General features: G+C 45.6%; 1 protein-coding gene across 1 annotated transcript; it reads left to right on the top strand.

Moving 5' to 3' along the window:
- Positions 1 to 22,681: 22,681 nt before the first annotated feature.
- LOC130293598 (nicotinamide N-methyltransferase-like) lies at positions 22,682 to 63,683 on the top strand. The gene is made up of 3 exons (XM_056542465.1): positions 22,682 to 22,832; positions 55,406 to 55,613; positions 63,260 to 63,683. Exons 1-3 carry the CDS (start codon positions 22,682 to 22,684, stop codon positions 63,681 to 63,683), a joined length of 783 nt encoding a protein of 260 aa, XP_056398440.1.
- The last annotated feature ends 8,406 nt before the right edge of the window (positions 63,684 to 72,089 follow it).

Raw genomic sequence — 72,089 nt, 5'->3', positions numbered from 1 at the left:
TGTCTTTTCACATTCTTAGATTATCATACACTGCGTTAGGAACTATTTCATATTTAATGTTCACTGAATACAATACCAAGAGTTTCCCCAGCAATAAATTAAATTGTAGGACGTGTTTTGGCCTCTTGTTGATTTAATATTTTTAAATTTTTCAAAAAATTTTTTTTTATAAATTTTTTAATTTTTTAATTAAAAAAAAAAAAAAAACGCAGTGGATGAAAAAATGGATTGTGAACTAGACGTACAAATTGTCATATACATACGGAAACCACAATAGGGGGGGGGGAGAAGGGAACAAACAGGCAAGAAGAATTTAACTTTAGCACGGGAAAAGAAAGATTTTTTGTATAAATACATATATGCTTGTCATTATCAGAATACGTACATGGGAAAAGCGCACAGTGCAGCTAGTGCGTAATATCATACGATATTGACTATCATGTGAGAACAACATCAATTTGTGTGTGATTATTAACAGGATGAAATAAATGGAGACCATCAATGAACAATTTTTTATATATAATTTTGTTATTATTTGTAATTGTCACGATGCCGGCTGGCGGGTGGTGGATCCTCTGTGCCAGAGAGGGATTGGCGTGGACCGTGCTAGTGGATCGGTTCTAAGTCACTACTGGTTTTCACCAGAGCCCGCCGCAAAGCGGGATGGTCTTGCTGCGGCGGTAGTGACCAGGTCGTATCCACTAGCAACGGCTCAACCTCTCTGGCTGCTGAAGATAGGCGCGGTACAAGGGAGTAGACAGAAGCAAGGTCGGACGTAGCAGAAGGTCGGGGCAGGCAGCAAGGATCGTAGTCAGGGGCAACGGCAGGAGGTCTGGAACACAGGCTAGGAACATACAAGGAACGCTTTCACTGGCACAATGGCAACAAGATCCGGCAGGGAAGTGCAGGGGAAGTGAGGTGATATAGGGAAGTGCACAGGTGAAGACACTAATTGGAATCACTGCGCCAATCAGCGGCGCAGTGGCCCTTTAAATCGCAAAGACCCGGCGCGCGCGCGCCCTAGGGAGCGGGGCCGCGCGCGCCGGGACAGGACCGAGGGAGAGCGAGTCAGGTACGGGAGCCGGGGTGCGCATCGCGAGCGGGCGCTACCCGCATCGCGAATCGCATCCCGGCTGGAAGCAGAATCGCAGCGCCCCGGGTCAGTGGATCTGACCGGAGCGCTGCAGCGGAGAGAGTGTAGCGAGCGCTCCGGGGAGGAGCGGGGACCCGGAGCGCTCGGCGTAACAGTACCCCCCCCCTTGGGTCTCCCCCTCTTTTTAGGGCCTGAGAACCTGAGGAGCAGACTTTTATCTAGGATGTTGTCCTCAGGTTCCCAGGATCTCTCTTCAGGACCACAACCATCCCAGTCCACTAGAAAAAAAGTTTTCCCTCTGACCTTTTTAGAGGCTAAGATCTCTTTGACAGAGAAGATGTCCGAGGAGCCGGAAACAGGAGTGGGAGGAACAGATTTGGGAGAAAAACGGTTGAGGATGAGTGGTTTAAGAAGAGAGACGTGAAAGGCATTAGGGATACGAAGAGAAGGAGGAAGAAGAAGTTTGTAAGAGACAGGATTAATTTGACACAAAATTTTGAAAGGACCAAGATAGCGTGGTCCCAACTTGTAGCTAGGGACACGGAAGCGGACATATTTAGCGGAGAGCCATACCTTGTCTCCAGGGGAAAAAACGGGAGGAGCTCTTCTTTTCTTATCCGCGAACCTCTTCATGCGTGATGAAGCCTGTAGGAGAGAATTTTGGGTCTCTCTCCATATAATGGAAAGGTCACGAGAAATTTCATCCACAGCGGGCAGACCAGAGGGCAAGGGGGTAGGGAGGGGGGGAAGAGGGTGACGGCCGTACACCACGAAAAATGGGGATTTGGAGGAAGATTCAGAGACTCTGAAGTTATACGAGAATTCGGCCCATGGAAGGAGATCTGCCCAGTCATCCTGGCGGGAGGAAACAAAATGTCGCAAATAATCACCCAAGACTTGGTTAATTCTTTCTACTTGTCCATTGGACTGGGGATGATATGCAGAAGAAAAATTTAATTTAATCTTGAGTTGTTTACAGAGAGCCCTCCAGAATTTAGACACGAATTGGACGCCTCTATCCGAGACGATCTGCGTAGGCAATCCGTGAAGACGAAAAATGTGTACAAAAAATTGTTTAGCCAACTGAGGCGCTGAAGGAAGACCAGGAAGAGGGATGAAATGTGCCATTTTGGAGAATCGATCAACGACCACCCAAATAACAGTGTTGCCACGGGAAGGGGGTAAATCAGTAATAAAATCCATACCAATCAGAGACCAAGGCTGTTCGGGGACAGGCAGGGGATGAAGAAAACCAGCGGGCTTCTGGCGAGGAGTCTTATCCCGGGCACAGATAGTGCAGGCTCGCACAAAGTCCACAACATCCGTCTCCAGAGTCGGCCACCAATAGAAGCGGGAGATGAGTTGCACAGATTTCTTGATGCCCACATGACCAGCGAGATGGGAGGAGTGACCCCATTTGAGGATTCCGAGGCGTTGGCGTGGAGAAACAAAGGTCTTTCCTGGAGGAGTTTGCCTGATGGAGACTGGAGAAGTGGAGATCAGGCAGTCAGGTGGAATGATGTGTTGCGGAGAGAGTTCAACTTCTGAGGCATCCGAGGAACGAGAGAGAGCATCGGCCCTAATGTTCTTATCGGCAGGACGAAAGTGAATCTCAAAATTAAATCGGGCAAAGAACAGAGACCACCGGGCCTGGCGAGGATTCAGCCGTTGGGCAGACTGGAGGTAGGAGAGGTTCTTGTGGTCGGTGTAAATAATAACTGGAAATCTTGATCCCTCCAGCAGATGCCTCCATTCCTCAAGTGCTAATTTAATGGCTAGAAGCTCTCGATCCCCGATGGAGTAGTTCCTCTCCGCCGGAGAGAAGGTCCTAGAAAAAAAACCACAAGTGACAGCATGCCCGGAAGAATTTTTTTGTAAAAGAACAGCTCCAGCTCCCACTGAGGAGGCATCAACCTCCAATAGGAAGGGTTTGGAAGGGTCAGGTCTGGAGAGCACGGGAGCCGAAGAAAAGGCAGACTTGAGTCGTTTAAAGGCGTCTTCCGCTTGAGGAGGCCACGACTTGGGATCGGCATTTTTTTTGGTTAAAGCCACGATAGGAGCCACAACGGTAGAAAAATGTGGAATAAATTGCCTGTAATAATTGGCGAACCCCAAAAAGCGTTGGATAGCACGGAGTCCGGAGGGGCGTGGCCAATCTAAGACGGCAGAGAGTTTGTCTGGATCCATTTGTAGTCCCTGGCCAGAGACCAAATATCCTAGAAAAGGAAGAGATTGGCATTCAAACAGACATTTCTCAATTTTGGCATAGAGTTGATTGTCACGAAGTCTCTGAAGAACCATACGGACATGCTGGCGGTGTTCTTCTAGATTGGCAGAGAAAATTAGGATATCGTCCAGATATACAACAACACAGGAGTATAGCAGATCACGAAAAATTTCATTGACAAAGTCTTGGAAGACAGCAGGGGCGTTGCACAGGCCAAAGGGCATGACCAGATACTCAAAGTGTCCATCTCTGGTGTTAAACGCCGTTTTCCACTCATCCCCCTCTCTGATGCGGATGAGGTTATAGGCGCCTCTTAAGTCCAATTTAGTAAAGATGTGGGCACCTTGGAGGCGATCAAAGAGTTCAGAGATGAGGGGTAGGGGGTAGCGGTTCTTAACCGTGATTTTATTAAGACCGCGGTAGTCAATGCAAGGACGTAGGGAGCCATCTTTTTTGGACACAAAGAAAAATCCAGCTCAGGCAGGAGAGGAGGATTTACGGATAAAGCCCTTTTTTAAATTTTCCTGGACATACTCAGACATGGCAAGAGTCTCTGGGGCAGAGAGAGGATAAATTCTGCCCCGGGGTGGAGTAGTACCCGGGAGGAGGTCGATAGGGCAATCATAAGGCCTGTGAGGAGGTAGAGTCTCAGCTTGTTTTTTGCAGAAAACATCCGCGAAGTCCATATAGGCCTTAGGGAGACCGGTTACTGAGGGAACCACAGAGTCACGGCAAGGGTTACTAGGAACCGGTCTTAGACAGTCCTTGGAACAAGAGGGCCCCCAACTCTTGATCTCCCCAGTGGACCAATCCAGGGTTGGGGAATGAAGTTGAAGCCAGGGAAGTCCAAGGAGAATTTCCGAGGTGCAATTGGGGAGAACCAAAAGTTCAATCCTCTCGTGATGAGATCCGATGCTCATTAGAAGGGGCTCCGTGCGGAAGCGTATGGTACAGTCCAATCTTTCATTGTTTACACAATTGATGTAAAGGGGTCTGGCGAGACTGGTCACTGGGATGTTGAACCTGTTGACGAGAGAGGCCAAAATAAAATTTCCTGCAGATCCAGAGTCCAAGAAGGCCACGGTAGAGAAGGAGAAGGCAGAGGCAGACATCCGCACAGGCACAGTAAGACGTGGAGAAGCAGAGTAGACATCAAGGACTGTCTCACCTTTGTGCGGAGTCAGCGTACGTCTTTCCAGGCGGGGAGGACGGATAGGACAATCCCTCAGGAAGTGTTCGGTACTAGCACAGTACAGGCAGAGGTTCTCCATGCGGCGTCGTGTCCTCTCTTGAGGTGTCAGGCGAGACCGGTCGACCTGCATAGCCTCCACGGCGGGAGGCACAGGAACAGATTGCAGGGGACCAGAGGAGAGAGGAGCCGAGGAGAAGAAACGCCTCGTGCGAACAGAGTCCATATCTTGGCGGAGCTCCTGACGCCTTTCGGAAAAACGCATGTCAATGCGAGTGGCTAGGTGAATAAGTTCATGTAGATTAGCAGGAATTTCTCGTGCGGCCAGAACATCTTTAATGTTGCTGGATAGGCCTTTTTTAAAGGTCGCGCAGAGGGCCTCATTATTCCAGGACAATTCTGAAGCAAGAGTACGGAATTGTACGGCATACTCGCCAACGGAAGAATTACCCTGGACCAGGTTCAACAGGGCAGTCTCAGCAGAAGAGGCTCGGGCAGGTTCCTCAAAGACACTTCGGATTTCCGAGAAGAAGGAGTGTACAGAGGCAGTGACGGGGTCATTGCGGTCCCAGAGCGGTGTGGCCCATGACAGGGCTTTTCCGGACAGAAGGCTGACTACGAAAGCCACCTTAGACCTTTCCGTGGGAAACAGGTCCGACATCATCTCCAGATGCAGGGAACATTGGGAAAGAAAGCCACGGCAAAACTTAGAGTCCCCATCAAATTTATCCGGCAAGGATAGGCGTAGCCCAGGAGCGGCCACTCGCTGCGGAGGAGGTGCAGGAGCTGGCGGAGGAGATGACTGCTGAAGCTGTGGTAGTAACTGTTGTAGCATAACGGTCAGTTGAGACAGCTGTTGGCCTTGTTGCGCTATCTGTTGTGACTGCTGGGCGACCACCGTGGTGAGGTCAGCGACAACTGGCAGAGGAACTTCAGCGGGATCCATGGCCGGATCTACTGTCACGATGCCGGCTGGCGGGTGGTGGATCCTCTGTGCCAGAGAGGGATTGGCGTGGACCGTGCTAGTGGATCGGTTCTAAGTCACTACTGGTTTTCACCAGAGCCCGCCGCAAAGCGGGATGGTCTTGCTGCGGCGGTAGTGACCAGGTCGTATCCACTAGCAACGGCTCAACCTCTCTGGCTGCTGAAGATAGGCGCGGTACAAGGGAGTAGACAGAAGCAAGGTCGGACGTAGCAGAAGGTCGGGGCAGGCAGCAAGGATCGTAGTCAGGGGCAACGGCAGGAGGTCTGGAACACAGGCTAGGAACATACAAGGAACGCTTTCACTGGCACAATGGCAACAAGATCCGGCAGGGAAGTGCAGGGGAAGTGAGGTGATATAGGGAAGTGCACAGGTGAAGACACTAATTGGAATCACTGCGCCAATCAGCGGCGCAGTGGCCCTTTAAATCGCAAAGACCCGGCGCGCGCACGCCCTAGGGAGCGGGGCCGCGCGCGCCGGGACAGGACCGAGGGAGAGCGAGTCAGGTACGGGAGCCGGGGTGCGCATCGCGAGCGGGCGCTACCCGCATCGCGAATCGCATCCCGGCTGGAAGCAGAATCGCAGCGCCCCGGGTCAGTGGATCTGACCGGAGCGCTGCAGCGGAGAGAGTGTAGCGAGCGCTCCGGGGAGGAGCGGGGACCCGGAGCGCTCGGCGTAACAGTAATTTTATGGTGTATATATTGTTATTATTATTAATACTTTTTATCTTTAAATATTTTTTATTTTTGTTATTTATATTTCTATGTATTTTCTGATAACATTTATTACTATGCCATAATATCCTAGATAGCATTACTACTTTATTATTTTTATTTTATTTTTGTTTTATTGATTATTTTGTTGTTATTATTTTAAATCGTTAGTATTATTATTTATTTGTTTTTTATTTTTATTTTTCATATGTGGATCCTATCATGCTATTCCATAACATAAAGACATGATTGCCCTACATAGTTGGATGGATTTGGTCTATGAATACAGTGTGAGTTATGGCATTGTCAATCCACACTGGATTGTTTCATTTATTCATACCTATAAATACTATTCCTACAAAATATAACCTAACAACAACAATGCAATATTATGGACAAGTTAACATCATATCCATTCTTTTATTTAAACCTTCTGGGTATCTAGTTCCCAGAAGGAACATCCAATAGGTCTCTCGTTTATACATCATGTATTTGAGATCTCCACCTCTTGGCCCCAAGGATATCTTCTCCAATCCCGAGACACGGAGGCTATTTGCCTCCCCCCCATGTGTTTCTCTGAAATGACGAGATAACATGGAGATACCTGGTAGATTACTCCTGATATCCGACACATGTTTTCTAAATCTCATTTTTAAAGAGTTGCCTGTGCAACCCACATATTGTAATTTGCAAATTGTGCAAGTCGCCACATATACAATATTTTTAGTATTACAATTTATATAATTTTGTATACTGTGTGCTTTTCCCCTGGTGCATGATATCACTTCATTTGAGACACTCATATAGTCACACGTTAAACACCGATTGTGTCCACATTTCCAATTTCCTTTGGCATTGAGCCAATTCTGGCTGTTTGTTTTGGTATTACTTTTACTTACAAAAAGGCTTGGGGATATTTTAGACCCTATAGAGGGACCCCTCCTAGATACAATAGCAATACCTCCCGCTACAATATTTCTTAAAGCTGGATCAGTTTCAAGGACTGGGATGTATCTATTTATGATATTTTTTATTTTATTAAATTGGGTGCTATACGGTGTGACGAAAAAAGGTCTCTTGAATTTAGATTTAAATTTACTGCTTTTGCCGCCTGCATTATGTGATTCCTCCTGCTTCTGTCTCCTCCTAGAGTATGCCACTAAATCCCTCCGATCGATTTCATTAATTTTCTTGTGTGACCGATTCAAGATTTTATCATTATAGCCTCTATTTCTCAGCCTAACACACAGGTCTTCTGCTGCCACTTTAAACTCATTGTCTCTAGAGCAATTGCGCCTGATCCTACAGAGCTCCCCAAATGGGATGTTATCCAAAACATGTTTTGGGTGACAGGAGGATGCCCTTAATATGGAGTTAGTCGCCGTTTCCTTCCTATAAGGAAGGACCTCTATAACATCCTCTCTGCCCACCAATGTGAGATCTAGGAAATTAATACTATCCTTGTTAAAGAATGATGTGAACCCAAAATTAAGGTCATTGGATCCAATATATTTAACAAAATTCTCAAATTCATCCTTTGAATCTTTCCAGATTATTAAAATATCGACAATGAAGCGCCCTAGCCAATGTATACTATTCAAATATGGATTATCAATATTGAATATGAACTGGGATTCCCAATGGAACATAAAGATGTTCGCAAAGGAAGGGGAGTATTTAGCCCCCATCGATGCTCCCCTGGTCTGAAGGAAATAATCACCATCGAACATGAAATAATTGTGTTTAAGCAAAAATTCTGTAGCGATGGTGATGAAGTCCCTCAGACCAGGGGAGTATGGGCTATATTTTTCCATGTGTAAGGATAAAGCTTCTAGACCCTTGGACCAAGGAATAGATGGATACAATCCTATGACATCACACGTTGCCCATGACAACTCCTTGCTCCAAGTAATATTTTCTAGAACATTAATGGCATGTTTTGAATCCTCTATATATGTAGGAGTAGTCTTAGTGAGGGGCTGCAAGTAGTGATCCACCCACTCACCAAGGCGCTCTAGCAGGGACCCAATCCCGGCAACAATGGGTCTCAGGGGTGGTGGAAAAACCCCTTTATGCACCTTGGGGAGTGAGTGGAACACCGGAATTATGGGATGAGAGACAAAGAGATACTCTTCTAATTTTTTGTCCAAAACCCCCAATGCTACACCTTCCTCTAACACCTTTTTGAGTTTCAGTTGGAATGTTTTAGTGGGATCTCCACCTAATTTGCAATACGTTTGGATGTCTGACAATATTTCCATATTTAATTTTTTGTATAAGCCGGCATCAAGTACTATGATGTTTCCGCCCTTGTCGGCATTGCGAATTACAATGGATTTATTGTCAACCAAATCCTTCAACGCACCTCTTTCGCTTTTATTCAAATTATCATATAGGCTAGTGGTGCAAGATTCTTGTTTTAATTTGACCAAATCCCTCTCCACCAACTCCTGGAATCTATCCAGGGCCTCAGGTCTGGAGGCCACAGGATAGAATCCAGGGTTGGCAGAGAGGTACGGCTTGTCCAACTTATCGTCACATTCCACATTTTCCATCTGTAAACTTATCAAGTTTAGCTTAGTTAATTTATCTTGAAAATCATAACACAAATCTCTCCCACCCAAAGTAGCTGTTGATCTGACCCCTGCTATACTTTCCCTCCCCAAGTCCACATCATGTCCATGGTCGTCCTGCATATCCTCCAGGCATGAAAAATGTCTTTTCAAAGTTAGTCCCCTGGCTAGTTTGTTAACATCCAACAATGTATTAAATAAATCAAAATGGCAAGATGGTACAAAATTCAAACCTTTGCTGAGGACATCTATCTGTGCCGGGGTCAAGATGCAGGTGGATAGGTTCGTAACTGGATTCAACGTGGGGTCAATAGGGAGCGTAGTGGATATCTTCCTCCGTTTGTGTCGGCGACCTGCTCGTCGGGTCTTTTTTGGTTTGTTTGATCCTTCGTACCTGTGCGGTTTTTTGGAACCACCCCCAGGTCTCTTGGGGGAACGCCAGGTGCGGCAGACTTCTTTTTCGTTTGTTGTTGTTGGGTGTGGGTTCTGGGAGCTCAATTAGACTCCTCCTGTGGACTGTCAGGTTCTGAGAAGCTGACTCTGCTATTTCCTCTGGATCTGGAATAATTCCTGCGCCTGGATCTGGATGTTCTTAGGATTGAGCGTGATGTATCTTATCTTTTATACAAAAAATCTTTCTTTTCCCGTGCTAAAGTTAAATTCTTCTTGCCTGTTTGTTCCCTTCTCCTCCCCCCCCCTATTGTGGTTTCCGTATGTATATGACAATTTGTACGTCTAGTTCACAATCCATTTTTTCATCCACTGCGTTTTTTTTTTTTTTTTATTAAAAAATTAACAAATTTATAAAAAAAAAAAAATTGAAAAATTGAAAAATATTAAATCAACAAGAGGCCAAAACACGTCCTACAATTTAATTTATTGCTGGGGAAACTCTTGGTATTGTATTCAGTGAACATTAAATATGAAATAGTTCCTAACGCAGTGTATGATAATCTAAGAGTGTGAACAGACACTATAATTAGTGCTCTGAATGGATTCCAATTCCAGGTTTTATATGTAACATGTTATTAACGATAACGAGGTCAGTCATGTGACTTATACCTTTGGTATTTTAAGTTGTCTCCTGTGATTGTATGGCAGTCTACGATTAAGCTTTTTAGCGAAACGCGTCAGACTTTCTACCCTGTACCGCAGAATCTTGAAATAAAAGAATAAGAAGTTTTTACTTGCAACCTGGTGCCGGACCTTGTTTCTTCTTGCACAAGTGAATAGCCGGAGGCGGTACCGGCCGGTCCACGGCACAGGAGGCGAGTGGGGCGGGCACTGGATGAGCGACTCACAAACCAGCCTTGATATATATATATATATATATATATATATATATATATATATATATATATAGTAATTGTGTTCATTTATTGTGTGCTGCTTGCAAGTCTGCACTGTGTTGTAGTAAATTATATATTGTATACATGTATGTTTATGATGATTAGTTACTGGTAAAGTTTTTTTTTTTTTTTTTAAGGAAAAAAGTCTAGTGCAGCTCATAGAATCAAGATGAAGTACACTGAGATTAACTGTATGGTGCTAAAAATAACCTAAGCACTCAAAGTCTAAAAAAGAGATTGCATCAGAAGAGAAGCAGTCCTCAAAGTGTCTCAGTAGGGGGTGAGAATAAATATTTGAAGTAGTAAAATAAAATAAAACCTACATAATTTGGGTATTCATGTAACCATATGGACCTACAGAATAAATATAAGTTGTCATTTGTATCGAAAAGTTCACTGGGTAGAAACGGAAGCTGCTAAAAATTACAAAATGGCATTTTATTTTTATTTTGTCCCACAAATAATGTTTTCGTTTCACCATAGAAATGACTGATATCATTACAAATTAAAATTGATGTCACACAGAACAAGTCCTCATATCGGTCTGTAGGTGGAAAGCTGAGTGTTATGATTTTTGTAAGGTGAGGAGGAAAAACTGGTTAAAAGGGTACTCCGGAGGAAAACATTTTTTTTTAAATATCTTTATTTCTTTTTACAGTGACAGAAAGTATCCACATACAAAATTCATAATTGCCAAAAAAAAAACACTCCTGGAAGGACCAGAAAAAAATAAATAACATTTATTACCAATTATTCAAAATCTTGTGGAATTCTCTAGATTTTTTGGGGGAAAATGTTGCCAATACCTGTATAAGTGAGAATACATACATTCAAGAGGTTACTATCAAATCAACCTCCAACTGTTATAAGCTTAGCATATGCAAAGAGTCTAATTAAATTTCTCTCCAAAGGTACTTACCCTTGGTCTCCTAGAATTATCTTACTTGGGTCCCCTCTATGATGATTTTTAACCTTTGGTAGCGCATAAAGCGTAATGTCCCAGCAGCATGAGGAGACCATATAGTGGCTGAATGACACAGCGTGGAGGTGTTGTCAGCATGAGGAGACCATACAGTGGCTGAATGGCACAGCCTGGAGGTGGCTGAAGCATGAGGACACCATATAGTGGCTGAATGACACAGTGTGGAGCTGTTGTCAGCATAAGGAGATCATATAGTGGCTGGATGACACAGCCTGGCGGTGGCTGAAGCATGAGGAGACCATATAGTTGCTGAATGGCACAGCCTGGAGTTGGCAGAAGCATGAAGAGAACATATAGTGTCCGAATGACACAGCCTGGAGTTGGTGGCAGCATGAGGAGAACATAGATTAAAAGATATGTTTTAAAATTTAAAGTTAAGATTTATGGTAGCTAGTGCTACCATTCCATTTTTTAGATAATGTCCCAGCAGCATGAGGAGAAAATATAGTGCTGAATGACACAGCGTGGAGGTGTTGTCAGAAGAGATGAGCGAACTTTTGAAAAATTTGATTTGGCCGATTTGCCAAATTTACCCAAAAAAAATTTGTTTCGGGCTGAATTTATTTGTGGCGACTCTGTATTAAAAATGTCTATTTCTGGCCTACAGAGAGCCTCAATAGGGGTGTAGAACACTTTGCTTTGTTCTAACACACACAGGGAGTGTGCTGTGTTAGTGAAATAATACTGTTATTCAGTATGACATACAGATTACAGGCATCACTATTAGAATAACTGCAGCAGAGCGTCTGGATGTGGCAGCAGGGAGACCATATGGAGTCAAAATTGAAGATAATTAATAGATTTTTTTAATACAATTTTTATTTAATTTAATTTGAATTTATTTAATTTTTTGAGTACTCATTCTGGTGAGCATTGAGCTGGCGGTTAGCCGCGAGGCGAGCTACCACCTGTTCCAGCCCGTGCCTCTCACCGCCCCCAGCCCCCCTCCCACTTTCTTACACTTTGTGGAATTGCAAATGTTCCATTGAATCAGTTATGGTGCATTGTGATCGCTCCAACCTGTTTCATTGGATTCTTGTGGTAATTTCACAGCTACTATATGATGTCGACGACCATAGGGCCTCAGTCTTGAAAAGATTACATCGATTTTTTTAAATTGAAATTTAAGATTTTGAAATTGAAATGTAATATTACACTCCCAAGTTGTAATGACCCGGGCGTTTACTTTGAATAAATAGTGTGGTTACAAAGGACCAAATCTAACAAGGAGTCACATGTCCCATGGCGGCACAAAGACAGAGCCAGGAGGTGGCATCAGTATGAGGAGGCCATAAAGTGGCTGAATGACATAGCTTGGAGTTGGCGGCAGCATGAGGAGAACATATAGTGGCTGAATTGCACAGCCTGGAGTTGGCGGAAGATGAGGAGACAATAGGGCCTCACAATCCCAAAAAATAAATGATGAATTTTTTAATTTAAATTGAATATTTATGGTAGCTAGTGCTACCATAACATTTTTTAGGTAATGGACCAGGCCCAGCAACATCAGTAAACCATACATTGGCTGAGTGACACCGCCTGGAGTTGGTGGCAGATGAGGAGACCATATAGTGGCTGAATGGCGCGGCCTGGAGTAGGCGGCAGATGAGGAGACGATAGGGCCTCACAATCCCTAAGATGAAAAGATGAATTTTAAAATTTTAATTGAAGATTTATGGTAGCTAGTGCTACCATAACATATTTTTAGGTAATGTCCCAGGCCCAGCAGCATCAGTAAACCGTATAGTGACTGAATGGCACAGCCTTGAGTTGGCGGTAGCATGATTAGAACATATAGTGGCTGAATGGCACAGCCTGGAGTTTGTGGCAGCATGAGGAGACCATATAGTGGCTTAATGGCACAGCCTGGAGTTGGTAGCAGATGAGGAGACAATAGGACCTCACAATAACAAAAAATAAATGATGATTTTTTAAATTTAAATAGAAGATTTATGGTTGCTAGTGCTACCATTAACATTTTTAAGTAATGGACCAGACCCAGCAACATCTGCAAACCATATATTGGATGAATGACACAGCCTCGAGGTGGCTGAAGCATGAAGAGACCATATAGTGGTTTAAAGGGGTACTCCGGTGAAAAACTTTTTTTTTTTTTAATCAACTGGTGCCAGAAAGTTAAACAGATTTGTAAATTACTTCTATTAAAAAATCTTAATCCTTCCTGTACTTATTAGCTGCTGAATACTACAGCGGAATTTTTTTTTCTTTTTGAAACTTTACAGAGCTGTCTGCATACATCATGAGCACAGTTCTCTCTGTTGAAATCTCTGTCCATTTTAGGAACTGTCCAGAACAGCATATGTTTGCTATGGGGATTTCTTTTTACTCTGGGCAGCTCTTAAAATGGACAGAGATGTCAGCAGAGAGCACTGTGCTCGTGATATCAGCAGACAGCTCTGTGTTTCAAACGGAAAATAATTTCCACTGTAGTATTCTGCAGCTAATAAGTACAGGAAGGATTAAGATTTTTTTTATAGAAGTTATTTACAAATCTGTTTAACTTTCTGGCACCAGTTGATTAAGAAAAAAAAGTTTTTCACCGGAGTACCCCTTTAATGGCACAGCCTGGAGTTGGCAGAATATGAGGATACAATAGGGCCTCACAATCCCTAAGATTAAATTATGGATTTTAAAATTTAAATTGAAGATTTATGGTGGCTAGTGCTACCATCAAATATTTTTAGGTAAGGTCCTAGTCCCAGTAGCATCAGTAAACCATATAAAGGCTGAATGGCAGAGCCTATAGGTGACTGAAGCATGAGGAGACCATTTAGTGTCTGAATGGCACAGCCTGGAGGTGGCTGAAGCATGAGGAGACCATATAGTGTCTGCATGGCACAGTCTGGAGGTGGCAGAAGCATAAGGAGACCATATAGTGGCTGAATATCACAACCTGGCGGTGGCTGAAGCACGAGGAGACCATATAGTGGCGGAATGCCACAACCTGGAGTTGGCTGCAGGTGAGGAGACCATATAGTGTCTGAATGGCACACCCTGGAGTTGGCGGCAGATGAGGAAACCATATATTGACTGAATGGCACAGCCTGGAGTTGGCGGCAGATGAGGAGACCATATAGTGGCTGAATGGCACAGCTTGGAGTTGGCGGCAGATGAGGAAACCATATAGTGACTGAATGGCACAGCCTGGAGCTGGCAGCAGCATGAGTAGACAATAGGGCTTCACAATCAATAACATTAAAATATGAATTTGAAAATTTTAATTGAAGATTTATGGTAGCTTGTGCTACCATAAACATTTTAAGGTAATGTCCAAGGCCCAGCAGCATCACTACACCATATATTGGCTGAATGACACAGTGTTACGCCGAGCGCTCCGGGTCCCTGCTCCTCCCCGGAGCGCTCACGGCGGCTCTCTCCCTGCAGCGCCCCGGTCAGACCCGCTGACCGGGAGTGCTGCACTGACTTTGCCGGCGGGGATGCGATTCGCACAGCGGGACGCGCCCGCTCGCGAATCGCATCCCAAGTCACTTACCCGTCCCGGTCCCCGGCTGTCATGTGCTGGCGCGCGCGGCTCCGCTCTCTAGGGCGCGCGCGCCAGCTCTCTGAGACTTAAAGGGCCAGTGCACCAATGATTGGAGCCTGGCCCAATTAGCTTAATTAGCTTCCACCTGCTCCCTGGCTATATCTACTCACTTCCCCTGCACTTCCCTGCCGGATCTTGTTGCCTTGTGCCAGTGAAAGCGTTTAGTGTTGTCCAAGCCTGTGTTACCTGATCTCCTGTTATCCATATTGACTACGAACCTTGCCGCCTGCCCTGACCTTCTGCTACGTCTGACCTTGCCTATGCCTAGTCCTTCTGTCACACGCCTTCTCAGCAGTCAGCGAGGTTGAGCCGTTGCTAGTGGATACGACCTGGTTGCTACTGCCGCAGCAAGACCATCCCACTTTGCGGCGGGCTCTGGTGAACACCAGTAGCCTCTTAGAACCGGTCCACCAGCACGGTCCACGCCAATCCCTCGCTGACACAGTGGATCCACAACCTGTAAGCCGAATCGTGACAGTAGAGCCGGCCATGGATCCCGCTGAGGTGCAGCTGCCAAGTCTCGCTGACCTTACCACGGTGGTCGCTCAGCAATCGCAGCAAATTGCCCAACAAGGACAGCAGCTGTCGCAGTTGACCGCCACGTTACAGCAACTTCTGCCTCTGCTACAGCAGCAACCATCTCCTCCGCCAGCTCCTGCACCTCCTCCGCAGCGAGTGGCCGCTCCTAGCCTCCGCTTGTCCCTGCCGGACAAATTTGATGGGAACTCTAGACTCTGCCGTGGATTTTTGTCTCAATGTTCCCTGCATATGGAGATGTTGTCGGACTTGTTTCCTACAGAACGGTCTAAGGTGGCGTTCGTAGTGAGCTTTCTTTCAGAAAAGGCCTTGTCTTGGGCCACACCGCTCTGGGACCGCAATGATCCTGCCACAGCCACAGTCCAGTCCTTCTTCGCTGAAGTCCGTAGTGTCTTCGAGAAACCAGCCCGAGCTTCTTCTGCCGAGACTGCCCTGCTGAACCTGGTCCAGGGTAATTCTTCAGTAGGCGAGTAAGCCATCCAATTTCGTACTCTTGCTTCCGAATTATCTTGGAATAACGAGGCTCTCTGCGCGACCTTTAAAAAAGGCCTATCCAGTAGCATCAAGGATGTGCTGGCCGCACGAGAGATTCCTGCCAACCTGCAAGAACTTATCCATTTGGCCACCCGCATTGACATGCGTTTTTCTGAGAGACATCAGGAGCTCCTCCAGGAAAAAGACTTAGATCTCTGGGCACCTCTCCCACAGTATCCTTTGCAATCTACGCCTGGGCCTCCCGCCAAGGAGGCCATGCAAGTGGATCGGTCTCGCCTGACCCAGGAAGAGAGGAATCGCCGTAGGGAAGAAAATCTTTGTCTGTACTGTGCCAGTACCGAGCATTTCTTGGTGGATTGCCCTATTCGTCCTCCACGTCTTGGAAACGCACGCACGCACCCAGCTCACGTGGGTGTGGCGTCTCTTGGTTCAAAGTCTGCTTCTCCACGTCTCACGGTGCCCGTGCGGATTTCTCCTTCTGCCAACTCCTCCCTTTCAGCCGTGGCCTGCTTGGACTCTGGTGCCTCTGGGAATTTTATTTTGGATTCTTTGGTGAATAAATTCTGCATCCCGGTGACCCGTCTCGTCAAGCCGCTCTACATTTCCGCGGTCAACGGAGTTAGATTGGATTGCACCGTGCGTTACCGCACAAAACCCCTCTTAATGTGCATTGGACCCCATCACGAATTGATTGAATTTTTCGTCCTTCCCAACTGCACTTCTGAGGTCCTCCTCGGTCTGCCATGGCTCCAGCTTCATTCTCCCACCCTTGACTGGACCACCGGGGAGATCAAGAACTGGGACTCTGCTTGCCATAAGAAATGCCTCTCCCCCCCTCCCAGTCCCGTCAGGCAAGCCTCAGTGCCTCCTCCTACACCTGGTCTTCCCAAGGCTTATCAGGACTGTACCTTGCCTCCTCATGGCCCCCGTCCTGGTGACACCCTGCCCCCTGCAAAGCTTCACCCTCTGCCCTCCCTCCCCATTCCCACTCCTGCTGTACTGCCTGCCTTTGAGGAAACCCTACAGTCACTCCCGGTGTCCTCGTCCCATGTGAAGCAGCTGCCGGACAAAAAAAAGGGGGAGACCTAAGGGGGGGGGGGGTACTGTTACGCCGAGCGCTCCGGGTCCCTGCTCCTCCCCGGAGCGCTCACGGCGGCTCTCTCCCTGCAGCACCCCGATCAGACCCGCTGACCGGGAGCGCTGCACTGACTTTGCCGGCGGGGATGCGATTCGCACAGCGGCACGCGCCCGCTCGCGAATCGCATCCCAAGTCACTTACCCGTCCCGGTCCCCGGCTGTCATGTGCTGGCGCGCGCGGCTCCACTCTCTAGGGCGCGCGCGCGCCAGCTCTCTGAGACTTAAAGGGCCAGTGCACCAATGATTGGTGCCTGGCCCAATTAGCTTAATTAGCTTCCACCTGCTCCCTGGCTATATCTACTCACTTCCCCTGCACTTCCCTGCCGAATCTTGTTGCCTTGTGCCAGTGAAAGCATTTAGTGTTGTCCAAGCCTGTGTTACCTGATCTCCTGCTATCCATATTGACTACGAACCTTGCCGCCTGCCCCGACCTTCTGCTACGTCTGACCTTGCCTCTGCCTAGTCCTTCTGTCCCACGCCTTCTCAGCAGTCAGCGAGGTTGAGCCGTTGCTAGTGGATACGACCTGGTTGCTACTGCCGCAGCAAGACCATCCCACTTTGCGGCGGGCTCTGGTGAACACCAGTAGCCTCTTAGAACCGGTCCACCAGCACGGTCCACGCCAATCCCTCGCTGACACAGTGGATCCACAACCTGTAAGCCGAATCGTGACACACAGCTTGGAGGTGGCTAAAGCATGAGAAGACCATATAGCGGCAGAATGGCACAGCCTGATGTTGGCTGAAGAATAGAGAGACCATATAGTGGCTAAATGACAAAACCTGGAGGTGGCTGAATCGTGAGGAGACAATATAGTGGCTGAATGAGACAGCATGGAGGTGGCAGCAGCTGCATCAGGAGTCCTGAAAGTGACCCGGTGACAGAATGGTGCTGTGGGTGGCATTACCAGTAACTGGTGACAAAGGTGGGTGAAAAAAGGTCTGATGCAGAGGGATGTTTGTGACTGGGGAGCAGCGTCTTAAATCCGTTTGGCACTATCCATATTTGTGAAGTGTTGGTGTGGCACCATGGTCATTCTACTCTCATGCATCAGGCATTGGTGGGTGGAAATCCTGGCTGATCCATTTCTGGTTCATCTTCACAAAGGTCAGTCTTTCCACATTTTTCCTGGACAGACAAGTTCTCCTTGTAGTGACTATGGCCCCCGCAGCACTAAACACCCGCTCTGATGGCACACTACTAGCCAGGTAGGACAGCTTTTCCAGGGCAAAGTCTGTTAGTTGTGGGCACAAATCAAGTTTGGCTGCCCAGAAATCCTGCGGATCTTCAAGGTGTGTTGGTATGGCCATGTCAAGGTATGCCACCACTTGCTGGTTCACGTCCGGCTCCAGGTCTACTTGCTGCTGCTGAGTTGCTTTGCTATGCGGGTGAAGAAAGCTACTCATCAGCCTGTAGACTCAGGCTGCTGCTGATGGAGCTGGTACTGCTCCTGCCACTTCACCCCTCCCCAGCAGCCATGACAGTGGAGGGTGAGCACAGGGGGGCCCCTCGATTCAGACCTGCGAGAGCATGGACGATGGCGCCAATAGGATGCCTCTGTAGTAGGTCAGTTTATCCTCCCTCTCAGTGGATGTAAAAAAGGCCCCTATTTTGTGGTGGTAGCAAGGGTCCAATAAGGTTGAGATCCAGAAGTCATCCCGCTGCCGAATGGTGACATTTCGGCTGTTACTATGCAAGCAAATGAGCATGCATCGTGCCATTTGTGCAAGTGACTCGGAGGGACTCCCTGCCTCCATCTCCACTGCATACTGCCACGGTGTGTCTGGGTCCTCTGTCTCACCTTCCTCATACCCCTCTAGCTCCTATGGCTGCTCCTGCTCCTCCTCTCCAGTCAGATTACTAGAAAAACTGCCTATTTGACGAAACCTAAACTGTGCTCTACTGTGCCCCTCCCCCACCTCCTCCAGTTCAGCCCCCACAGGGCTCATGTGGCCGTGAGGTGTAGGCACCACGTCTCCAGTGCCCTGACCAGCCACCAATTCCAACACGTGTTGGAAGGAATGAAGCAGTGGAATGACGATGTTCATCCCCTAACCCTGGTGACCTACTAATAATGTGGCTTCCTCAAAAGGCCTGAGCAAATGGCAGGTGTCATGTATGAGCTGCCACTGGTTCACATTGAAGTCACACAGGGGAGTACCCCTATCTGCTTGGATCATCAAGAAATCGGTGATGGCTTTTCTCTGTTCGTACAGTCTGTCCAACATATGGAGGGTGGAATTCGCATGTGGAAACGTCACAAATCAGACTATGTTGGGGGATACCATTCTAATGCTACAGCTCAAGGAGGGTGTGCTTTGCAGTGTACGAGTGGCTGAAGGGCATGCACAGTTTCCTTTCCATTGTTAGGATGTCTTGCAAATGGGGGGAACACTTCAGGAACTGCTTCACAACCAGATTGAACACGTGTGTCAAGCATTGCCTTCCCAGTCGCAGCACATGCAAGATGTACTTTCTGTTGTCAGTCACCATGGTTCCGATTTCCAGTTTTCGTGGTATAAGCCATGCTCCGATTTCATTAAGAATTACATTTAGCAGTTCCTCCCCTGTGTGCCTCTTTTCACCAAGGCAAACCATGTGAAGAACAGCGTGACACCGCCGTGCCCTGCACTCATGGTATGCTGAAGGGCCACTGAGACTTGTCTGAGCAGTGGAGGCTGAGGACACGGTGGAAGATAAGGAGGCGGAGTCGCACACTGTAACAGGACCAACGGCTTGAGAGCGTGGAGGAGGAAGCGGCGTCATCTGTCCAAGTTGGTGTTGTGGCTGTGCAGGAACCACATTCACCCAGTGGGCTGTAAAGGACAAGTATTGTCCCTTACTGTAGTTACAGCTCAAGACATCGGTGCTGCCCTGCACTTTGGTACACACCGATAGGCTCAAGGACTGGCCCTCCTTCTCTTTCACAAAATTGTGCAGGGCTGGTATTGCCTTCTTCACAAAGAAATGACGGCTTGGCACTCTCTACCTCAGCTCGGCACAAGCCATCAGTTCTCTGAATGGTGCAGAGTCCACCCCTTGAAAAGAGAGGGACTGCTGCACCAGCAACTTGTACAGGAGCACATTCAGCTTCTGCGCCATTGGATGAGTGGGCGCATATTGTTGTCTCTTGGACATGGCTTCGCTGATGGATTGTTGGCGGAATAGCTGACTAAAAGTAGGACAAGCCGGAGCATCTGGAGCGACAGAAGGAGGGTATGACACACAGCTCCCTTCTGCTGAGAAGTTGGAGCCTTGGCTGGCTGTAAGACGGAGCAGCGTGCCACAGGCTGGATCACTACTTCAGAGCCACGGTTCTCCCAGGCCGCTTTATGGTGGCGAAGCACGTGTTGACGCAGGGCCGTGGTGCCAACATTGGGACCCTGGCCTCGCTTCACCTTCTGCCGACATATCTTGCATGTCGCTATGTGAACCTCCTCTGGATGCTTGATGAAAAACTGCCACACCGCTGAGTAGCTGATTTTCCCACCAACAGTGCGCACTAATTGTCTGCTACTGCCGCCAACTCCAGACACCCTTGTTCCACTACCTCCCGGGAAGGTAGGCTGCCATGAAGCAGGTGGTCTCCCCTGGGAACGTTTGGATCCAGAATTTCCACTTCTGCCACCATGCTGACTGCCAACCATGCTACCACCTTGATGGCTCAGGTGCTGCCTCACGGGCAACCTGCAACTTTCTTCTCCTGATGATGATGAAGCCCCTTCTGCACCCGGCTTCCAATTGCGATCGTCTTCATCATCATCAACAAGTGTCTGCACGTCACTGATGTCCTCCTCAGGTTCCTCAACAGTGTCTGCTTCAGGACCCTGAACCCTGGCAACACCTACTCCCACGTCACTTTCCTCATCACTACTTGTCCACCTAAGTGGATGTCTCCTCCACTTCTTGGCTGGGCAGTAGCTGCTGACTGTCCTCTATTAGATCGTCCTCAGTGAATAGTGGAGTTGAGCCCACAGCATAAGATACTTCTGTAGGGGAGGGAACAGCATAGGACAGAGGCAATGGGAGGACAGGGACTGCTCCTGGGCCATGACAACTGAGGGTTGTGTCTGAGGAACCCAATGACTGTTGATTGGGGGTATCAGATGTCACTTGTGATGAAGTGGATGACCATGTTAACCAATCGATGACAGCAGATGGGTTGCTGGTCGAGACACGACCGCTAGCTGATACCGGGAGCTCAGGCCCTAGTCTACTGCAACGTCTGCCTGATGAATTTAGGCCTCTGCCCCTCCTCTGTGCATGTTCTGGCACTTCTCTGCCTGACATACTTAGTGAGTATATGAGAAGAGTACAATACGCTTCACTACGCTTAAAACAGTGTTTTTCTAAAACAACAGCAGGTGTGTACTTTTGCCTGGACTTTCACAATATATAGGCCTTTGCAGATTAACAGGTTTAAAATAGTACACTGCTTAGATGTTGGTATGTGGTATGCACTTATGAGGGCAGAAAAATGCGCTGCAGTACACTTAAAAAAGTATCTGAGTACAACACCAGCCGCTGATTACTTCTTCCTGAACTTTCACAGTATCTAGGCCCTTGACAGATTAACAGGTACAACATAGTACACTGTAGTACACTACTTAGGTGTAGGGATGTGGCATGCACTTATGAGTTCAGAAAAATTAGCTACTGAATGCTTTATAAACGTATTGGAGTAAAACACCAGCTGGTGATTACTTTTGGCTGTCCTTTCACGGAATCTAGGCCCTTGACAGATTAACAGGCACAAAATAGTACACCACTTAGATGTAGGTATGTGGTATGCACTTATGAGCCCAGAAAAGTGCATTACAGTACGCTTGAAAAAAAACATTTTTGAACAACACCAGCAGAACACAACAGTGCTGCAGCACAAAAAAGCTGTGTACTAAACACAAAATTAGGAATGGACTGCTGGGTATTATACCATCTGTAGACTGGTATAACCAGCAGATGATTTGTTGTGGAACAATGACACAGAATTGCACTGAAAAATTATTCCTGCCTCCTCTGCTAAGGTTTATGAAGTTGAAGCAGCTTGTTGAAATGTATGAGGCAACACACAGCTCTCTGCCCCTCTCTGTAATACAATGCTGAAGAAAGTAACTGGGAGGTTAATGGCTACAGTAAAAATCCTTTTCAATGAAAACAAACACTGCTCTCTGTCCACCAGAACACTGATGTGACTAGGATGTGAAACACTGCTGGAATTAGCTTTTCGATGTAACACACACAGACAGCGATGTCCGTCCTATCTGTATGCAGTGTAATGAATGATATGACGAACTGCAAAATGGCTGCTGAATATATAGGGCTGTAACATCACAGGGATGACTGGCTGCTGATAGGCTGCATCCTGCATGTGATTCAGGGTCATCCCGCCTACCTGCCTTCCCGCCTTCCCAGCGTTCCTTGCCCCATGAACTGACATGTGGATCCGCCATTTTAGATGCCCTGGAGCCTGGACCCCAGGAAATGCAGTTTAATTAAGCGATTTGGGCGATAGAATCACGGCGATATTCACATTCGTTGAGAATCGAATATTTAATGAAATTCGTAACGAATTTGGGTTCGTCAGCTTCGATTCGTTCATCTCTACTTGTTTCATTTTTCCTTTCTTCATTTCACAAATCAACAGATTTGTTTATCTGAAGATCGTTAATGCTCGATGAGAATTTCTATCACATGTTCCCATGACTGACTTATGAATACAACAACACATGATGTGATTAGTGATTTATACTAATGTAACCTGCAAACTGATTCCTAGTAACTATATAAAGACCTGTAGCTCCGGTGTAGATACAGTCACCTGCCTGTGAAGAAGATTAGACGATGGATTTCGTCTCCCGTAAGATCTATCATGTACATGGATTTGATTCCAGACAACATCTGGAGCATTACCTGTCAGCTAAACCTGATATGGTCTTTGAAGAGGATTTCTTGATATTTCCCATTGAAAATCTTACAAAAGCTTTTATACCAGGTATGTATGCTTTCAAATTTCCACATATGAGGGTTTGGATTTTTGGGCTACTAATTGTACTTGTAATGGCATAACTCATGTTACCACCTAAGCTAGAGAAACAAAAACAAACAAAAAAAAATTTACAAAATTAGTAGGCAGTGCACTTTTTGGTAAAAATGGCATAGTGACCTATATTTATCAATCAGTTTGAAACCCTAATTGTCTGGTTTTTCCGATAGCAACCTCACTTAACAAGAGCTCATTAAGATATGAAAGTTGAGCTGCAATTGGTTGCTGTGGAAAAAACAGACAATTAGGGTTTCAGGCTGATTGGTAAATCTCTCCCATTATCCTTATTCTCTAGGTCTATACGATTCGGATGATATCCAGTTAATATAGGTTTTATTTTGTGTTACTACTTTAAAAAAGACCAGGATACATCAAAAAAGTACTTTGGTGAAAAACAAATGTTTTTATATAAACTGGTGCCAGAAAATTATACAGATTTGCAAATTACTTCTATTTAAAAAGCTTAATAATTCCAGTACTTAACAACTGCTGTATACAGAGGAAGTTGTGTAGTTCTTTCCAATCTGACCACAGTGCTCTCTGCCGACACCTCTTTCCATATCAGAAACTGGTAGATATGTTTGCTATGGGGATTTGCCTACTCTGGACAGTGTCTGACACGGACATTGCTGACAGCAGAGAGCACTGTGGTCAGACTGGAAAGAACTACACAACTTCCTCTGTATACAGCAGCTAATAAGTACTAGAAGGATTAAGGTTTTTATATATAAGTAATTTGTAAATCAGTATAAGTTTCTGGCACCTGTAGATTTGAAAACATTTGTTTTCCAACGGAGTACTCCTTTAAGAGTTACATTGTTGGGCAATTACTTTAAAATTAGCATTTATCTCACACATTGTGGTTTACCAGTTTGTTTTGCTGTCAACTCCTTATCTCTTCTAATGTTAGCTTGACCTGTCAGTGTAGTTTGTTAAAGTACTGGATAGCTACACTCTTAAACCAGAATAAGGGAATTTTTTAACCTTCCAAAAATGAGGATAAGTTGGATTTCTATAGGGAGAAGCTATGCAGCCAGCTTGCCACGACTTTCCAGCACCAAACACTTGGCCTGGTTAGCAGTAGATGCAGCAAGGGTGAGTTTAAATAAATGAGATTTTTTTTGCAATCCTGTTAGCTTAGGGGGTGGCACCGCCTGTTGTACCATTGGATGGTGGACAAGGCAAAACAACCATGACAAATTAGGAAAGTTTTAGTCAATGGTCAATTTGGTGACCCAGAAGTCCATGGGGTCTGGACTCATGGTGTATTTCAGAGAAAGGGCACTACTTAGATATGGCTCAACCTGGTTGTTCAGGTGGTGGTGTCCATCCCTTTGGGGATGATTCATGTCAGGACGGAAAACCAAATTCAAAAACATTGTCATCATGTGCTCCAATGTACAGATGTCTTTGCTGCTGCTTCTGCATCTTTCAGGGGTAGTACTGGCAGAGGGAGTGAAGCATTGTCCCCAGTGCTCACCAGAGATGGGTGAATCGAAGCTGACTAAGTCACATTCATTCCGAATTTCATGAAAAATTCATTTCGGAACAAATTCAAATTTCCTTGCGCTTTGTGGTGACAAATCGCTTCATTCACAAAATTTTGTGCTTGCCGGGGGGCTAAAATGGCAGCTACATGTGTGAGGACTTGGGGCAAGGAACTCTGGGAAGGCAGGTAGGCGGGATCACCCTGAATCATGTGGCGGCATGCAGCCTATCAGCAGCCAACCAGCCCTGTGATGTCACAGCCCTATATTTTCGGCAGCCATTGCCAAAGACGTGCATTTTGCTGAGAGAGCAGACACTGTGTGTGCGCACTAATCACCGTTACTGACAATACAGAACTTTACAGTGGCAAATCCATTCCCCTCAAGCCTGCATTCTTTCTGGCTAGACAGAGAGCAGACACTGTGGGGTCACTAATCAGAGTTACTGCTGACAATACAAACCTGGTCAGGAGAAATCCACCGACCTCAAGGCTGCATCACTGCAGGCAGGCAGGGAGAGTTTAGAAGTCGTTTCATAGTCTGCCAATTGAGATCATCACAGGAAGCTCTGTCCATTCAAAGACTGCATGCAACCATAGTGCAGGCAGGGACACTTCAGAAGTGGTTCCAGAGTCTGCCAATTGAGTTCAGACTGGGAGCAATCCCCAGTCAAAGACAGCAAGCAACCATAGTGCACGCAGGGACAGTTCAGAGAGCGAGAGTACACTTTTTTTCTGTTGCAACCGTACTGGGGCGTATTACTCTAAAAAAGTGAAATATATACACACTCTCAGTTCTAAAATTTTTCTGGTTAAAGCTAATAAGGTGCATAGTTACATAGTTACATAGTTACATAGTTAGTACGGTCGAAAAAAGACATATGTCCATCAAGTTCAACCAGGGAATTAAGGGGTAGGGGTGTGGCGCGATATTGGGAAGGGATGATATTTTATATTTCTTCATAAGCATTAATGTTATTTTGTTCCAGGAATGTATCTAATCCTGTTTTTAAGCTGTAAATTGTTCCAGCTGTGACCAGTTCCTGAGGTAGACCGTTCCATAAATTCACAGTCCTCACGGTAAAGAAGGCGTGTCGCCCCTTGAGACTAAACTTTTTCTTCTCCAGACGGAGGGAGTGCCCCCTCGTCCTTTGGGGGGGTTTAACCTGGAACAGTTTTTCTCCATATTTTTTGTATGGGCCATGAATATACTTATATACGTTTATCATATCCCCCCTTAAACATCTCTTCTCAAGACTAAACAATTGTAACTCCTTCAATCGCTCCTCATAGCTAAGATGTTCCATGCCACATATTAGTTTAGTCGCGCGTCTCTGCACCCTTTCCAACTCCGCAGTGTCCCTTTTATGGACAGGTGCCCAAAACTGAACAGCATATTCCAGGTGAGGCCGTACCAATGATTTATAAAGGGGGAGTATTATGTCCCTGTCCCTTGAGTCCATGCCTCTTTTGATACATGACAATATCCTGCCGGCTTTGGAAGCAGCAGCCTGACATTGCATGCTATTCTGTAGAGGTAGAGGTGCAGTAAGTGTAAAAGCACTAAAAGACTTACGCACTAGATTGTTATGCTTATTTCTGGTGCAACCGAACTAGGGTGCATTACTCAAAAAATAAAGTGAAATATATATGCCCACCACTGTTCTATGTTTGTTCTGGTTAAAGCTATTAAGGTGCAGTAAGTGTAAAAGACTAAAAGCACTAAAAGACTTATGCACTAGATTGTTACGCTTATTTCCGGTGCAACTGTATTGGGGCGTATGACTCTAAAAAAAAGTGAAATATATGTGCACACCACTGTTCTTCAAGTATGTCTGGCAGAGAAGTGCCAGGTCATTCACAGAGGATTGGCAGAGGCCTAACTTTATCAGGCACAGGCAGAGGTTGCAGCAGAGTAGGGGCGTATGGCAGCAGTAGTCGCAACGAGAGGTCTGAGCTCCCGGTGTCAGCTAGTGGTCGTGTGTCAACCAGAAAGCCAGAAGCTGTCATTGATTTGTTAATTCGGTCATACACTTCATCCCAAGTGACATCTGACACCCACAGTCAAAAGTTGGTGGGTTCCTCAGACTCAACCCTCAATTGGCATGGCCCGGGAGCAGTCCCTGTCGTCCAACTGCTTCTTTCCTATGCTGGTCCCTCACGCAGAGAAGTATTGTATGCTGTGGGTTCAGCTCCACTATACAGCAAGGACGATCAACTAGAAGACAGTCAGCAGCTACTGCCCAGCCAAGATGTGGAATAGACATCTGCTGCTTCCTCTGCTAGGCGGGTAAGTAATGATAAAGAGAGTGGCATGGGAGGTGGTGTTTCGAGCGTTCAGGCTCCTGAAACAGACACCATTGAGGAACTTGAGGAGGACATCAGTGACGTGCAGATTACCCGTGAGGCAGCAGCTGAGCCAGCAAGGTGGTAGCATGGTTGAGAGTCAGCAGCGTGGCACATGCCCAGGAGGTAGTGGAGCAGGGGTTCCTGGAGTTCCCGGCAGTAGCAGTCAGTCAGTACAGACTATAGGGGGAAAATCAGCTACTCGGCTGTGTGGCAGTTTTTTTTGTCAAGCATCTGAAGGAGGTTAACATGGGCAGATGTAAGATATGTGAGCAGAAGGTGAAGCGTGGCCAATATTGGCACCACAGCTCTGCGTCAACATATGTAGCATCACCATAAAGCGGCCTAGAGGAACTGTGGCTCCTATGTGGTGGTCCAGCCTGCTGCAGCAAACGCTGTATCACCCAGTGGCACACCGCTCCCTGTTTCAGCCAGCCAAGGCTCCACCACCTCAGCCGAAGGGAGCTGTGTGTCATTCCCATCTTCTGTTGCTCCTGCTCCTCCTACTTCTCGTCAGTCATTCCTGCAGGAATCCATCACCAAAGTGATTTCCAAGAGACAACAGTATGTGCCCACTCATCCAATGGCGCAGAAGTTGAATGTGCTCCTGTCCAAGTCGCTGGTGCGGCAGTCCCTCCCTTTTCAAGTGGGGGACTCTTCACCTTTTAGAGAACTGATTGTTTGTGCCGCGCAAAGGTGGAGAGACCTAAGCCATAATTACTTTCTGAAAAAAGGCAGTTCCAGCCCTGCACAAACATGAAGGTGGGCCAGTCCTTGAACCTGTCGGTGTGTACCAAAGTGCAGGGCAGTACCAACTTGGTTAGCTGTAACTACGGTGAGGGACAATACATGTCCTTTACAGCCCACTGGGTGAATGTGGTTCCTGCACAGCCACACCAGCAATTTTGCCAGATCACGCTCTCACGCCTTTGGTCCAGTGACAATGTCCGACTCTGCCTCCTCATCCACCACCATGTCCTCTGCCTCCACTGCATGGACATGTCACAGTGCCCCTCCAGCATACCAAGTGTGTAGGGCATGGCGGTGTCACGCTGTTCTTCACCTGGTTTGCCTTGGCGAATGGAGTCACACAGGGGAGGACCTGCTCAAAGGGATTCATCAAGAACTCAAATCATGGCTTTCTCCGGGACAACTGGAAATGGGAACCATGGTGACCGACAACGGGAAGAACATCTTGTCTGTGCTGTGTCAAGGAAGCCTGTGCCATGCACTCTGCATTGAACATGTTTTCAATCTAGTTGTTAAGCGGTTCCTAAAGTGTTCCCCCCATCTGCAACACATCCTAAAAATGGGAAGGAAACTTTGCATGCACTTCAGCCACTCGTACACTGCAAAGCACACCCTCCTTGAGCTTCAACGTGAGAACGGTATTCCCCCAACATAGTCTGATATGCAACGTTTCCACCCTTGGAATTCCACCCTCCATATATTGGACCAACTGTACAGAACAGAGAAAGGCCATCAAAGATTACTTGATGGTCCAAGTGGATAGGGGTACTCCCCTGTGTAACTTCCATGTCAACCAGTAGCAGCTCATACGTGACACCTGCCATTTTCTCAGGCCCTTTGAGGAAGCCACATTATTTGTCAGTCACTAGGATTACGGGATGAATGACGTCATTCCACTGCTTCATTTCCTACAACAGATGGAGGAAACAATGGCTGGTCAGGGCACTTGAGACATGGCACCTTGATTTCACACCCGCATGAGCACTGTGGGGGCTGGTAACTGGAAGAGAAGGAAAAAGAGGAGGAGGGGAGGGGGAAAGTGGAGCAAAATGGAAGGCTTTGATACTCAGCTGACAGGGGAGGAGGAGCAGGAGCAGCTAAAGAGTAATGAGAAAGACGAGACAGAGGACCCAGACACAACGTGGCAGTATGCAATGGAGATGGAGGCAGGGAGTCCCTCCGAGTCACTTGCTTGTGTAGTGACTGCTGAATTGTTACCATTCGGCAGCGGGATGACTTCAGGTTCTCCACCCTGTTGGACCTTAGCTACTGCTACAAAATAGGGGCCTTTTCTACACCCACTGAGAGGGAGGACAAACTGACTAGTGATGAGCGGCATTGCCCATATTCAAATTCTTGATATTTTGCGAATATATAGACGAATATACGTCCTATATTCGTGAATTTCGCATATTCGTTATATTTGCATATTCACATATGTGAATATTTGCATATTCGCGTATTCGAGGAAGAAAACAGTGAGGGGGTGGGCAACTTTACTATTGGTTGCTTGGGATGTTGTTGATAACCTCTGACAAGTGTATTTGCATAATTTTAATTGGCCCACAAGTGAAAAGAAGGAATATGCAAATATTCACATATGCAAATATGCGCATATACGAATATTCGCATATGCGAATATGCAAATATTCACATATTCCAATATTCACATATGCGCATATGCGGGAAAAAAAGTGATTATTCACAATTTCTAATATATAGCGAATATATTTGCGAATTTGCGATATTCGCGCTAAAAATTTTAAATGTAAATATTTGCGCCCAACACTAAAACTGACCTACTACGGAGACATCCTACGTAGTCAGTTGGCTGATGCCTATCTGCGCCATCATCTATCCTCTCGCAGGTCTAACTGGGGAGGCCCTCTGCGCTCACCTTCCACTACCATGGCTGCTGGGGAAGGGTGGGGTGGCAGGAGCAGTACCAGCTCCACCAGCAGCAGCCTGAGTCTACAGTCGCTGATGAGTAGCTTTTTTCACCCGCATAATGAAGCAACTCGTCAGCAACAGGTAGACCAGGAGCAGGACCTGAGCCAGCAGGTGGTTGCATACCTTGACATGACCATGCCAACCCACATTGAAGATCCGCTGGACTTCTGGGCAGCCAAAGTGGATTTGTGTCCAAAACTAGCAGAGTTTGCCCTGGAAAAGCCACCCTGCCCGGTCACTAGTGTGGCATCAGGGCAGGTGTTAAATGTGGCGGGGGCCAAAGTAACCCCAAGGAGAACTCGCCTGTCCACCAAAAATGTGGAGGGACTGACCTTTGTGAAGATGAATCAGGCATGGATCAGCCGGGATTTCCCCCCACCAATGTCTGATGCATCAGACTAGATTATCATTGGTGCCACCCCAACACTTTGACAAAATAGACCGGTTTCTTTTGCCTACCTGCGTCAGCTACTAGAGATGAAAGAACCGAAGCTGACAAACCCGAATTCGTTACGAGTTTCATGAAAAATTCGATTCGCAACGGATACGAATATCGCCGCGATTCTATTGCGTGAATCGCTTCATTAAACTCCATTTTACAGCGTTCCAGGCTATTGGAGACCTAAGATGGCGGATCCACATGTGAGTACATGGGGCAGGGGATTATGGGAGGGCGGGAAACAGTGGCGGGAATGAAGGTAGGCGGGCTGCCCCTGAATCACATGTGAGATGCAGCCTATCAGTGCTCATTGACCCCTGTGCTGTCACAGCACCTATATAATTGGCGGCCATCTTGCCTCTCTTCATTTCATCTATGCACTCAGATAAAGAGGACGGGACTGCGTGTGTGTGAATAGCTCATACCACAGCGTTACACTGCAATTGCTAGTCACATCAGCATTAGGGAAAGGCAGGAGTGCAGAGTGCTTTGCTTTTACACTGAGAAGGATCATTGATAGCTAAACCTCCTATTCACATTATTGAGCATTGCAGCAGAGAGGGGCAGATAGCTGTCAGCTGCCTCATACAGATCTACAAGCTGCCTGAACTTTCTGAAGCATCTTATCTCCTCATTTTTCAGCCCAATTGAGTTTTTTTTTTTTTTTTGCTCCACAAATCTTCTGCTGCTCAGAATTGTTTGACAGAGTGCAATTTAGGGTTTAATCCCTGTATTTTTTTGTTTTTTTGTGGTGCTGCACTGTTGGGTCCTGCTGCTGTTCAGAAATATGTGATTGTTCAGTGGACTGTAGTGCATTTGTACCATTTTGTAACTGTTAATCTGTCAAGGGGCTACATACTGTGCAAGTCCAAACAATACTATTCACCGTCTGGTGTTTTTAAAGTTTTTTCTGCGTATAGTTACTCATATTACTGCCCTCATCAGTGCATACCGCATAGGTACATCCATGTATTGTACCATTTAGTGTCAAAAGATATATTTATTGAAAGCAAGGAAACGGTACAGAGAAGTACATTGCAATCATAGTTAAACAGTATAAAAATACATACAACTAGTTTTGAACCTGATGTAGTCTCATCGTAGACAACAACCGGCAAAAATGCCAACCAACTGGGGCCAGGATCAGTGGACCCGGAGAGGGACGGGGGGTAGGTAAGGATGGGGAAGGCAAGGAGGGTGGGTGATGGAGAAGAAGGGTAAAGGAAGTATCAGTGGGGATAAGTAATCCGTGTTGTGAAATGTTTTAGACCTATTAATACAGTGCATCACAAAGATAGGTAATATGTCAAGTCCGGGGCATGGGGAGAAGACAGCCATGGTTCCCAAACCTTATCAAAGTTATCTCTGGTGTCAGTTCTAATTGCATTAAGTTTTTCAGATAGCAATATTTGATTTACTCTAGAGACTACCATAGAGCTAGATAGAACATTGGAGCGCCATTTAGACGCCACATGGATCCTGGCCGCCAGCAGAATAAATTGAGTTAACTTAAATGAAGCAAAAGACATGCCCTGCGGCCTACGTCCCAATAAGCAGACATCAGGAGAGGGGGACAGTCTAATGTGTAAGACCGAGGAAATTAGGTTTGCTATGTCCGACCAAAATCTCGCCACCTGAGGGCAGGTCCACCATATATGGAGCATGGAACCCGTCTCTCGGCAGCCCCTAAAGCATTCTGAGGACACCTCAGGGTGCATGATGTGCAAGCGAGCTGGCACATAATAAGTCCTGTGTAGGACCTTCAGGGAGGTTTCAACAAGGGAAACCTGCCAACTCCCTTTACTGATTTGAATACAACAATCGTGCCACGTAGATAAGGGCATAGAGACCCCCAGATTCTCTTCCCATTGAGTCACGAAAGGCAGCTTAGTGTCTGGAGGAGGCTTGTTAAGCAAAGCGTAAATGTGAGATAGGGAGCCAGGTCGAGAGGGTGAGTAGATGGCAAGTGTCTCAAAAGAGGTAGGGGAAATCCCCAAAGAGGAGAAGGGAAGAGATAGAAGGAAGGAAAAGATATGATTAAGTCTATACAATTCAGAAGGTGGAGCAGTATATCTAGCCATAAACATCTCCTTGGTCATAAGGTGGGTGCGAAGGAGAAAATTATGTAGGCGAGTAAGTTTGTGGCGCACCCACCAGTGAAATGGACCTGTGTTGAGGCCTGGAGCAAAAAGGGGGTTATGAAAAATAGGTAAGGCTGGGGACAGAGGAGATTGAAGAGGAGTCTTGAAGCGGACCGATCTCCACAAGAGCAGCGAGTAGCGAGAGAGGAGAGCAGAGGGGGGAATCAAAGTAAATATAGGACTGGATGACCACATAAGAGAGCATAAAGTATGGGGGGAGAGGAGAGTATTTTCCAGAGTAAGCCAGCGAGGTGCACCCGAAACTGCGTTACATAATAACAATTGAGCAAGACGAGCCGCTCTATAATATTTGAAGAGGTTGGGGACAGATAGACCCCCAACATTCTTATGGTAGTACATAATAACTCTGGGGATACGGGGGCGGAGGCCTCGCCAAATGAAACGAAATATATCAGCCTGGAGTGTCCGGAGATCTGGTGAGCAGATAGGGATAGATAGGGTTCGGAATAAATATAACAGTCTAGGTAGCAGTACCATCTTGACAGAGTGGAGCCTGCCTAACCAGGAAATATGAGGAAGATTCCATTTAGCCATGTCAGCCCTCAGGGACTTAAAGAGAGGGAGGTAATTAAGTCTATAAAGAGAAGCAATGTTAGAGGGAAGAGAAATCCCAAGATAGGGAAGGTGAGATGTGGTGGGATGGAGATCGAAGTTAAGACCTATGAGATCCTGTGTCGACCTGGGGGTGTTACAGAACAATACCTCCGACTTGTTCTTATTAATTACTAGTCCAGAGACCGCTGAGAAATTATCTAGGACCGCAAATAAATTTGGAATGGAAACCAGGGGGTTCGTAAGGGTCAATAACAGATCATCCGCAAATAAATTAACTTTATATACCGACCCAGCTATATCTACTCCCGAGATGTCAGGGTTACTTCTTAGGGCACTCGCCAGTGGCTCCATGGCCAAAGCGAATAAGGCAGGCGATAACGGACACCCCTGGCGAGTACCCCGCTCAATAGCAATGGGGCTCGGGGAAGAGGAGGGGAGTTTAAGATAAGCCTGAGGTGAAGAGTATAATGTATGTAGTGCAGCTATAAACTGGCCCGAGAATCCCATTCTTTCCAGAACCTTAAACATATAGGACCATGAGACGGAGTCAAAGGCCTTCTCAATGTCAATTGATGCAGTAAGGAACTCTGGGGGCATAGGGGAACCAGAGAGCATCCTGTTGCAAAAAGAGACAATGTGAGGTAGTAGAATAGAACTAAACTTTTTGTAATAGAGGGCCGACAGACCGTCAGGGCCAGGGGCTTTGCCCTGTTTCAAGTCGGAGATACATTGATCCACCTCCTCGGCCGACACAGGTGAGTTAAGGCACTCCCTATCAGAGGGTGAGAGGGAAGGTAAGGAGATGGAGTCCAGAAAGGTAGAGATAGGGGTGGAGGAAGGGGGGGAGGGGCGTTCATTGTACAGGGATGAGTAGAAAGAATGGAAAACATTATATATACGGGAAGGGTCAGAGGTGGGCACTCCAGGCTTGAGTTGAATTGAATGAACCCTATTTATCCGCTGTCTTTGCCTCAGCATGGAGGCCAAGAGCTTGTCTGGCTTGTTCGCCCATTTATAATAGGTGGCCTGTGTCCACCTCACCGCTCGCTCAGTGCGATCCGTAAGCACCGCATCCAGCTGAAGCATAGTAGTTTTAATAGCGTGTAGCAAATACGGTTGAGGGTTCAGCTGGTGTGCAGTGACCAGTCTAGCTAGCTTATTTTCCAGGGCGGATTGTGTATTCAGTCTCTCCTTTTTAAGTTTTGCTGCAAGAGATATGAGTTTACCTCTAATGAACGCCTTATGGGCCATCCAAGTCCAACCAATATCAGAGGGGGAAATAGAGTTAGTAGAAAAGTAAGAAGTGAGAGCCTCCTCCAGAGCCGCACGAATATGGGGGCGTGACAATAATGACTCATTTAACCTCCATGCATATGGTGTGGAACAGCGATTACCAAAGGCAAACTGGGCGTACACCATATCATGGTCAGACCAGGCGCAATGTATGTGTCTGGCATAGAGCAGGTGTGGCAGAGAGGAGGTCGACGTCAGAATCCAGTCGATTCTGGTATATAGCGAGTGTGCTGGAGAATAGTACTTATACCCCCTCTGCGCCAGGTTATGCTCCCTCCACGCATCCGCCAGCTCATGCAAGGCAAGAGTGTCCTTCAGGAGTCTCTGCTTTGTACCCGTTCTACGAAAAGTAGTCGTGTGGGACCTATCAAGCACCCCGTTGAACACCATGTTAAAGTCACCACACCATATAAGAAAATCGTAGGTAAGATCAGGTAATTTGGCTGCCAAGTGAACAAAAAAGTCCAATGGATCATCATTTGGTGCATAGGAATTAATTATACACAGCCGAGACTCCTGATATGTGCCCTCCAGAACCAAATATCTACCCTCAGTATCCACATGAGATTTCAGTACGTTGAAAGGGAAAGCATTGTGAAGCATTACCAGTACTCCTCTGGATTTGGAAGTGTGAGAGGCCATATAAACTCGTGAGTAATTAGTATGGATGTGCTTCGGATAGGAAGAAGTAGTGAAATGTGACTCTTGTATACAAAGCACATCTGGAGCATATTTGAGGTAATCTATCATAGCTTTTTTCCTCTTAATTGGGGAATTGAGCCCTCGGACATTGTGAGATATCACCTTACACATAAGGAAAAGAATAGGCAGTGCTGAGAAAAATAAAGAAAGATAAGAAGGAGGGGAGATGCACTGGTCACATTAAAAGAGAAAAAAAAAAGCAAACACGGAAAAGTAGAGGAGGAGAAGGGAAGGCAAGATAAGGGGGAACCAGAAAAACATGAGAACAACAGTACCAGGAAGGCTACATACAATATCCACTAGAACTCGTAACATCATAAGAGGACAGAGGGAGGGAGCCAGGGGGGACCCCAATGGGCTCTTAGTCCCCCGTGGCCCCCGTATCCTCTGGAGGTGGGGCAACATGGTAATCCACCAGAGGGAAAACTAAACAGTAGGGCAAAATCTCCCAGGCAAACAATAGTTAAACCACAGCCCAAGCAAGGGGAGTGGGTCAGTACAATAGGAATACAATAATACAGACAGAATCCCCATGGAGACGGGGATCCAACCCCCAGGCCCCCTGACCTCGGAGAGCCATAACAAGAAGAAGAAATAAAAAAAAATAATAATATATATAATAAAAATAAATAAAAAAGGGGGGGGGGGGAAAGAAAATAAATAAAGGGGGTGATACACATAACAGAGAACAGTTCTTGTAGTAGTCTCATGTACTATGGACCAAAAGACGAAAACTGTCCCTGCAAGAGAATATGAGCATAAATGAGCTGCATCTCCAAAAAAAAAAAAGACAAAAAAAATAAAAAGGGGGAAGATTAAGTAATAAAAATGGAACAAAAATGGGATGAATAGGCCTCCAAAAGTGCCAGAGAAAGACTTGGGACATAACAGTCCTACGACATTCAGGGTAGCGTCCCAAAGTCAACAGCCATTATGCAATAGAGAATAGGATCGAGAAAAAAAAGGTAAACAGTTGTGGTCGATCATCCTGGGGGCTGGTGGAGAGGTCGATGCCTTTTGTAGGGAGAGTCCATCCTTTGCCACGTCTTCCTGATTTTGGACAGCCGCTGTGGTAGAGGCACAGATTCCTCACAGGGTATATTTTCCTTTTTTAGAATCTCCATAGCTTCCTGCGGTGTACGCACTGTGTAAAAGGTAGAGCGGAGCTGGAACTGTAGATTAAAAGGGAACCCCCACCTATAGCGCACTTGTGCTTTTTGTAGAGCAAGCGTGATGGGGCGCATATGCCTCCTCCTCTCCAGTGTTGATGGTGCTAGGTCAGCATACATATGAACCGAGGAGGGTAACCCCGGCAGGGGCTCAATATTACGTGCAGCTTGGAGTAAGCGGTCACGGGCCTCTGGATAATGTAGACGAAGAACAATATCTCTGGGGGTGTCTGGCGTTTTAGGGCGAGCCAGGGCCCTATGTATGCGGTCCATGCGAAACAAAGCGGGGTCCGCCTGAGGTAAAAGTGCTTTAAAAAGGTTAGTAGCCACTTGCTGGAGGTCAGTGTGGGACTCCGGTAAGCCCCGTATTCTTATGTTGGCCCTACGAGACCTATTCTCCAGATCCTCAATTTTTAACTCCAAGAGATCCAGGCGTTCGGCATGGTCCGCACTGGTTTGGCGCTCTGAGGTCAGAGCGTCAACTATATCATCTGTCTTAATCTCCAAGTCCGCTATTCTTTGGCCCAGGTCCCCAATTTGCTTGGTAAAGTCAGCCACCGCCCTCGAAAGTTCGGTTTTGAACATACCTTGTATGGTACGGTACATGTCAGCTGCTGTGAGGGGATCCGGCGTAGGGTCTGCCAGCTGGGGAGTATCAGCTATGCTCTCCTCCTCAGGCGCCTCCTGGCAGGGAGCCTGTGTTGGGGTCGGCGCCATTTTAGATTTCGGACCCGTCCGGAATATTTCGGGTATGGTCTGGGACATCGACCGCTGAGAGGTCCCAGATCGCTGGGGATCTTGGTTGGCCATGTGGGCTAGCAGTGTGGGAGATTTCGCCTCCGTGGAGCCGGTAAGACGGCGCTTATATAGCTATATTCCCTGCGGTGGCGCGGAGCTCACGGGAGAAGCGTCCTCCGTATTGTACCATTTAGTACCTGTTCAGCTGTCAAGGTGCTCCATACTGTCAAAGTCCAAACAATAGTATTCACCGGCTGGTGTTTTACAAAAATACAGAGTTTTTTCTGCGTATAGTTACGCATATTACTGCCCTCATCAGTGCATACCGCATAGGTGCATCCAAGTATTGTACCATTTAGTACCTGTTAATCTGTCAAGGTGCTCCATACCGTCAAAGTTCAAACAATAGTATTCCCCGTCTGGTGTTTTTAGTAGTGTGCCATCTTGTACCTGTTAATCTGTAAAGGTCCTACATACTGTGAAAGGACAGCCGTAAGTAATCATCTGCTGCTGTTCTAGACAAATATTGTTTAAAGAGTAGTGTAGCGTATTGTAATACCCTCATAAATGCACTAAGTATGTCAGGCAGAGAAGTGCCAGGATGTGAACAGAGGAGTGGCAGAGGCCTAAATAGTTCAGGCAGAGTTGGCAGCAGACTTGGGGCGAGTGGCAGCAGGAGTCGCAGAGAGAGGCCTGAGCTCCCGTTATCATCCAGTGGTCGTGTCTCCACCAGCAACCCATCTGCTGTCGTCGATTGGTTAACACGCTCATCCACATCATCACAAGTGACATCTGACACCCCCAGTCAACAGTTGATGGGTTCCTCAGACACAACCCTCAGTTGGCATGGCCCGGGAGCAGTCCCTGTCCTCCCATTGCCTTTGTCCTATGCTGTTCCCTCTCCTAAAGAAGTGTTATACTGTGGGTTCAGCTCCACTATTTCCTGAGGACGATCTAATAGAGGACAGTCAGCAGCTACTGCCCAGCCAAGAAGGGGAGGAGACATGCGCCGCTTGCTCCGCTAGGCGGCCAAGTAGTGATGCGGAGAGTGACGTGGGAGGCGGTGTTGCAAGTGTTCAGGGTCTTGGGGAACCTGAGGAGGACATAAGTGACGTGCACACACCTGTTGATGATGATGAAGCCGATCGCAATTGGGAGCCGGGTGCAGAAGGGGCTTCATCATCATCATCAGGAGAAGAGAGTTGCAGGTTGCCCTTAAGGCAGCAAGGCGGTAGCACGGTAGGCAGTCAGCGTGGTGGCAGGATTGGAAATTCAGGAGCCAAACGTGCCCGGGGAGACCATCTGCTTTGCGGCAGCCTACCTTCCCGGGAGGTAGTGGAACAGAGTTTCTTGGAGACGGTGCCAGTAGCAGTCAATTAGTGCGGACTGCGGGTAGGAAAATCAGCTACTCGGCGGTGTGGAAGTTTTTCATAAGGCATCTGGAGGAGGTTCACGTAGCCACATGCAAGATGCAGAACCTTGCCTCTGATGTAGTGGTCCTGCCTGCTGCATCACCCAGTGCCCATCCGCTCCCTCCTTCATCCAGCCAAGGCTCCACCACCTCAGTCGAAGGTGTGTGTCAAACCCTCCTTCTGTCACTCCTGCTTCTCCCGCTTTTAGTCAGCCATTCCGCCAACAATCCATCGGCGAAGCCATGTCCAAGAGACAACAGTATGCGCCCACTCATCCAAAGGCGCAGAAGTTGAATGTGCTCCTGTCCAAGTTGCTGGTGTTGCAGTCCCTCCCTTTTCAAGTGGTGGACTCTGCACCTTTTAGAGAATTGATGGCTTGTGCCGAGCCGAGGTGGAGAGTCCCAAGCCGTCATTTCTTTGCGAAGAAGGCAGTACCAGCCCTGCATAAGTTCGTACAAGAGAAGGTGGGCCAGTCCTTGAGCCAGTCGGTGTGTTCAAAAGTGCATGGCAGCGCTGACGTGTGGAGCTGTAACTACGGGCAGGGACAATACTTGTCTTTTACAGCCCACTGGGTAAATGTGGTTCCTGCACAGCCAGAACAGCAACTTGGACAGGTCACACCGCTTCCTCCTCCACGCTCTCGCTCCCAGACAGATGGTCCAGTTAAAGTGTGCGACACCGCCTCCTCATCCTCCACTGTGTCCTCGGCCTCCACTGCACGTCCAAATCTCGGTGGCCCTTCATCGTACCATGTGTGTAGGGCACGGCGGTGTCAAGCTGTTCTTCACATGGTTTGCCTTGACGATCAGAGTCACACAGGGGAGGAACTGCTAAAGCTCATTCGTAAAGAAATCTGAGTATGGCTTACTCCACGAAATCTGGAAATGGGAACCATGGTGACCGACAATGTGAAGAAAATCGTGTCCGCGCTGCGATAAGTAAGTGTGAAACATGCGCAATGCAGGGCACACGTGTTGAATCTGGTTGTCAAGCACTTCCTCAAGTCTTCACCCCATTTGCAAAACATCCTGAAAATGGCAAGGAAACTGTGCATGCACTTCAGCCACTCGTACACCACCAAGCACACCTTCCTTGAGCTGCAGCGTCAGAACGGTATCCCACAACATCGTCTTATTTGTGACATTGCACACGTTGGAATTCCACCCTCCATATGTTGGACAGACTATGCGAACACAGAAAAGCCATCACCGATTTCTTGATGATCCAAGCAGATAGGAGTACTCCCCTATGCAACTTCAATGTGAACCAGTGGCAGCTCATACGTGACACCTGCCATTTGCTGAGGCCCTTTGAGGAAGCCACATTATTTGTAAGTCACCTGGATTACGCCATGAACGACGTAATTCCACTCCTACGTTTCCTACAACAAATGATTGAAACCATGGCATGGCTGTGGAGGCTGAACTGGAGGAGGAGGATTATGAGGGGCAGAGCAGAGCATAGTTTAGGTTGGATGAGATTGCCGGTGTTTCTAGTCATCGGACAGGAGAGGAGGAGCAGGAGCCACAAGAGGAGCTGGAGGGTTATGAGGAAGGCGAGACAGAAGACCCAGACACACCGTGGCAGTATGCAGTGGAGATGGAGGCAGGTAGTCCCTCCGAGTCACTGGCGCAAATGGCAAGATGCATGCTCAGTTGCTTGCATAGCGACCCCCTAATTGTAAAAATTTGTCAGCGGGATGACTTCTGGATCTCCACCTTATTAGACCCTCGCTACCGTCCCAAAATGGGGGCCTTTTTTACACCCACTGAGAGGGAGGACAAACTGACCTACTACAGAGAGATTCTACGTAGTCAGTTGGCTGATGCCTATCGGCCACATGGTCCATCCACTCTCAGGTCTGACTCGGGGGGCCCTCTGCGCTCACAATCCACTGCCATGGCTGCTGGGGAGGGGAGGGGTGTCAGGAGCAGTACCAGCTCAATCAGCAGCAGCCTGAGTCTACAGTCGCTGATGAGTAGCTTTCTTCACCATAGTGAAGCAACTCATCAGCAGGTAGACATGGAGCAGGACCTGAACCAGCAGGTGGTGGCATACCTTGACATGGCGAGGCCAACAACCATTGAAGATCCGCTGGACTTCTGGGCAGCCAAACTTGATTTATGGCCACAATTAGCAGAGTTTGCCCTAGAAAAGCTGTCCTGCCCGGCCAGTAGTGTACCATCAGAGCGGGTGTTTACTGCGGGCGGGGCCATAGTCACCCCAAGGCGAACTCGTCTGTCCACTAAAAATGTGGAGAGACTGATGATTGTCTAGATTAATCAGGGATGGATCAGCCAGAATTTCCAGCCACCAATGCCAGATGCCTCAGAGTAGATTGAAAATGCTGCTACACCAACATTTCCCAATTATGGTTGGTTATGAAACCCTCTTGGGTTATCAATTAGGGTTATGAAACCCTCTTTGGTACTGTGATTGTCTGCTCCTGGCTAATCCTGTGTCTTTCAGGGACTACTAGCCTCTCTGATGCTTCTGGCCTTGGGCCTTTAATTTTTGGATGTTTCGCAGTAGCTAAATATATGCTTAATGCAAATGTCAACAATGATCTTTAACCCCTTAAGGACGCAGGACGTACTCAAACGGCCCCTTTTCCGAGTCCTTAAGGACTCAGGACGTTTGAGTACGTCCTGTCAAATCCCGGCCCCCCGCCGCTAGCTAGAGGGGAGCCGGTGCCCGATGCCTGCTGAAATCATTCAGCAGGCATCGGGGCATATCGCCCAGGGGGGTCATTATGCCCCCCCATGTCGGCGATGGCCGCAGATCGCTGGACAATTCAGTCCAGCGATCTGCGGCAGATTCCGGGTCAATCGGGTCTCCAGTGACCCGGTGACCCGGAATTACAGGCTGTTCGGGGCCGTCTCCGACGGCCCCGAACAGCCAGAGCCTGCAGGGGTGAGGTGGCACTGGTGCAACCTCACGATCGCCCTGATTCGTCGGCCGGATTACCGGCCGACCAATCAGGGCGCCTGCTGCTGGTGTCACTCCCGCAACTCGCTCCGCCCCTCTTCCGGAGGACGTGAGCGGGTGCGGGACGTGCACCCCAGGTGCTGGGGACCCCGATCCCCGGCGTCAATGTTGGGATCGGGGTCCCAGGAGCGGCGGCCGCGGCGGCGACGACGAGGGACTGACCTGTGCGGCGAGGATCGTTGGAGGTGAGTGACAGCCTCCTGCTGTTGCTTAGCAACAGCTCCCAGCATGCAAAAAGGGCATGGTGGGAGCTGTAGTTATGCAACAGCAGGAGGCAGACCACCACAACTCCCAGCATGCCCTTATGGGCATGCTGGGACTTGTAGTTTTGCAACAGCTGGAGGCACATTTTTTCTATGGAAAAGTGTACCTTCAGCTGTTGTGTAACTACATCTCCCAGCTTGCACAAACAGCTAAAGTGCATGCTGGGAGTTGTAGTAGTGCATCTGCTGGTTGCATAACTACAACTCCCAGCATGCCCGTTGGCTGTTGGTGACTGCTGGGAGTTGTAGTTTTGCAACAGCTGAAGGCACACTGAGTTATGTAGCAAACCAGTGTGTCTCCAGCTGTTGCATAACTACAGTCTCCAGCATCCCCGGCCAAAGTAGTATGCCTCCAGCTGTTGCATAACTACAAGACCCAGCATGCCCTTCCGCTGTCCATACATGCTGGGGGTTGTAGCTTTTACAACAGCTGAAGGCACACTGGTTGCAAAACACTGAGTTTGTTACCAAACTCGGTGTTTCACAACCAGTGTGCCTCCAGCTGTTGCAAAACTACAACTCCCAGCATGCACTGATAGACCGTACATGCTGGGAGTTGTAGTTTTGCAACAGCTGGATGCTTCTACCCCCCTCCCAATGTGAATTACAGGGTACACTCACATGGGCGGAGGATTACAGTAAGTATCCGGCTGCAAGTTTGAGCTGCGGCAAATTTTCTGCCGCAGCTCAAACTGCCAGCGAGAAACTACTGTGAACCCCCCGCCCGTGCGACTGTACCCTAAAAACACTACACTAACACACAATGAAAAGTAAAAAACACTACGTATACACATACCCCTATACAACCCCCCTCCCTTCCCCAATAAAAATGAAAAACGTCTGGTACGCCACTTTTTCCAAAACGGAGCCTCCAGCGGTTGCAAAACTACAACTCCCAGCATGCACTGATAGACCGTACATGCTGGGAGTTGTAGTTTTGCAACAGCTGGATGTCCCCCCCCCCCAATGTGAACGTACAGGGTACACTCACATGGGCAGGGGGCTTACAGTAAGTATCCGGCTGAGAGTTTGAGCTGCGGCAAATTTTCTGCCGCAGCTCAAACTGCCAGCGTGAAACTACTGTGAACCCCCGCCCGTGTGACTGTACCCTAAAAACACTACACTACACTAACACACAATAAAATAAAAAGTAAAAAACACTACATATACACATACCCCTACACAGCCCCCCTCCCCAATAAAAATGAAAAATGTCTGGTACGCCACTGTTTCCAAAACGGAGCCTCCAGCTGTTGCAAAACAACTACTCCCAGTATTGCCAGATAGCCACTGACTTTCTAGGCATGCTGGGAGTTTTACAACAGCTGGAGGCACCCTGTTTGGGAATCACTGGCGTAGAATACCCCTATGTCCACCCCTATGGTGCTCTCACTTTGGAGCCCTGTCCTATTTCAAGGCAACAGTTTAGGGCCACATATGGGGTATCGCCGTACTCGGGAGAAATTGTGTTACAAATTTTGGGGGGGTATTTTCAGCTTTTACCCTTTTTAAAAATGTAAAATTTTTGGGAAAAGAGGCATTTTAGGTAAAAAAAAATATTTTTTTTTTACATATGCAAAAGTCGTGAAACACCTGTGGTTCACTTAACCCCTTGTTACGTTCCCCGAGGGGTCTAGTTTCCAAAATGGTATGCCATGTGTTTTTTTTTTTTGCTGTTCTGGCACCATAGGGGCTTCCTAAATGTGGCATGCCCCCAGAGCAAAACTTGCTTTCAAAAAGCCAAATGTGACTCCTTCTCTTCTGAGACCTGTAGTGCGCCAGCAGAGCACTTTTCACCCCCATATGGGACGTTTTCTGAATCGGGAGAAATTGGGCTTCAAATTTTGGGGGGTATTTTCTGCTTTAACCCTTTGTAAAAATGTAAATTTTTTGGGAAACCAAGCATTTTAGGTATTTTTTTTTTTTTTTTACATATGCAAAAGTTGTGAAACCCCTGTGGGGTATTAAGGTTCACTTTACCCCTTGTTCCATTCCCCAAGGGGTCTAGTTTCCAAAGCGGTATGCCATGTGTTTTTTTTTGCTGTCCTGGCACCATAGGGGCTTCCTAAATGTGGCATGCCCCCAGAGCAAAATTTCCTTCAAAAAAGCCAAATGTGACTCCTTCTCTTCTGAGACCTGTAGTGCGCCAGCAGAGCACTTTTCACCCCCATATGGGGTGTTTTCTGAATCGGGAGAAATTGGGCTTCTAATTTTGGGGGGTATTTTCTGCTATTACCCTTTTTAAAAATGTAAAACTTTTGGGAAACCAAGCATTTTAGGGAATTTTTTTTTTTTTTTACATATGCAAAAGTCGTGAATCACCTGTAGGGTATTAAGGTTTACTTTACCCCTTGTTATGTTCCCCGAGGGGTCTAGTTTCCAAAATGGTATGCCATGTGGGGTTTTTTGCTGTTCTGGCACCATAGGGGCTTCCAAAATGTGACATGCCCCCCCAAAAACCATTTGTCGCTCCTTCCCTTCTGAGCCCTCTACTGCGCTCGCCGAACAATTAACATAGACATATGAGGTATGTGCTTACTCGAGAAAAATTGGGTTTCAAATACAAGTAAAAATTTTCTCCTTTTTACCCCTTGCAAAAATTCAAAAATTGGGTCTACAAAAACATGCGAGTGTAAAAAATGAAGATTGTGAATTTTTTCCTTCACTTTGCTGCTATTCCTGTGAAACACCTAAAGGGTTAAAACGCTGACTGAATGTCATTTTGAATACTTTGGGGGGTGCAGTTTTTATAATGGGGTCTTTTATGGGGTATTTCTAATATGAAGACCCTTCAAATCCACTTCAAACCTGAACTGGTCCCTGAAAAAAAGCGAGTTTCTAAATTTTGTGAAAAATTTGAAAATTGCAGCTGAACTTTTAAGCCCTCTGGAGTCTTCCAAAAGTAAAAACACGTCAATTTTATGATGCAAACATAAAGTAGACATATTGCATATGTGAATTTAAAAAAAATTATTTTGAATATCCATTTTCCTTACAAGCACAGAGCTTCAAAGTTAGAAAAATGCTAAATTGTCAAATTTTTCATCAAATTTTGGGATTTTTCACCAAGAAAGGATGCAAGTTACCACAAAATTTTACCACTATGTTAAAGTAGGATATGTCACGAAAAAACAATCTCGGAATCAGAATGATAACTAAAAGCATTCCAGAGTTATTAATGTTTAAAGTGACAGTGGTCAGAATTGCAAAAAATGGCTGAGTCCTTAAGGTGAAAAAGGGCTCAGTCCTTAAGGGGTTAAATGTAAGGGGTTATGAAACCCTCTTGGGTACTGCTTCTGACTCATCCTGTGTCTTTCAGGAACTACTTGCCTCCCTTGCCTCAGGCCTTGGGCCTTCAATTTTTGGATGTTTAGCAGTAGCTAAATACATGCTTAATGCAAATGTCAACATTGATCTTTAAATGTAAGGGGTTATGAAACCCTCTTGGGTACTGCGAATGCCTGCTCCTGATTCATCCTGTGTCTTTCAGGAACTACTTGCCTCACTGACGCTTCTGGCCTTGGGCCTTTATTTTTTGGAAGTTTAGCAGTAGCTAATACACGCTTAATGCAAATTTCAAGAATGATCTTTAAATTCTCGGCGCTCTGCCAGGGCCTTCTCCTATCCCCCCCGAGGACCTCACTAAACCATCCAATCGGTAGTAGAGACATGCAGTGTGTACAAAGGGCAAGGACTTAATGAACCCGAGCTTATGACCCGCACTTAGTTGTGATTCTTCTTTCCTGGCAAATAATTGCAATCCCTGATCCCTATCGCGAACGGGGTTCTGCGGGTTACCCGCTAGTCCGTTTAGTGTTTTGCGCGTGCAGCCCCGGACATCTGAGGGCATAACACACCTGTTATTGCTCGATCTCGCGATTGTGCAATGTGAGGGGTTATTGAAGCCTCTTGGGTACTGCTGATGCCTACGCCTGACTGCTCCTGTGTCTTTCAGGAACTACTTAACTTCATGATGCTTCTGGGCTTGGGCCTTTAATTTTAGTATTTTTGAAATAAATACATACATACATGCTTAATTTAACCCCTTAAGGACCCAGGACGTACTAGAACGTCCTGGCACCCTGGGCTTTAAGGACCCAGGACGTACTAGTATGTCCTGGTGTTTCTCCGGTCTCTGCCGCGCCCCGGGCAGAGATCGGAAGCGGATGCCTGCTGAAATGCTTCAGCAGGCATCCAGGGCAAACGCCGAGGGGGCCATGTAGGCCCCCCATGTCGGCGATCGCCGCAAATCGCAAGGGAAATCGCCCTTGCGATCTGCGGCGATACCGGGCTGATCGGGTCTCTGGGACCCGACCACCCGGTAATTTCGCATGATCCCGGCTGTCACAGACAGCCAGGACCATGCTAACGTATAGGAGCGAGGTGGCAAACCTGCCACCTCCTCCTATACCCTGCGATCTGTCGGTTAGTTAACCGACCAATCGCAGGAGGGGGGCGGTTACTTCCTCCCGTCCTGCCCGGCCCCTTGAAGTCCGGAGAGGACGGGAGGAAGACCTGAGGACGCGGCAGGGGACGGGGGAGTGCTGGGGAAAGCCCCGGTACTTACCTCGTCCCTGAAGACCCAGATCCCGGCGATGAAGACGGCGGCGGCGGCGACAGGTGAGTGGATCTTCAGCCGCGGTTGGGCCCTTTACAGCAATGCACGTCGCCGTAAAGCGACATGCATTGGTGTAATGGGACCCTGTAAACTACAACTCCCAGCATGCCCAGACAGCCCTTGGCGTCTGGGCATGCTGGGAGTTGCAGTTTTGCAACATCTGGAGGTCCACAGTTTGGAGACCACTGTGCCCTTCCAGATGTTGCAAAACTACACATCCTCAGCATGCCCTTACTGTCCAGGCATGCTGGGAGTTGTAGTTCTGTAACATCTGGCCTTTCAGATGTTGCAGAACTACAACTCCCAGCATGCCTGGACAGTTTTGGCATACTGGGAGTTGTAGTTTTGCAACATCTGGAGGGCTGCAGCTTGGACACCACTACACAGTGGTCCCCAAACTGTTCTCCTCCAGCTCTTACGTAACCACTACTCCCAATATGCCCTTCGGCTGCCTGGGCATGCTGGGAGTTGTGGTTTTGCAACAACTGGAGGCACACTGGTTGGGAAACATTGTCTGTTTCCTAAATCAGTGTTCCCAAACCAGTGTGCCTCCAGCTGTTGCAAAACTATAACTACCAGCATGCACTGATAGACTGTGCATGCTGGGAGTTGTAGTTTTGCACCAGCTGGAGGTCCCCCCCCTGTGAATGTACAGGATACATTCACATGGGCAGGGGGCTTACAGTGAGTATCAGGCTGCAAGTTTGCGATGCAGCAAATTTTGCGCGGCAGCTCAAACTCGTAGCGGGAAACTCGCTGTAATCCCCCGCCCGTGTGACTGTACCCTAAAAACACTACACTACGCTAACACAAAATAAAATAAAAAGTAAAAAACACTACATAAACACATACCCCTACACAGCCCCCCTCCCCTCCCCAATAAAAATGAAAATGTCTGGTACGCCACTGTTTCCAAAATGGAGCCTCCAGCTGTTGCAAAACAACAACTCCCAGTATTGCCGGACAGCCGTTTACTGTCCAGGCATGCTGGGAATTTTGCAACAGCTGGAGGCACCCTGTTTGGGAATCGCTGGCGTAGAATACCCCTATGTCCACCCCTATGCAAATCCCTAATTCAGGCCTCGAATGCGCATGGCGCTCTCACTTTGGAGCCCTGTCGTATTTCAAGGCAACAGTTTAGGGTCACATATGGGGTATCTCCGTACTCGGCAGAAATTGCCTAACAAATTTTGGGGGGCTTTTTCTCCTTTCACCCCTTATGAAAAGGTGAAGTTGGGGTCTACACCAGCATGTTGGTGTAAAAAAAAAAAATTTTTACACTAACATGCTGGTGTTGCCCCATACTTTTCATTTTGACAAGAGGTAAAGGGGAAAAAAGCCCCCCAAAATTTGTAATGCAATTTCTCCTGACTACGGAGATACCCCATATGTGGGCGTAAAGTGTTCTGGGGGCGCACAAGAAGGCCCAGAATGGAGAGTGCGCCATGTACATTTGAGGTGATTTGCACAGGGGTGGCTGATTGTTACAGCGGTTTTGACAAACGCAAAAAAGAAAAAAAAAAACACATGTGACCCCATTTCGGAAACTACACCCCTCACGGAATGTAATGAGGGGTGCAGTGAGAATTTACACCCAACAGGTGTCTGACGGATCTTTGGAACAATGGGCTGTGCAAATAAAATATTTTGTACAGCCCACTGTTCCAAAGATCTGACAGACACCAGTGGGGGGTAAATGCTTACTGTACCCCTTGTTACGTTCCTCAAGGGGTCTAGTTTCCAAAATGGTATGCCATGTGGGTGTTATTTTGCTGTCCTGGCACCATAGGGGCTTCCTAAATGCGACATGCCCCCGAGCAAAATTTGCTCTCAAAAAGCCAAATATGACTCCTTCTCTTCTTAGCATTGTAGTTCGCCCGTAATGCACTTCATGCCAACTTATGGGGTACCTCCATACTCAGAAGAGATGGGGTTACAAATTTTGTGGGGTATTTTCTGCTATTAACCCTTGCAAAAATGTGAAATTTGGGGGGAAACACACATTTTAGTGAAAATTTTTTTTTTTTTTTTTACATATGCAAAAGTCGTGAAACACCTGTGGGGTATTAAGGCTCACTTAATTCCTTGTTACGTTCCTCATGGGGTCTAGTTTCCAAAATGGTATGGCATGTGTTTTTTTTTTTTGCTGTTCTGGCACCATAGGGGCTTCCTAAATGCAACATGCCCCCCAAAAACCATTTCTGAAAAACGTACTCTCCAAAATCCCCTTTTCGCTCCTTCGCTTCTGAGCCCTCTACTGCACCCGCCGAACACTTCACATAGACATATGAGGTATGTGCTTACTCGAGAGAAATTGGGCTACAAATACAAGTATAAATTTTCTCCTTTTACCCCTTGTAAAAATTCAAAAATTGGGTCTACAAGAAAATGCAAGTGTAAAAAATGAAGATTGTGAATTTTCTCCTTCACTTTGCTGCTATTCCTGTGAAACACCTAAAGGGTTAAAACGCTGACTGAATGTCATTTTGAATACTTTGGGGGGGGGTGCGGTTTTTATAATGGGGTCATTTGTGGGGTATTTCTAATATGAAGACCCTTCAAATCCACTTCAAACCTGAACTGGTCCCTGAAAAATAGTGAGTTTGAAAATTTTGTGAAAAATTGGAAAATTGCTGCTGACCTTTGAAGCCCTCTGGTGTCTTCCAAAAGTAAAAACATGTCAATTTTATGATGCAAACATAAAGTAGACATATTTTATATGTGAATAAAATAAAATAAATATTTGGAATATCCATTTTCCTTACAAGCAGAGAGCTTCAAAGTTAGAAAAATGCTAAATTTTCAAATTTTTCATCAAATTTTGGGATTTTTCACCAAGAAAGGATGCCACAAAAGTTACCACAAAATTTTACCACTATGTTAAAGTAGAATATGTCACGAAAAAACAATCTCGGAATCAGATTGATAAGTAAAAGCATCCCAGAGTTATTAATGTTTAAAGTGACAGTGGTCAGATGTTCAAAAAATGGCCGGGTCCTAAGGTGTAAAATGGCTGGGTCCTTAAGGGGTTAAATTTCAACATTCATGGTGCAATGTATGGGGTTATTAAACACTCTTGGGTAGTGTTTTTTTCAAATTTTCTGATAATTATCACAGTAATAAACTTGAATTTTCCAGAATAATAACCATTACACCATTGAACGCTTGTTGCGTGTGATTTTTTAACCCCTTAAGGACCGGAGGTTTTTCCGTTTTTGCATTTTCGTTTTTTGCTCCTTGCCTTTAAAAAATCATAACTCTTTCAAATTTACACCTAAAAATCCATATGATGGCTTATTTTTTGCGCCACCAATTCTACTTTGTAATGATGTCAGTCATTTTGCCCAAAAATCTATGGTGAAGCGGGAAAAAAAATCATTGTGCGACAAAATTGAAAAAAAAAACGCTGTTTTGTAACTTTTGGGGGCTTCCGTTTCTACGTAGTACATTTTTCGGTAAAAATGACACCTGATATGTATTCTGTAGGTCCATACGATTAAAATGATACCCTACTTATATAGGTTTGGTTTTGTCGGACTTCTGGAAAAAATCATAACTACATGCAGGAAAATTAATACGTTTAAAATTGTCATCTTCTGACCCCTATAACTTTTTTATTTTTCCGTGTATGGGGCGGTATGAGGGCTCATTTTTTGCGCTGTGATCTGAAGTTTTTAATGGTACCATTTTTGCATTGATAGGACTTATTGATCACTTTTTATTCATTTTTAAATGATATAAAAAGTGACCAAAAATGCACTATTTTGGACTTTGGAATTTTTTTGCGCGCACGCCATTGACCGAGCGGTTTAATTAATGATATATTTTTATAATTCGGACATTTCTGCATGCGGTGATACCACATATGTTTGTTTTTATTTTTATTTACACTGTGTTTTTTTTTATTGGAAAAGGGGCGTGATTCAAACTTTTAATAGGGGAGGAGTTAAATGATCTTTATTCACTTTTTTTTTCACTTTTTTTTTGCAATGTTATAGGTCCCATAGGGACCTATAACACTGCACACACTGATCTTCTATGTTGATCACTGGTTTCTCATAAGAAACCAGTGATCAACGATTCTGCCGGATGACTGCTCATGCCTGGATCTCAGGCACTGAGCAGTCATTCGGCGATCGGACAGCGAGGAGGCAGGAAGGGGCCCTCCCGCTGTCCTGTCAGCTGTTCGGGATGCCGCGATTAGCCGCGGCTATCCCGAACAGCCCGACTGAGCTAGCCGGGAACTTTCACTTTCACTTTTAGCCGCGCGGCTCAGCTTTGAGCGCGCGGCTAAAGGGTTAATAGCGCGCGGCGCCGCGATCGGCACTGCGCGCTATTAGAGGCGGGTCCCGGCTTCACTATGACGCCGGGCCCGCCATGATATGACGCGGGGTTACTGTGTAACCCCGCGTTATATCAGAAGAGCAGGACCAAGGACGTACCGGTAAGTCCTTGGTCCTTAAGGGGTTAAGTAAAATTTTCAAAATAAATACGGAGAGGGATGATCTCTGCTTCTTTATTTCATAAATTTTTTTTTTATAGAAGAATGTCTTTTGGTGGTCCACCGTCCTGCATTATAGAGTTTTCTGGACTCTTGAATATGTGCTTGTTCTAAAGCAAAGGTACAAAAACAAAAAATGGCCAGTCAGGGCTATGGAGACGTTGCGCCTACATCTTACGGCCACATGAGCCCTGTGGGTGCTTGTTAGATTAGGTCCTTTGTACCCACACGGCGGGGTCCGGGACACAAATTTTGATTTAAATTTCAAATAAAAAAAAATCTGACATTTCAATGGTCTCCTCATGCTGCAGCCAACTCCAGGCTGCGTCATTCTGGTGATATATAGAGAGCATGCGCTGTCCTAAATTTTGTTTAACATTTTTCGTCAAAAATGTTTGTCTTTTTTTTTATTAGGGATTGTGCAGCTTTGGTGCGTACTCATGCATCAGCCAACTCCAGCCTGTGTCATTCAGGCAATATATGGTTTACTGATGGTGCTGCTGGGCCTGGGTCTGCAAATTTAAAATTTTCTCATAGGTAGCACCCGCTATCCAAAAGTCTTCTTCATAAATTTCTACAATTGTTGTGTTTTTTTGGGGGGGATTGTGAAGCCCTGGTGTGTACTCATGCATCAGCCAACTCCAGGCTGTGTCATTCAGGCAATATATAGGTAGCACCGGCTGTCCTAAATATTCTTAAATTTTTTTTAAAAAACGGTTGTTTTTTCTTTGGGATTCTGAAGCCCTGGTGTGTACTCAATGCTGCTTCCTGTTACACTCTGTCAGCCCGTTGGTCCTGTGACAGTGTGCTACTCCGCCTCCACATCCTCCACTGTGTCATAAGCTTCCACTGCCCGGACAAGTCTCAGTAGTCCTTCAGCATACCATGTGTGCAGGGCATGGCGGTGTCATGTTGTTCTTCACATGGTTTGCCTTGGTGAAAAGTCTTGGAAACAATGGCTGGTCAGGGCGCCTAAATCTCACGGCCACATGAGCCCTGTGGGGGCTTGTTGGATTTGGTCCTTTGTACCCACACGCTGGGGTCCGGGACACTGAAAGTTTGTTTTAAATTTCAAATCAAAAAATGATGGCGCTGCTGGGTCTGGTAATTAAAAATTTTCTCATAGGTAGCACACGCTATCCAAAATCTTTTTCAAAACTTTCTAAAATTGTGTTGTTTTTTGGGGGGGATTGTGAAGCCCTGCTGTGTACTCGTGCATCAGCCAACTCCTGGCTGTGTCATTCAGGCAATATATGGGTTACTGATGCCGCTGTGGGGCCTGGGTCTGGGAATTTCAAATTTTCTCATAGGTAGCACCCGCTATCCAAAATCTTTTAAAAAGATTTCTAAATTTGTGTTGTTTTTTGGGGGGAACTGGGAAGCCCTGCTGTGTACTCATGCATCAGCCAACTCCAGGCTGTGTCATTCAGGCAATATATGGTTTACTGATGCCGCTGTTGGCCTGGGTCTGGGAATTTTAAATTTTCTCATAAGTAGCACCCGCTATCCAAAATCTTTGGTTTAAATTTCTTAATTCATCTTTTAATCTTAGAGATTGTGAAGGCCTAGTGCCTACTCATGCTGCTGGCAACTCCGGGCTGTGCCATTCATCCACTACATGGTCTCCTCATGCTGCCAACACTTCCACGCTGTGTCATTCAGCCACTATATGGTGTCCTTATGCTTCAGCCTAATCCAAGCTGTGTCATTCAGCCACTATATGGTGTCCTCATGCTGTCAACACCTCCACGCTGTGCCATTCAGCCACTAAATGTTCTCCTGATGCTGCCAACACCTCCATGCTATGTCATTCAGTCACAATATGGTTTCCTGACACTGATGCCACCACCAGGCTCTGTCATTGTGCTGCTGTGCAGCAGTGATTCTAAAAGCGATGCTGGTAATCTGCAAGTTATTCTGAATAACAGTATTATTTCACTACCCCAGCACACTCCATATGCATTTTAGAACACAGCAAAGTGTTCTATACCCCTATAGAGGCTGTATAAAGGCTAGAAATAGCCTTTTTTAATATAGATTCACCGCGAAAAAATTTGGATCGAAACAAACTTTTTCGAAAAATTCGGCGAATCGGCCAAATCAAATTTTTGAAAAGATTGCTCATCTCTAACCCCTGGTCCCATATAACCATGGATTTCATCATCGATTTGCCACCATCTCATAATAACACTGTCATCTGGGTCGTTTTAGATCGTTTTTCCAAGATGGCTCATTTCATTCCTCTACCAGGTCTTACTTCTGCCCCGCAGCTGGCGAAGTACTTCTTGTTGCATGTCTTTCGTTTACACTCTCTTTCTCAGCATATCGTTTCGGATCAAGGTGTGTAGTTTGTCTCTAAGTTCTGGCGAGCACTTTTTAACTGTCTGGACATCAATCTGGAGTTTTCTCAGCCTACCACCCTCAGTCCAACGGTCAGGTGGAGAGGGTTAATCAAATCCTTCAGACTTATCTTCGGCATTTTGTTTCAACTCGCCAAGACAATTGGGTCGACCTTCTCCCCTGGGCTGAATTCTCATATAATCATAAGGATTCCGAGTCCATGAGGTCATCCCCCTTTTTTGTTGTCTACGGACTCCATCTCCATCCTCCTCTTCCTCTCCCAGTTTCCTCCAGTGTGCCTGCTGTTGATTAGCTGGTCCGTGATTTCTCTACCATCTGGCAACAGACCCGACAGTCACTATCCCAAGCTTCTTCACACATGAAGGCGCAAGCGGATAAAAGTAGAAGACCTCCTCCATCCTTCTCTCCTGGTGACATGGTGTGGCTTTCATCCAAGTACATCTGCTTCAAGATCCCCTGTTACAAGCTCAGTCCTCGCTACCTTGTTCCCTTCCTTATTCTACAAAAAAATCAACAATGTCTCCTACAAACTCTGTCTACCTGCTACGTTACGTATTCCCAATTCCTTCCATGTCTCTCTCCTCAAGACTCTTGTCATAAACCTGTTTTCTCAGAAGAATCTTGTCCCCACACCTGTCTCCGGCTCTTCTGACACCTTCAAGGTTAAAGAGATTCTTGCTACAAAACCACACATGCTGGCCGTGAATGCATGGTCCCGTTACCTGCTGCTGCCGGCTGGGCAAGGACTCACATTGCGGGATGCACCCGCATGCGAGACCCAGTCTGTCACTCACCTCGTGCTTCTCCTGCCCTGCCTCTGCCTCTCTGCTCTGGCACACGTGTCCCTGTTCCCTAGGGTGCGTGCGCCGGAGCTTTAAGATTTAAATGGCCAGTGCGCTCATTAGTGTAATTCACCTGTGGCTCATTGATAAATTCCTCCATCCTTCTCACTTCCCTGCCGGATCTTTGTTGCCTTGAGCCTGAGAGAACGCATTCCTGTTATTGCCTGACCTTGCTCCTTGCCGACTCTCGCAGCTGATCCATCCCACTTTGCGGCGGGTTCTGGTGCAAACCAGCGGCACCTTAGACTCCGCTCCCTGGTATGGTCCGAGTCATCTGCCACACAGGTCGAGCGGATCCATGTCAACCGGGGTTCCTGGCTTCTGAAGCGTGAGTGTTACATGCATGCAGACCTGCCTGATCGTACGGAGAGGGCTCTCTGCTGGACTCAAACAACTTATTATAGATGGGCGAATAAACCTGATAAACTTCTGGTGGGTACGCTGAGGAAGAAATAGCGAATTAACAAGGTTCACAGGATCCAGATAAAACTTGGGGTTACTTCCTCTAATCCTTCTCATATTTATGACTCTTTTCACCCCTTCTATACTTCCCTCTACAGTGAACCAGCTCCTGAGGCGGTGGCCTCTTTCCTGGCATCCGTATCCCTGCCTTCTTTGTCCTCTGCTCAACGTGACTCCCTAAACTCTCCAGTGTCTCCAGAAGAAGTAGCGACAGTAATCTCTGCCGTGAAATTGGGTGAGGCTCCGGGACCCGACAGGCTTTCTGCTCTATAATATAAAAAAAATGTTCCCATATCCTCATTCCTCACATTTATTCCTTCTGTAACAAACTTCTTTCTGGAGCTTCCATGCCAAGATATGCCCCCTTTAAATTAGCTCAATTTATATTGCTGGCAACTAGAATTCATATTGCCTCCAGATGGTGATCCCCTCTTCTTTCCTTTTCGATGGTAGTTAACTGGATTAATACCATCATGCTCTCTGAAAAAATGTCAGCAGTTAGGGAGGATACCCTTGATTTGTTCTATCGAGTGTGGCAGCCGTGGCTCGACTCTTCTTATACCTCCGATGTCTCTTTTTTCTTACATCATTGACTGTATGCCCTGATTTTTATTGTTTGTCTGTAATCTTCCCCCATCCATTTATTACCTTACTACATGCCATTCTGTATCCCCCCCTTTTGTTCCCCACCCTGGTTTTATGGTTTTCTGTACCTGTATAATGTACTAGACTTCTGACTTGCTGCACCCTGATTTGGGATGCTTGACAAGCTGTATGTGAGTTTTATATTCCTGTCAATAAAACTATTCTGTTTGACACTAAAAAAATCTCTTTAATCTCTTAAATTGTGACATCACATTCAGACGCTCTGCGGCATTGATTCTAATAGTGATGCTTGTAATCTGCAAGTCATACTGAATAACAGTATTATTTCACTACCCCAGCACACTCCCTATGCGTGTTACTGCAAGGCAAAGTGTTCTACCCCCTATTGAGGCTCTCTGTAGCCCAGAAACAGCAGTTTTTAATAAAGATTTGCCGCAAATAAATTGGGATCAAATAGAATTTTTTAGGAAAATTTGGCGAATTGGCCGAATCAAATTTTTCAAAAATCTCTAGTGCTCACTGCTGACACCTCTGTCTATGCCATTAACAGTCCAGAGTAGGAGCAAATCCCCATAGCAAACCTCTCCTGCTCTGGGCAGTTCCTAAAAATGGACAGAGGTGTCAGCAGAGGGCACTGTGTTCGGACAGAAAAAAACAACTCAACTTCCTGTGGAGCATACAGCAGCTGATAAGTACTGGAAGGATTAAATGTTTTTAATAGAAGTAATTTATTACTATATTACTCATTTTAATGTATGCTAAAGAGTATTCAATTATCACCACCAAATCTAACACGCAAAAACATATTTGGATTTTGCTATTTTCTTCTTTATTTATAAAATCTCATAGATATTTTAATTTCCAGAATTTCTTCTACAGGTCATATTAAAGGAGATGTCCTCATTGACCTTAGTATTGGTTCCTTTATCCATCATCTATATTCAGCCTGTGAGTTTTTCAACCACATCATAGTCCTGAAGGTCAGTGACAGATGCATCATGGAGCTGAAGAGATGGCTGGACACACGGACAGGAGCATTTGAATGGGGACATGCTGCACAACTTCAGGTAGACCTTGAAGGAAAGAGGTAAATAATTTTTCCATGTTTTAAAGGAAAAGCCATTTTCAATTTTGTTATTGTACCGAATATATACACTGCTCCAAAAAATTAAGGGAACACTAAGATAACACATAGCTCTGAATAAATGAACTAATTGTATGAAATACTATCATGTTTCCATAGGTAAATGGTCTGACAACAAAATCACACAAAAATTATCAATGGGAATCAAATTTATCAACCCATGGAGGTCTGGATATGGAGTCACACTCAAAAATCAAAGTGGAAAACCACACTATAGGCTGATCCAACTTTATGTAATGTCCTTAAAACAAGTCAAAATGAGTCTCAGTAGTGTGTGTGGCCTCCACGTGCCCATATGATCTCCCTACAACGCCTGGGCATTCTCCTGATGAGGTGGCAGACCTGGACTAAAGCATCCGCTAACTTCTGCACAGTCCCAGGTGTGTTAAATCGGATTCAGGTCTGTGGAACAGGTGGGCAAGTCCATAGCATTAGGGATGAGCGAATTAAATCTGAAGTATCCGAATTAATTACGAATTTCAGGAAAAATTCCATTTGCAACGAATGCGCTGAATCGCTTAATAAAACTTTATTTAGTGCGGTCCAGGCTCCAAGGCATCTAAAATAGTGGATCCACATGTGAGGACATGGGGCAAGGAATCCTGAGAACAATGGTAGGCAGGATGACCCTGAATCACATGCAGCCTATCAGCAGCTAGTCACCCCTGTGATGTCACAGGCCTATATAATTGGCAGCCATATTGCGGCCAGTCACTTCAGCCTTTCATGCAGAGATATAGATAGGGACAGACAACGCTGCGTGTTGCACAGAAAAGCTTTTTTCCAGCAGTAATTCAACTCCTAGTCACATCAGTGTTCTGTTGCACAGACAGAGGGACAGAGAGCAGTGTGTGTTAAACAGAAAAGCATTCTTAATGCAGCGACTCACCTCCCAGTCATTGTCTACAGAGTTCTATTACAGAGAGGGACAGAGAGCAGTGCATTGCACAGAACAGCAGCGATTCAGCTCAAGCATAAATCCTGTCTAGAAGCACTGATATATTGATAGAGAAAGTGCAATTTTTGGTTAGTACACAGCGACTGCATGCTGCAGCACTCATGTGTCCTGCTGGTGTTGTGCACAAATACTTTTTTTAAGTGTACTATAGCACATTGTCCTCCCCTCATCTAAGAGGTGTATTATTTTATTCCTGTTAAAGTCTCAAGCGCCTAGATACTGCAAAAGGCCAGGCAAAAGTACTCACCGGCTGGTGTTGTACACAAATACTTTTTTAAGCGTACTGGAGCGTATTGTCCTTACCACATAAGTGCATACCACATACGTACATCTAAGGGTGTACTATTTTGTACCTGTTAAAGTCTCGAGGGGCTACATACTGTGAAAGGCAAGACAAAAGTACTCATCGGCTGGTGTTGTTCACAAATACTTTTTTCAGCTTAGTGGAGCGTATTGTACTCCGTAAGTATGTGTGTCAGGCAGAGAAGTGCCAGGACGTGCACAGAGGAGTGGCAAAGGCCTAAATTCATCAGCAAGAGGTCGCAGCAGATTAGGGGCGAGTGGCAGCAGGAGTCGCAGCGACATGTAAACACGGTCAACCACTTCATCACAAGTGACATCTGATACCCCCAGTCAACAGTCGGTGGGTTCCTCAGACACAACCCTCATAGTAACATAGTAACATAGTTCATAAGGCTGAAAAAAGATCAGAGTCCATCAAGTTCAACCTATAACACTAATAAGTCACTATTGAGTTGAGTTGATCCAGAAGAAGGCAAAAAACCCTCATACTAGAGGTAAAAATTCCTTTCCGACTCCAAAAATGGCAGTCAGAATAAATCCCTCATGCCCTCAGTTTGCATGGCCCGCGAGCCCTCCCATTGCCTCTGTCCTATGCTTTTCCCTTCCCCACAGAAGTGTCTTATGCTGTGGGTTCAGCTCCACTATTTAGTGAGGACGATCTAATAGAGGATAGTCAGCAGCTACTGCCAAGCCAAGAAGTGAAGGAGACATCCGCCGCTTCCTATGCTAGGCGGGCAAGTAGTGATGAGGAGAGTGGCGGAGGAGGTGGTGTTGCGAGAATTCAGGCTCCTGAAGCAGACACTGTTGAGGAACCTGAGGAGGGCATCAGTGACATGCAGACTCAACTCGATGATGATGATGATGATGCAGCCGATCGCACTTGGGGCAGAAGGGGCTTTATCATCATCAGGAAAATAGGTTTGAAAGTTGCAGCAGTTGAGCCAGCAAGGTGGTAGCATGCTTGGCTGTCAGCATGGTGGCAGAAGTAGAAAGTACAGAGCCAAAAACTCGGGGTAGACCACCTGCTTTGCGGCAGCCTACCTTCCCGGGAGGTAGTGAAACAAGGGTTCCTGGAGCCTGCGACGGTAGCAGTCAATTAGTGCAGACTGTTGGTGGGAAAATCAGCTACTCGACAGTGTGGCAGTTTTTCATCAAGCATCCAGTGGAGGTTAGCATGGCCAAATGCAAGATGTGTCCGCAGAAGGTGAAGCAATACCAGGGTCCCAATGTTGGCACCAAGGCTCTGCATCAACATATGCAGAGTCACCATAAAGCAGCCTGGGAGAACCGTGGCTCCAATGTGGTTGTCCAGCCTGCAGCATCACCCAGTGGCATGCAGTTCCCTGTTTCAGACAGCCAAGGCTCCAACACCTCAGCTGAAGGGAGCTGTGTGTCATACCCATCTTCTGTTGCTCCAGATGCTCCTGCTCCTCCTATTTTGAGTCAGTCATTCCACCAGCAATCCATCGGTGAAGCCATGTCCAAGAGAGAACAGTATGCGCCCACTCATCCAACGGCGCAGAAGCTGAATGTGCTCCTGTCCAATTTGCTAGTGCTGCAGTCCCTCCCTTTCAAGTGTTGGATTCTGCACCTTTCAGAGAACTGATGGCTTGTGCTGTGCCGAAGAGGAGAGTCCCAAGCCGTCATTTCTTTGGGAAGAAGGCAGTACCAGTCCTTGAGCCTGTCGGCATGTACCAAAGTGCAGCTGTATGTGTGGAGCTGTAACTATGGTCAGGGACAATACATGTCCTTTACGGCTCACTGGGTAAATATGGTTCCTGCACAGCCACAACAGTAACTTGGACAGGTCAGCCGCATCCGCCTCCACGCTTTCAGGCCATTGGTCCTGTGACAGTGTGCGATTCCGCTTCCTCATTCTGCACCATGTCCTCAGCTCAGCCTCCACTGCACGGACAGGTCTCAGTGCCCCTCCAGCATACCATGTGTGCAGGTCACGGCATTGTCACGCTGTTCTTCACATTTTTGACTTGGCGAATGGAGTCACACAGGGGAGCAACTGCTAAAAGTCATTCATCTAGAAATCGAATCATGGCTTACTCCACAAAAACTGGAAATGAGAACCATGGTGAACGACAACGGGAAGAACATCTTGTCTGTGCTGCAACATGGAAGTCTGAGACATGCGCCCTGTAAGGCACATGTATTTAATCTGGTTGTCAAGCAGTTCCTGAAGTGTTTCCCCCATCTGCAAGACATCCTAACAATGCGAAGGAAACTTTGCTTGCACTTCAGCCACTCATACACCGCAAAGCTCACCCTCCTTGAGCGGCAGCGGCAGAACTGCATCCCCTAACATAGCCTGATTTGCGACATTTCCACACATTGAAATTCTACCCTCCATATGTTGGACCCACTATACAAACAGAGAAAAGCCATCACCGATTTCTTGATGAACCAAGCAGATAGGGGTACTCCCCAGTGTAACTTCAATGTCAACCAGTGGCAGCTCATACTTGACACCTGCCATTTGCTCAGGCCCTTTGAGGAAGCCACATAATTAGTCAGTCGCCAGGATTACGGGATGAACAACGTTATTCCACTGCTTCATCTACTACAACACATGTTGGAAACAATGGCTGGTCAGGGCACTGGAGATGTGGTGTCTACATCTCACGGCCACATGAGCCCTGTGGGGGCTGAACTGGAGGAGGAGGAGGAGGGGGAGGGGCACAGTTTAGGTTTCGTGTGATGGGCAGTTTTTCTAGTCATCTAACAGGAGAGGAGGAGCAGGAGCAGCCAGAGGAGCTGACAGTGTGATTTCACAGAAGTGTGATTGACTTGGAGTTACATTGTGTTTTTTAAGTATTTTCTTAATTTTGGGGGGGATATTTTTATTAACTTCTATAGTCTTTTTTTTTTTACAGACTATGCCAACATATTAACCACACCACCCTTTCTACCTAGTCCATCAATTCTCCCAACCCTACGAGTGCATTCTACTAGTCCATATTATTTATTTATAATACCAGCCTATACTACTATCTATGAATCCTTCCTAATGAAAAGGCTGTTTGTCTCATCGTATGAAGAGGAAACAAAATGCCTTATATCATACACTAAATAAAGCAACAATATTACCTTTTACATATAGGTTTATTCTCCTACCTACATAGTACACAGATGAAACCCTATAAACAGTCCTTGCATGTCTTTTTATTTCTTTCAAGTGTAGAATTCAACCAAGGTTGGCGTAAAAAGTCTCAAGCTTATTCTTCACTTTTCCTATCATACAATTTAATGTATGCTTATATAGTCTAGCATTGAAAAAATAAGGTAACTAAAAGATATAGAGGGGATTTTATTAAACCTTGTGCAGAGGAACAGTTGCACATAGCAATCTTGTTTATCATTATTAAAATGGCCTCTAAAATGAAAAACTTCAATCTTATTGGTTACTATGGGAAATTACTCCACTTCTCTATGCAAGGTATGTTAAATCTTCCCACTTTGCCTAAACAATCCAGAGATTCTCCTAATACATTGTTCAAAAAAAAAAAAAAAAAAAAAAGGAACACTTAAACAACACAATGTAACTCCAAGTCAATCACACTTCTGTGAAATTACACTGCCCACTCAGGAAGCAACACTGATTGACAATCAATTTCACATACTGTTGTGCAAATGGAACAGACAACAGGTGGAAATTATAGGCAATCAGCAAGGTACCCCCAATAAAGGTGTAGTTATGCAGGTGATGACCACAGACCACTTCTCAGTTCTTATGCTTCCTGTCTGATGTTTTGGTCACTTTTGAATGCTGGTGGTGCTCTCACTCTAGTGGTAGCATTAGACGGAGTCTACAACCCACCCAAGTGACACATCAATGCGAGCTGTGGCAAGAAGGTTTGCTGTGTCTGTCAGCATAGTGTCCAGAGCATGGAGGCGCTACCAGGAAACAGGCCAGTACATCAGGAGACGTGGAGGAGGCCATAGGAGGGCAACAACCCAGCAGCAGGACCGCTACCTCCGCCTCTGTCCAAGGAGGAGCAGGAGGAGCACTGCCAGAGCCCTGCAAAATGACCTCCAGCAGGCAACAAATGTGCATGTGTCCACTCAAACGGTCAGAAACAGACTCCATGAGGGTGGTATGAGGGCCCGACGTCCACAGGTGGGGGTTGTGCTTACATTTGGAATTTGTCAGAGATTACCAAGATTGGTGAATTCGCCACTGGCGCCCTGTGCTCTTCACAGATGAAAGCAGGTTCTCACTGAGCACATGTGACAGACGTGACATAGTCTGGAGACGCCATGGAGAACGTTCTGCTGCCTGCAACATCCTCCAGCATGACTGGTTTGGCGGGGGGTCTGTAATGGTATGTGGTGGCATTTCTTTGGGAGGCCGCACAGCCCTCCATGTGTTTGCCAGTGGTAGCTTGACTGCCATTAGGTAACGAGATGAGATCCTCAGGCCCCTTGTGAGACCATATATTGGTGCGGTTTGCCCTGGGTTCCTCCTAATGCAAGACAATGCTAGACCTCAGGTGGCTGGAGTGTATCAGCAGTTCCTGCAAGATGAAGGCATTGATGCTATGGACTGACCCACCCGTTCCACAGACCTGAATCCAATTGAGCACATCTGGGACATCATCATTTTGACTTGTTTTGAGGACATTACATAAAGTTGGATCAGCCTGTAGTGTGGTTTTCCACTGTGATTTTGAGCGTGACTCCATATCCAGACCTCCATGGGTTGATAAATTTGATTTCCATTGATCATTTTTGTGTGATTTTGTTGTCAGCATATTCAACTATGTAAAGATGAAAGTATTTTATACAATTAGTTCATTCATTCCAATCTAGGATGTGTTATCTTAGTGTTCCATTTATCTTTTTGAGCATTGTGTGTATGTATATATATATATATATATATATATATATATATATATATATATATATATATATATTCTGCTTAAAGAGTACCTGTCATCAAACCATATTTTCTAAACTAACCCAGATTAAATTCCCTAACTACCCCCAACACCCCTCCTGTCCTTAAAACTATTTTCTGAGCTTTCAAAAGCTGTTTATCACACATTTCCCCTTGCTCACATTGTGTGAGCTCCCCGCAGGAGAAAGTGGGCGTTCCCCAGCAGCAGTCACTGAAGCCTGCGAGAGCTGTGCCTCACCATGCCCTGCACGCATTTCCTGAATTTTGTCTCTTGCCAGGCCTGGAGGAGACTAAATTAACTGTTTGACTTGTGCAGGGATCCGAACAGAGCCACCTAGTGGCCGTTTTTTCAAGCTTATTAAAAACATATAAAGGTTAAGAATTTTAACAGCAAGTAAATAACAAAGTGTCTTATAATTATATAAGGAGCAATATATTAAAAGTTTAGTTTGGTGACAGGTACTCTTTAATATTCTGCTTTATATTCTTTGCCATCCTTTGCTCCCCCTGCAGCAAGATACTACATGTCTCAGCTCTGCTCTCACTGGTGGCCAACTCCCTTTCTGAGAGCAGCCCCCACCGTCCTGCTCTGTGAGCAAATAAATGCAGTGTGATTGGCTAAGTCTGTGCACACCTCCCAGCTCTCACTAAATAAAGCATGACTAGTGCTGGATAGAAACCATGTTGTATGTGTCTCTCAGAAGGGTGGGGCTGCTTTTAGCGAGGGACTTGTACAGAGACACAGTTGAAGGCTGTTTGACTGTATTTTCCTCACTTCCTGCAAGTGACAACTATATAATTAATCATATTTAGACATTTAGGGCTTTAGTTCCCCCGAGTACCCCCTTAAACACAATTATCATATAAAATCTTAAAGTGTCCCTGACATAGACTTGAATGGGTGTGGTGTCACGTCACAAGGGACGGGGCCATGAGATCACGACTACTGCCACAGGAGCCAGACATTTGCATAGAATGCTGGGTGCTGCAGGAGATTGTGGGGGACCCCCGTGGTCAGATATTTTATCCCCTGTCCTTTATATTAAAGACAGAGACAGGAGTGAAATTAAAACTGAACTGAATCAGAACAAAACTGAATGGAAATCAAGGGCACATCTAGAAGGCTGAGGAAGATTGAAATTCCCCTCCTAAGCTGCTGATTTACCTGGGCATGTAACTCTTTGCTGACCAGAGCAAATCATTGCCATACCCCTTAGTTTTGAGAGCCAATAAACCATGTCTAACTATTGAGTATTCAAGCACTATTATGGTTGACTGCTCAAAAACACTGTCTTCATTTTTTCCATGTACTGGAAGTTCTGGTGGCCAATGTTCCAGGTCTATCTATTTAGTTTTTTTGCTGCCTTGTTCAAGTTGCCTTTTGAAAATCATTTTTCTTAATTTTTCCATGTTCTTCAGCACACAGTTACAGGACAAAGAAGGAAAAGTGCGAGAAGCTGTTCAACATGTCGTAAAATGTAACCTTAAAAAAGAAAATATAATGGATCCAATGGTCTTACCACCAGCCGATTGTATCATAAGTGTTATGCTCCTAGATAATATCTGCAAAGACCAAGATGACTACAGGAGATATCTCAGGAAGTTCTCACAGTTACTAAAACCTGGAGGACACCTCATATTAATTGGGGCTTTAGATGTTACATATTACACAGTTGGGGAAGACAAGCTCCATGCCTTCAGTTATGATGAGGATTTTGCCAGGAAAACTCTAGTTGGAGAAGGATTTGTGATAGACGACTGTAAGGTTAAGAAGAGAACAAATGTAAGTGACCTTACTGACTATAAGGCCGTGATATTTATTGCAGTTCACAGGGAGAAGTAGGTCTAAATAAAAGTGTACAAGTTAAAAGGGATATCCGAGGATAGGGGATAAGATGTCTGATTATTGGGGTTCCGCCGCTGGGACCCCCTGTGATCTCCGTGCAGCACTCAGCATTCTAAACAGTATGTTTAGAATGCTGGGTTCTTGTGGCGGGAGACGTGACATCACGCCACTCCCCCCTTGTGATGCCACGTCATGCCGCCTCCATTCATGTCTATGGGAGGGGGCATGAGGACCATCACAGCCCTTCCCATAGACATGAAGGAAGAAGGGGTGCGGTGTGACGTCATGTCTCCCGTCGCGGGAGCCCAGTGCTTTAAACATACTGTTTGGAATGCCAGCTGCTGCATAGAGATTGCTGGGGGGGGGACCCCCCCCCCATGATCAGACATCTTATTCCCTATCCTTTGGATCCTTTGGGGATAAGATGTCTGTGAGCGGCATACTCCTTTAGGTCTGTATGTCTAGAGGTTATATGTTAAGCTACAACTCAGGATATAATAATTGTACCAGAGTTCCCTATATGGCTCAATTTACCTACATTATTTGTTGCCAATCCTGTTAAACTATTAGTTTGTGTCTAGTGCATGACATACATAAATGCTGATATAATGTTTCAGTCTTCATTATAAAAGATATTGTGAATCAAGATACCAGGGAACAATTTATTATATATATATATATATATATATATATATATATATATATATATATATATATACAGACAAGGTAAGGCTGCTCACCACTCTCGCGTTTGCTGCACGATCTCGTGCTACGGACACCGGTATCGCTCCCGGCTTAGTAGAAGTCACACAAGAAAAACGTCCGGCACTCGGGAAGATGCAGGTAAAATTTGTCAATGGCTTTATTCACACGCTTAAAGGCAGGACACAATCTGACGCGTTTCGCACACTCAGGTGCTTAGTCGTAGATAGACATACACTCAATAATACGGGTTAAAATACACATGAGTTTGGTCACATGACCACATGAATCTTAATTAAAAACAGTTGGTTACAAAACATGGCATTGGGAATCATGATCACATTTAGTCATTCGGAGAAAGTTCACACAAGGGTTCAAATGCTGCGGTTTTTATTTTTATATTTATTTCAATTTCGAATAATCTACAAACTAGTTATTAGATACTATTCCTAAATATTCCATCACCAAGAATTTTTATACTCATTTGGAGTCCGTATTTACCAGACTAAATAATTTGAACTATACATATAAATCAAGATGTAAAATATTTATGTGTTGACTATTAGCCGCATAGCATGTATCTCCCTGTGCGAACACCCCCCTATATATATTTACGACACTCCAAAGATTTTAAAGATTTTAGTATATATAAGAAACGGGGGTATATATTGGACCAGGGACTAAACACACACGGTTGGCAATAAAATTGTATACATCAGATATATTCTCTTATTCCATTTATGCACACGTTAACATTAAATCCAATCTTTTATTTAACCATTTAACTATACAATAGAGAGGCGCATTGGATGTTCCTCTTGGGAACAAGATACCCGCAAGGGTTAAATAAAAGATTGGATTTAATGTTAACGTGTGCATAAATGGAATAAGAGAATATATCTGATGTATACAATTTTATTGCCAACCGTGTGTGTTTAGTCCCTGGTCCAATATATACCCCCCGTTTCTTATATATACTAAAATCTTTAAAATCTTTGGAGTGTCGTAAATATATATAGGGGGGTGTTCGCACAGGGAGATGCATGCTATGCGGCTAATAGTCAACACATAAATATTTTACATCTTGATTTATATGTATAGTTCAAATTATTTAGTCTGGTAAATACGGACTCCAAATGAGTATAAAAATTCTTGGTGATGGAATATTTAGGAATAGTATCTAATAACTAGTTTGTAGATTATTCGAAATTGAAATAAATATAAAAATAAAAACCGCAGCATTTGCACCCTTGTGTGAACTTTCTCCGAATGACTAAATGTGATCATGATTCCCAATGCCATGTTTTGTAACCAACTATTTTTAATTAAGATTCATGTGGTCATGTGACCATACTCATGTGTATTTTAACCCGTATTATTGAGTGTATGTCTATCTACGACTAAGCACCTGAGCGTGTGAAACGCGTCAGATTGTGTCCTGCCTTTAAGCGTGTGAATAAAGCCATTGACAAGTTTTACCTGCATCTTCCCGAGTGCCGGACGTTTTTCTTGTGTGATATATATATATATATATATATATATATACTAGCTGAGTACCCGGAGTTGCCCGGTTTTTCCTTCCTAATCCTTGTTGGGGAGGAGAATAAACAAAGGAGGAAGCTTTTGACTTCATATCCCGACCTCCTATCCCGTCATCATATCCCGTCCTCCTATCCCGTCCTCCTATCCCGTCCTCCTATCCCGTCCTCCTATCACGTTCTCCTATCTCGACCTCCTTTCCCCGACCTCCTATCTCTACCTCCTATCTCGACCTCCTTTCCCGTCCTCCTATCCCATCCTCTTTTCCCGTCCTCCTTTCCCATCCTCCTATCCCGTCCTCCTATCTCGACCTCCTATCCCGTCCTCCTATCTCGACCTCCTATCCAGTCCTCCTATCTCGACCTCCTATACCTTCCTCCTATCCCGTCCTCCTATCGCGTCCTCCTATTGCATCCTCCTATCACGGTCCTCCTATCGCGGTCCTCCTATCCCGGTCCTCCTATCCCGGTCCTCCTATCCCATCCTCCTATCTTGACCTCCTATCCCTTCCTCATATCCCGACCATCCCGTCCTCCTATCTTGACCTCCTATCTTGACCTCTCATCCCGTCCTCATATTCCGACCTGTAATATGTGACCAGGTATTGAAATATCTCCAGCCGTACAGAAGTTATGTGGGAACATACATTTCCCATTGATTTGCATGGGACTTTAAACAAAACCCCCAACCCTCACAAATGGGGGTAGTTAAGGGTTAAATTAACTATCCTATATTTTAAGTGGACATATCAGTAACATGTGACCAAGTATTATCGACATATCTCCAGCCGTTTGGAAGTTATGCAGTAACATATATTTCCCATTGACTTGTATAGGACTTTAAACATAAACCCCGCCCCTGGCAAATGGGGGTGAGTAAGGGTTAAATCACCTATCCTATGTTTGTTGTTGACATATAAGTAACATGTGGCCAAGTTTCATGTTAATATCCTTAGCCGTTTGGATGTGATGCTGGAACATACACACATTGAGTTTTATATATATATATATATATATATATATATATAGATAGATAGATAGATAGATATAGATTTGTTTTTATATTTGTTTCACCAAAGATTTTTATTCTTTAATATGTATCCTTGGGTTACATTTCCCTTTGATTACAAGACCTTACTGTGTGGCCCCTGGATCTATCATTATCATTTTAGCATAAGTTGCTTTGTTTTGTTCCCCATTTGCTTTACAATAGTAGTTCAATAAAAAGAAGCTTATTGCATTTACCTGCCTGTTCTTGTTATTAGGGTGGGGGCTTTGTCAATTATATGCCTTGTTATTTTTGCAAACCTTAAGAGTGATTATATTGAGTAGCAGTTTTGAGCTAGCCGAGCCTGGCGAACCCAGATTCAACCCGAATTTAGGGTTTTCCTCGGCTTGCCGAAATTTTATCTTTACAACTTACTGTTTAAAGCACAAAAACATGATAAAAGCATGGCATTGTGGAACCCAGAGAAAGTGGGAGCAGAAGAGGAGGGAGGCATGAGGTTAGGGCGACCACTATATCACATGATAACCCAGATTGCCATTTGATTTGCTGGTTTAAGTGTCAATCAGCTCAAGGACCAATAGGAGACAGCAAGGGGGAGGACAGTTTTACACAGCTAAAGGCTAAAAAACCGGTTCCATCCCCAAGCCTGAGCAGCAGACAGAGAGATCAGGTTGCAGGAATACAGAAAGAGAGAGAGAGAAAGATATGACAGACAGGGCCGGATTAACGTAGGGGCGGATGGAGCTGCCGCTCCAGGCCCCTACATGAAAATAGGCCCAGTGGCCTGCACAGACGGCCCGCATAGGCCGCCCAGCACCCGCGATAAATATGATAACAGAAAAAGAGGGCCGGCCCTGCTTCTTACTTAGGCCCCTGGGTCACTGCAGGCCGCTGCAGCACTGTTTTCTTTTTATAAATAGTTAGCCTCCGGCCCTTTAAGGTGAGTGCAGGGGCCGTGGCCGCAATGCATCTCTGGGAAGAGAGCCGAGGGACGCTCCTCCCCCCCACACTCCTCTGTGTGCAGGTTGCAGCCCTATTGGAGCAGGCAGGTTATTTGCTTCCTGTTCCATTGCTGACTACATCACCCGCCCGCGCCGAAGATGAACAGGAAGACTTCCCCTGCCCACCGCTGCGGCCCCCTATACAACAGGTAATTTTCTGGGAGGAAAAGGTTGAGGGGCAAATTGCTGTTTGGGGGGTCAGTGGGAGTTAAATGGGCAATTTCTTAATGTTTCATGACCAGGGTGCCTCCAGCAGTTTTAAAAATACAACTCCCAGCATGCCTTTGGCTGTCCAGACATGCTGGGAGTTGTAGTTTTGCAACACTTTATCTATCTATCTCCTATCTATCTATCTATCTATCTACAGCACAGGAGAATTAGAGCAGCACGTCCCACAATGATGTGATAGCGGTGCAGGCAGCGAGTGGAGCCCCGGTCAAGGCAATTCAGACATCTAGGAAGGATGCCGCAGCACACGGAAGGTTCAAAAGTGTAAACAGTGGTTTATTCCATGATAATACAAGTTAGCAACGTTTCTGCTGCCAGTGCAGCCTTTGTCAAGCAACAAAATGGTGACCATACAAAATATTTATATGCAAATGAACAAACAAATCAATCAAATCAATTAATGTGAATACAGTGTAAAAAATACATTTATGATATAGGGTAATTAAAACCACTATAATATACATATTGCACAAGTGCTCTGCAGTGATTTAAAATCAATGTACATATGCAAGGACTGCAAATAAAGTTATAAACAGTATAACACTGTAAATAATCTTAACAAGGTTACATGTGTACCTAATGATTAGAAACAGGGGCTGAGTGGTCACATGTTCCCGACTCGTCTCCATGCAAACCGCCGTTGCTGTGGGTAACAGCAGAGCTGTGGTGTGAGTTGGTGATCGCAGGACGCCAGGAGCGGCCGCGCGGCTCCACCGTGTCAGCTGACCAGGGTGTCACGTGACCGCTCCTACGTCCGAGCATGCGTATTGAAGAAAATGAGCATTGTACTGCCATGGTGGTTAAGGGAGAAAAGAGGGGAAATCTAATCTATCTAGCTGAAGTCTATCAGGGCAAAAGAAAAAGGATCCTATGTGTATATATAGTGAATAGAAAATCAAGTGTATAGGCATTAATACCCTAGGTATATCATCAGGAGGAAGGGTATATATAGAAAAGAAAGGGCAAGTTGAAAATAAATAGAAGATAAATACATGTAAGATGATAAATAAAGAAATATGCAAAAATGGGAAAAATACAAAAATAGAAAAATAAAAAATAGAAAAATAAAAAAGTAATAATAATGTAAATAAAAAATAAAACAAAAAGATATAGAAAATAAATAAAATGGATAAATAAATAGAAAGATATGGATATAAAGAATATTTAAATAAAGAAAGTAAAATAAAATTAATAATTTTTTAAAAAAGAATATAAGTATAAATAAAAATAGTTTCGATTTTGGACTGTAATCTAGCCCGGCTCCATACATGGTTAACACGCACATCGGGCTATAAAGGCCCAACACCTCAGTCGCCCGTGCTCACCCCAATATTATGGGGGAGTCACTCTGGGGTACCCAACGGCGTCAACCGTAAAATTTAGGTCCCCAGTATCAGGCCTATGGAGGTGGGAATCCACCAAGGGCAGCCCCGCATTCTTTTTCTCACACACTGAGCACGGGTATATTAGTGATTACTGTTATCTATAATAAGTATGAGGTACTCCATATATATGGATTTATTCCTTGCGCAAGTAAGAGGATAATAAATGAAAACAAAAATAATAAAGATAACAAATATTTAAATAAGAAGAATAAAAATTAATAAAATACAGAAGTAAAAATAATAATGATAAGCAAATGAAATAAAAAAGAATGAAAAGAATTAGAAAAAATAAGCAAATGAAAAAATGAAAATATAAGATAAAAAGCATAATAGGTGTGTGAATGTGTGAAGGGATGAAGGAAAATTGTGTGGACTAAATGAAATGTGCTCCAGTTATTACTTCACCATGGCAGAATTAGTCACCAATCAAATCATTATACAGTTTATTCAGAAAGGCGGCAACTGACAAGCAGGGACATTGATGACCACCCTCTGCCCGCGTATATCTGTAAGACAAGATGCGATAAAAAAGAATTAGGAATAAAATTATGTCATAGTAAATATGATTATTACATACATAAAGGTCACCTTTCCTACTATGGGGTTACATCGAGATATTCTATCATCATAATTATGCATTATAAATTTGAGGTGTAATGCTAAAGTCAACATTAAGTCCTTTAGGCCGAAGTGCCTGTGTCTCAAAAATCCATTTGAGTTCCAGTTTTCTCAGTTTGTTAATGCGGTCGCCCCCCCTCTTTAATGGGGGGATATGGTCCACAAGAGCAAACTTGAGATCCCATTCCGAGTGGCCTTTTTCTGTGCAGTGTTTAGACACCGGTAAGTCTAGTCGTTTTTTGCGAACAGTATATCGATGGTGATTGATGCGAGTTTTAAAATCCCATGTGGTCTCACCAACATAGATGAGACCACATGGGCACACCAAAATATAAATAACAAATGAGGAGGTACATGTTAGATAGTGTTTTAAGTTATAAACCTTGCCATTGTATGGGTGTACAAATTTAGGTCCCTTCAACATCTGTGGACAATTAATGCATTGGCAACAAGGATAAGATCCTTTATTCTGTACTGTTAAGTATCGTTGTGTAGAGGGTTGTCTCGATATGTCTGTCTTCACAAGTCTATCCCTGAGGTTGCTAGACCTCCTGTAGGACATCAGAGGAGGGCCGGCAAACTCAGGGATATCTGGAAAACTATCTTGTAGAATTTTCCAATGCCGATTAATGGTTTTAGCAATCTGGCTGGAGTGTGATCCAAATGTGGTCACACATGCAACTCTAGAATTGGATGTCTGATTCCTGGATCTGTAAATAAGATCCTGTCGTTTCATGTCCATCACTTTTTTCTTACTTTCTCTCAATAGTCGTGGGGGGTAGCCACGTTGTAGGAAATTTTTTGTCATTTGATCTAATGCTGCTTCTGTTTCATCCTCTCGCTCAATGATGCGTCGTGCCCGCAGCATTTGGCTTGTTGGCAGAGCACGCACCATGGGGCGAGGATGATTACTTTTGTAATGTAATGTAGAGTTGGTATCAGTGGGTTTAACATAAAGATTCGTAATGAGCTTGTGGTCTTGAATAGATACGAGTGTATCCAAAAAATTTACAGAATAACGTGAATGTGTTAAAGTAAATTTAATGTGCTCATTAATGGAATTCAAAAAGTGATGGAAAGAAAGCAAAGAGTCCTCAGTGCCCTTCCAGACCAGGAAGACATCGTCTATGTACCTCCACCACCCCAGCAAATTGTCGGAGTGGTGAGACACATAGACGAGGTCCTCCTCCAGCACCGCCATGTACACGTTGGCATACGTAGGTGCCACGTTCGTGCCCATGGCGGTGCCGGTGGTCTGGAGGTAAAAGGTGTCGTTAAACATAAAATAGTTATCACATAGGATGGTGTACAGTAACTCAATAATAAACTCAACTTGTGCTGGTGAATAATCTGATGCTATCATGGACCTGACAGCCTGTACACCCCCATCATGTGGGATGGAGGTGTACAGGCTGACCACGTCCAGAGTGGCCACGAAAGCCCCCTCAGGGACATGTATATCTGCAATTTTACTAAGAAAATCAGAAGTATCTCGCAAATAAGATTTTGCAGACATGGCATATGGTCGCAAAACCTGATCTGCAAAGATTGAAAGGTTGCTGGTAATAGAGCCCCGCCCGGACACAATGGGTCGTCCGGGAGGGTTCTCTAAAGACTTATGTATTTTAGGTAAGAGATATAGCATAGGTATGACAGGATGTTCTATGTATAAAAAGTTGTATAATGTTTTATCAATCAAGCATTGATTCAAAGCACGGTCCAGCATAATCTTAACACCGGCAGAAATGCGTTTGGTTGGATCACAAGTTAAAGTTTGGTATGTATTAGTGTCATTTAATTGACGATTGGCTTCTTCAATGTACTTACTTCGGTCCATAACCACAATGGCTCCGCCTTTGTCAGCAGGCTTCATCACCAGATTGTGGTTATGGACTAGTTCATTGAGGGCATGTATTTCAGCA

This window comes from Hyla sarda, chromosome 10 (genome assembly GCF_029499605.1).
Source record: "Hyla sarda isolate aHylSar1 chromosome 10, aHylSar1.hap1, whole genome shotgun sequence".
NCBI lineage: Eukaryota > Metazoa > Chordata > Amphibia > Anura > Hylidae > Hyla > Hyla sarda.
Note: the sequence above shows the minus strand (reverse complement) of the source record. Positions and strands in the feature narration are given on the sequence as shown.

What these genes read in the sequence shown, in the direction of transcription:
- LOC130293598 (XM_056542465.1), top strand. Translation starts at nt 22,682, where the DNA reads ATGGATTTCGTCTCCCGTAAGATCTATCATGTACATGGATTTGATTCC. An exon ending in TACAAAAGCTTTTATACCAG is followed by an intron (nt 22,833 to 55,405) that starts GTATGTATGCTT and finishes TTTCTTCTACAG; the next exon opens with GTCATATTAAAGGAGATGTC. An exon ending in GTAGACCTTGAAGGAAAGAG is followed by an intron (nt 55,614 to 63,259) that starts GTAAATAATTTT and finishes CATGTTCTTCAG; the next exon opens with CACACAGTTACAGGACAAAG.